Genomic DNA, 61,877 nt, shown 5'->3' with positions numbered 1-61,877 from the left:
GTCAATTTATTGTAGTGGGCCGCTGCAGGCGGCCCACCATTAAAGAGGGTCGGATCATGGCCATTGCATGAAGTAAACCTAATTGGAGTGGGCCACCAAAGGCGTCTGCCGTTAACAGGGTCATGGGTAATACATAATGTATATTTATTGTAGTGGGCCGCCGAAGGCGGCCCACCGGTAAAGAGGGTCGATCATGGCCATGGCATAAAGTGAACTTTATTGTTGGTATTATGTTTTTGAAATGTGGTGACCCCCCTTTCCTACCAGTGAAAAAGCGATGACCCCCCCCCCCCCCCCTTTGCGGATTCCAAAATTACAATGAGCCCCCCTGGATTTTGCCCCCCCCCCCCCCCCCCCCCCGGCGTAAAAACTGAACGGTCCCTTAGCTGTATCTTTTTGGAATTTTTTCCCAGTAAGATGGTTTGAAATATAAAAAAAGTAACATAAGTGTGACCGTAGAACCTTTTTAAACATTTGCTACAAATGTACAACATTAGAGTTTAACATGTAAATAATGTTTGACTCGCAAAATAGAATATGGCCGCTGTGAGTGAGTATGCAAAAAATATCTGCCGAATCCATCACCAAGGATTGAAATAATGACATTTTCAAAGACAATGTGACTGAATAATAGGGATCAAAACCGTTTCTCAAGATTTGACGGTGTTTTTAGGTAAGCAAAATCCAGAAAACTATAGCCAATGGGGCTTAGTGTCAAAATGCTGAAAATAGCTCTGAGCGATTCCTTTTCATATGGCTACATGTAGGCTTCTTAAACATTCTTAGCTTGTCACTTGTGATTCAAAGATGACCTCTCTGACCCTTATAGAGTGATTTGTTAAACTCACTGAAAGAGCCATAAAGAAGCAAGGAAGATTCCCTTCATAAATCACGTCCCATGTGTATTTTGAAACGTCTCAATCTCACTGAGTTGTACTACTTGAGTTGTAGCATATTTGACTCTGTTCTTTAACAAAGCTATGTGTAGTCAGTGATCCGTATAGATGTACACTACATTATTCCTCCCCAACTCCTGCAAATAAAAGACCAGAGTTGGTCACAAGGTCTTGACATGGTGTTGTAGAAAACCATGGGAAAAATTAAATAAAAAGATCCTCATAACAGGAAACTGATGATTTGGATAATTTGTTTGTGACATCAAAAATTGGCTGACCCCCCATTTCAACTTTTGATATATATATATATATATATATATATATATATATATATATATATATATATATATTCATTCCTTTGGTGGAATTGTTGACATGTAAGTTGTAGTATAGGAATTTCAAATCTTCAATTTTTAAGTATATTCATGAATACAGTATTTTCAATGAGTGTGTATGTATTTCACACATTCTACGCACAACAAGATATCCAGAACTGTTACATATAAATTGATGTATCACAAATATCAAAGAGAGACCAGCAGAAAATCAAAAACTTCTGTGGATATTTAGACTGTTGCCAGCTATCTAATTACATTTCCTAAGCCCTAGAGAGCTATTTATAATCAGTTGTGGCCAAATCTGATGTGTGTTATGTCTGAGAGGACTTGTTCTTTTATTGTTGAAACCATAAAAGCACAGCTAATAATGACAAAATCTACCCTTCGTTAAACTATCATTTTACTCATAAAAAACCCCTTTTATTTGAAAACTTTTGACAAGAAGGAAAATAGTTGCATCAATGAGAATGAAAAATATCTTGTCATTTTTCTGTAGAGAAAATAATGTCAATGTATCAATGTACTGTGAAATATGTATGTTGCTTTCTTATACTGAGTTTTCATAGAGAAAACAGAAAAAGATCAGGATTTGTCATGCTTTGTATATAAACTGCAGATTTCATTATGATTAGTGTCACTTTGTAAAATAGACTTTCAATTTGCAAACATCCAATCTGTACAGAATGATTCAATTTGTAGCTGGTATGATGCTTTGCATACAGACTTTCACTTTTCAAACATCCAGATATCTCTGCTATATATTTCTGATATGTTAAAGTTATGCATCCAAAGGGCACACCAAAATCTCTAACTGAATGACACAATTTGTGGCTAGAATGATGCTCTGAAAAACAGACCTTTAATTTGCAACATGCAGATATCTCTGATATATTAAAGTTCTTTGCCCCAAGTGAAAAATGCAACTGAAAGATGCTATTTGTGGCTAGTATGGATTTTATGCAAGTATGAGTATGAGCTGGTAATTCAAAACACACTGACTCTCCCCCCCCCCCCCCCCCCACTCTTTTATCCTATTACGAGAAAATGGGAAGCATATATTTTCTTGCTGGCTTCAATTGGCAAGCAAATTTTACATGATATACTGGAACTTTAATACTCTGATCCCCTAATACAACTTAATGAGAATCAAATAGGTGAAACCTGGAACTCCGATGGTACAAATAAATTAATTTGCATAAATATGTTAAGTATATGTATCTTTGTGCATATGCTTAATATCCGTTGTATTATTTGAACCGCTCTATGATTTCTTCAGCATCCATTTTTCAATTAGAACACTGTAGTCGGTCAGAGTGCAACATTTTAATTCAAGGGTTACTAACACCTACTGCCCCATCAGGGCTCGAAATTAACTTTTTTCCCAGGTAGTCACTTGGGCTACCATATTCTGACGTTGGTAGCCCAGTGACAATGGCTGGTAACCCATGCATATTTTAGTTTAGGGTTATTGTTTTTCATTACCAGACAAGAAAAAGCATTTTTAAGATTCTGCCATGAAGTGCATAGTGAATTTTCTAGTCATTTGATGTGAATACTTGCACACCTAATGCCTAAAGGAAACAGGTATAAAGAACCCCTACCCCCCCCCCCCCCAAAAAAAAAAACAACATAAAAATTGCTTGTGGTAAAAACATTTGCGCCGCCTATGGCGGCATGCCCGGCAAAGAATGCATGAGAATAAGTTTCCAAATTTTGCTAATTTCTGGTGCATTGTGACAATTTTTTTTTTCACTTCTGTCTGTCAATTTTTTTTTCTCGGGCCATGACAGGATCAATTTTTTTTTCTTCTATCTCACCTGGTGACAATTTTTTTTTCTCAAATCCTCCATAACCCCCCCCCCCAGAAATCAAATGGTTCTGCCCTTAAATACTTGAAACCAACTTTGAATGTACGTTTCTTGCCGTGTTAGTTTACTGCTTCTTTAAATATGGCCAGGCTTGCTTGAAATAAGTTCTCACATACTTTAAAATTTTGATGAAATTTCCCATACATTCACTTTCAGATGAGATTCTGGACTGTGTAGCAAAATACAGCTGCCCAGAGTATAGACCATCATTACACAGCTTGACCATTGGCAATGCCACAATTCCATAATTTCTCTTACCCCAACCGCTATTTCAAACCGGACTCTTGTCTGAAATGACCTCCCTTGCAATTTGAATTTAAAATACTGACAGTTTAATATATTGTGAGCTTGTCATCATTTTGAATTTCCAAAGTTGAGACTGCACGTCAACATTTCTATAACTAGACCTCTTATTCATCCACTGACCTATATACGGTACATTGACGTTTCAAAACAAGTGTAATTCTATTTCTTCTAATACAATATGACACACAATTTCTTGGAAAATGGTGTTTGCAATTTGATATAGATAGGCAATAGGCAAAGCTTCCGGGAGACACTGTACTAAGATGCAATGACAATGTGATATGTTCTTTTTATTAATTATAATTTTGTTTCGTGGTAACTCGGGGATTTGGGGTGTTTGGTCACCCGATTCGGAAGCATATCACTTGGCAACAGTATAGAGCCCTCTGGAGATAGAACAGCGTGTATAAAAACAAACGGGTTTATAAAGTCACAGTTCGAATGAGGGCGCTCACACCCGGAAGTTTGTATGTACGTGAGTGGATGCTGGAAGCTGTGTTACCTTTAGCTGTTCGGGTCGTGCAGATTGAGTGATTTGAAGACGTTGGTTCACGTCTGAATGTTCTAAAATCAGGAGCTGACGACAATATGGCTGAAATTAAAATTTACAAAGTTGTTCTGGATATCGTACTCTTCCTAATTGGTAAGTATCAGCAAACATTTTCACAACAACAGGGCAAGCTACCATGTCGGTTCTTTTATGGTCTTTATCATGGAGGTAACTATTACCTCTATGGTCATATTCATAGTGTTATATCTCCATAGGTCTACCCAATGTATTGCTGCGGTTCCGTAGCCCTACCACTCCCTTTGCTGGTTTTGTTGGGGGACTCCCCCAACACAAGCAAAGGGAGTGGTAGGGCTACGGAACCGCAGCAACCCAATGTATTGCTACCCGTGACACCTGCGCTAAAGTTGATTTGTGGACACTCGTAAAATATTTGACATGTCGCGCTGAAGCACCCATACTGGACGTACTGGGATCCCGAGACCAGATCTCGGTCAACAACACCATGGATGTTAAAAAAGACACCATGACAACAACAACCATGATGGAGTACGTTCGCAGAGGAACCGTACGTACTCCATGGTACAACGAGGAGGTAGGAAGGTATCTTGCAAGGGAGGAAGTGGTACAAGAGAGTATGGCTATGGATAGCATTCAGTCCATACTAGCATAGGCAACTACCACCGCCCACAAGACCTCGAGCCAGCATAAGCATGGAGCTAAAAAAAAGGAGTCCATGGTATAAGTGACCCAATCTTTGGGAAATTTAAGAGACAAAGTGGGTTTGGAAAGTCCATCGTGAAGAGATATATGTATGTAGCTTGTTTACCATCTTAGCACCGGGGTGTTCCAGCTCTGCATGGCAGGGCTGTGTGTTACTGGCGTTACACAGCCTGTGGTGGGAGGCCGTATAACGCCAGTAAACACACAGCCCTACCATGCAGAGCTACGGGGGTTCATAGTACGCCATGCATGGTGGTTCCAGTAAAATGCATATGCAAGGTGGAAAAACTCAATAGGTCGCTGCCTCCATTGACAAAAGGGGTAATGCCATCTGTGTAAATTACACTGATAGATACTTTATAACAGTAACAAATAAACAAACATGCATAAACAAACAAACAAATAAACCGTTCTTTATTGACAAATATGAACACAAATACAACTCCTTATTGGTTCTTTATTGTATATGGAAATATTCATACGTAACAAATAAACAAACACGCATAAACAAACAAACAAGGAGCCTGAGCTACCTGTTATTATTCTTAGGTCATAACCTTTTAGATTGGCAGTACCGAGTTGGTCTTACTCGGCCGCAATCTATAAAGTGCCTGGCAACCAACTATGGCTGTGGACATCACCCTAAAATTCGGGCAAAAAAAACCAGTCCCCCTACCATAGGTGTGGGGGAGTGGCAGATAGGTTTCTGCATCTTTCCCTGTCATGCAACTCAATGCAAACCCATTTCTAATGGAAAAAGCTGTGTAGCATCAGAAAACCTGTCCTTGGATGACCGGGATGCACACAGGCGAGCTACTCATAGTTACCATCGAGTTGGCAATGTACAGGGTAGGCTAAAACAGCCCGAAATCCACCAACTTGGCAGCGTAACGGCTACCAGTGCAATTCTCCTGGCTACACTGACTTTCAACCCGATTTTGACGGAGTTGGCAGGGAAAGGGTTATTGTAAATGGGTTATCCATTACTAAAAATTTAATCAACATAAGGTGAAGTGATGTCATATGTCTTCTAATTATTATATTATCCAGAAAATGATAATGATTTGCAGATTTGTGGATATGTGGTAGTTAGCCTACAAATCATTAGTTTCAAGAGAAAAGTAAATGTTATCAAAACTCATTTTAAATATAATAAAGTAAATGTACTATTTCCAGTATGTGCCATTGATCCACTGTGCTGCAGTAGCTATTGTGTTGTTTTCAATGTCTCAGGGGGTGGAATCTGGTAGAACTCATGAGACAGTGGAAACAAGTTGACTTTGATATTACACCAGACACAGTGCTAGTAGTAGTACAGACATTATTTAAACTGCAATGTATGCATCGTCTTGCTCTTAATTATTCTGAAAAGAAAAGCAGGAAATAACAGAAAGGGTAATTGTTGTAAATTGAGAGAAGTTCAGCAATTATCAGAATCACTGCCGTCTTCAAAATTTTCCTGAGTGTGAGTGCTACAGTTAGAGGAATGGAGAGAGTTTTGAGATTTGATCATACAAATTTCAGCTTCATTTTCTGGAAAATGAAAATACATATACTCTATAAACTGATAAAGCCTGTTCATATCAAGAAAAATAAATAATCATCCAAATGTGTAGCCAGGCTACCATCAAGCAGTGTGTGCTTGATTTTGATCAGATTAATCTTAAATTAGCACAAGAAAGAGCTTTTGACCTTGGTACTGCCATGGTGACAGGTGAACCCATTGATTCAATAAGTACTGTATTCTCCAGTCGTGGATTTTGACCCTGACTGTGACTGGTCAAAAATATATTATGGTACTTTTCCAATATTTATATTGCCCAATTTCTGTATATTATATTATTTGAAATAGTCACTGTATAGTTATAAACTCACATGTCACGCTGACATCATGTTTTGGTATTTATCTATGTAAATTTGCAATTATGCTCTTTTCAAAATAATTTTCTCAATGTTTGATGGTAAAATTTTTCGCCATTAAGTTTGAAATGCACAAGGCCGGCCAAGATTACCATAAGAGGATTTTTGAAAATGGCGTTCTTTGAAATATGGACCAGATAAAGTATTAAAGGACAAGTTACTAAGCTTGAACTTTTAGTAATATTTCTACTGTTTTTGTTGTGTATGTCAATTGCACATTTTTGTTCTACTCCCTAAAGCATGATAAAACATCAATATTTTGTTTGTCAACACAGCATCCGTAGTATTCTGTATATGCAAAATGAACTGGTATTGTTTACATTAATTGATTATTCTCGTCTTGACCACAATTCACTTATTAACAATAATAGTGCAGTCTAGTATGTACACACTAAGTTGACAAGCTGAACACTGTGTATCTTGACATCATTTTGGAGACAGAACAAGAAAATGCAGTTGATGTTAAAACAAAACTAGAGAAAAAAATTATCAAAAGTTACAGATAAGCAAGCTGAGATATTGTCTTTAGTTATATAAATGTCTTCAATAAGCATTCCAGTAGTTATGATAAAATTTATAAAGACACTATTGTTGGTGTGCAAGCATTTTAATGCTCAGTGCTCACAGTTTGGGGGTCATAATTCATACAGCTCTGAATTCTGTAATCAGCAAATATTTGCAGTTAATGGTTAATGATTTTTACTACCAGTATATCCACTTCACCTACATTTGCGAAAATTCACAGGAGTCGGGGTCTCATACCTCATTGCTGTACACAGCCTCATGAAAATTTCTCATCCAAAGTTCTGTGTCTAGCATTTATACTTGAAAGCTGTCCATGTTGATGGTTGACATTGGAAGTAACACATCTTACTGTTGTGGCTAAACTTTTGTCCCATATGTAAATTATGTTATATTGTGGATACTGTAAACACATATGATTTTAAGATAGAATCTGAAAAATAACTATAAAGTGGACCATTCTAAGCATACATGCAGAGCATCCACAAGTTTGTTTTGAAACTTCAAATCATATCAAGTTTACACTGTAGCAAGGTGTCATACATACCGTATGTATGGTGAGCCCTCTATTGATTTACAATTGGCAATCAAAGTTTGGCCTCCATTACTGACTGCAAGGGTCAGAAGATAAAGTGTCATGGTGATGGTGTCAAGTTTTGCGCCAAGCAGGACTATTGTGATATAGCAGTGATAGCTAGTTTTGAGTTGTCAGGCCAAATTCATTGCACATATGCATGGCAAAAAATAGCATTGAGAAACAAAGTATGAACTTCCTTCTTTTGTACATGCTTCTCTAATAATCTCTCAGGATATTTGAACTTCGCCTCAACTGTAGAGATTCACCTTCAATTCAAACACAGTAGGATGCAGTTTTATACTTCAGTTAAAACACTAATGACCATAATTTATTGAAACATTGCACTAGTGATCAAACCTGATGAATACAAACTAGTGTGCAAACAGGACAATCTTAGAATTGATCAATTAGTCTTTGTGTTGCATTGAAAGTTTGTATGTTTATTGAAAAAAATGAAACATTTTACATTGGTCTGTTTTATTTCAGTATTTATACCAATATTACTGGTGGAGCACTTTGTGGCACCTTTTCATCGTGGGTTCTATTGCAACGATGACACAATCAAATATCCGTACAAGAAAGACACGATTTCAACACTGCTGCTGATAGTTCTGGGAATAGCAATACCTTGCATTGCAGTAAGTAACCACTATGAAAGAGCCACTCAACTGTTAATTGGCACTTCAGCTTAGACAATACATCTCAGATGAGGTTTTGAGAGACACACTTCCATGCTACAACAGTTTGAACAAGGAAAAAAGCTTTGATATTGGAAATTCTGTGGTTTGACTGAGATTACTGGACACACATTTAACAGCTTAACACAATCTGGGAGGGGGGAGTTCAGCTTTAAGCTCCTAAGAAATCTGATTGTCTTCATAAATGCAATTTGGCACAGAGTTCTTCGGACACACTAATTCTGCAAATATGCATTTACATGACCATTGTTCATACAAGATTCTCTGTGAAAACATCATGGTAATACTACTGTAAAGACAGTGCATTGGTGAAAATTCTTCCTGACTCTATATCTATTACACACCTATTACAGTTTCCACAGACAGTTGACAGTGTTCTTCCACCCCACTGTCTATTCTGTGCTGTTCTTCCACCCACTGTCTATTCTGTGCTGTTCTTTCACCCCACTGTCTATTCTGTGCTGTTCTTTCACCCCACTGTCTATTCTGTGCTGTTCTTCCACCCCACTGTCTATTCTGTGCTGTTCTTTCACCCCACTGTCTATTCTGTGCTGTTCTTTCACCCCACTGTCTATTCTGTGCTGTTCTTCCACCCCACTGTCTATTCTGTGCTGTTCTTTCACCCACTGTCTATTCTGTGCTGTTCTTCCACCCCACTGTCTATTCTGTGCTGTTCTTCCACCCCACTGTCTATTCTGTGCTGTTCTTTCCCCCACTGTCTATTCTGTGCTGTTCTTTCACCCCACTGTCTATTCTGTGCTGTTCTTTCACCCCACTGTCTATTCTGTGCTGTTCTTTCACCCCACTGTCTATTCTGTGCTGTTCTTCCACCCCACTGTCTATTCTGTGCTGTTCTTTCACCCACTGTCTATTCTGTGCTGTTCTTTCACCCCACTGTCTATTCTGTGCTGTTCTTCACCCCACTGTCTATTCTGTGCTGTTCTTTCACCCCACTGTCTATTCTGTGCTTTTCTTTCACCCCACTGTCTATTCTGTGCTGTTCTTCCACCCCACTGTCTATTCTGTGCTGTTCTTTCACCCACTGTCTATTCTGTGCTGTTCTTTCACCCCACTGTCTATTCTGTGCTGTTCTTCCACCCACTGTCTATTCTGTGCTGTTCTTTCACCCCACTGTCTATTCTGTGCTGTTCTTCCACCCCACTGTCTATTCTGTGCTGTTCTTCCACCCCACTGTCTATTCTGTGCTGTTCTTCCACCCCACTGTCTATTCTGTGCTGTTCTTTCACCCCACTGTCTATTCTGTGCTGTTCTTTCACCCCACTGTCTATTCTGTGCTCTTCTTTCACCCCACTGTCTATTCTGTGCTGTTCTTCCACCCCACTGTCTATTCTGTGCTGTTCTTCCCCCCACTGTCTATTCTGTGCTGTTCTTTCACCCCACTGTCTATTCTGTGCTGTTCTTTCACCCCACTGTCTATTCTGTGCTGTTCTTTCACCCCACTGTCTATTCTGTGCTGCTCTTCCACCCCACTGTCTATTCTGTGGTGTATTGAGTTTGAGTTGTAAGTCATTGTATATCTATACAATATCTCTGCAAATACGGATATGAAGTTTCATACACATGCAAATTTAGATGTTCAACCACCCGCGTACAGATCCGTCTTCTTTTATTGATGTTGCAATTTAAATTTCCTGACAATGTCATGGATTAACCCTTTGAGTGCCGTAATTTTTCCACTAAACTTATAACATTTTGCAAATTTTTATGTATTTTTCTGTTATTTCTTTGATAATTTTGAACCAAATGGACATCACATTTCATCAGCTACAGTTTTTCATCAAAAATTTGAAAAAATTGACTGAGGTATATTTTTAAAGGCGACAAAAATTGACTTTGGCACTCGAAGGGTTAATGATTGGTGGTGCCAAGGGTGTTGTGAATGGGAGGGGGAGGTTGTTACGGCTACAACCATGCTTCCCCACATCTACATCCACAAAAAGTGATCAGAAATGCTGAAGTCAAATTACATATATGTCTTACAAAAACACGAGACATAATGGGAACAAAGAATTGCCATTAAATATATTTCATAAAAGCAGATCAAAAAGTACTGCCTACTTGAAAACTCAGTTCAGGAGAGGGTCAACCATATCCCTGGAGGGACGCAATACCACAGAATTAGGCCGGCATGCTATTGGCTTCTTTTAGAGAGATAATCCATGATTTGAATGTCTTGTAATTGTAGCTGTGAAGAAACATCACAGACAGTTTATGTGGTATGAGCAGAAAAAACTTTCCAGATGAAAATACCCTCTTTTTATACCTGTAGATTATTTTCGTTGAAATTGGACTCTTCCTCGATGCAAAAAAAAAGGACTGAGATAAGGAGTTCATACTTCAGACCCAGACACCTTAACACAGTGTCAGTCCCCCGCTAGTCTACCATCTTTACTTTATCATTGGTGTCTTTGGCTTTGGGATGGCGACAACCAATCTGCTGACACAGACAATCAAACTGATGATGGGAAGACTACGGCCCCACTTCCTCACTGTCTGCAAACCAAATTACAACTTGTTTAATGTTCTGATGGTTATATTGAGGCTGATGTGTGTACCGGAGATGCAGGTCAAATTGATGAGGCAAGGTAGGTCATGACTCACTCACCATGTGAAGTAAATGTTGTCTTCAGTTTCTTCACATATATACTGTACTCTGTACATCTCGTTTGACAGTAATTTGTTCTTTCACTTCAATTTATTATACTCTACTATGTTTTTGATTCAACATATTGACGTAAGAAGAAATCAAGACGGTTCGATGCAAACACCAAAGTTACCAAATCGTTGAAGTGACATTCAGTGTCTGCATGATGATAAGACAGCAATCATATTACTCTGAAAAGAGCCAAATCTCTAACTATATCTACCATATGTGAAATTTTTTTGTTTTCTTCTTTTGCCAGGTTGTCTTTTGTATCCGGGCATTCTTCAGTGGCATGGTATTGCGCCCTCTATTTAGTGGTGAGTAAAGTAAATGTGCCTTTGTTTTCATGACCTCAAGATCTTTTGTCCAAAGATATTGTAAACTAAGTTTAAGTCACAAAAAACATTTTCAACCTCAAACAAAGTGCACAGGTGTATAGTATATTTATCTTTCACAACAGACCCCAATCTGACAGGTATTTTAACTTATTTTTGCCAATTTTTTCTCATCAAATCTTTTTTGTTCATGAATAGGTTATCCTCTGTGAATAATACATACTCTTTGTAAAATCCCTGGCCCTCCTCCTTGGCTGCTTTAATGTAAATCACAATTTGCTTACACCCATGAAAAAGCATTCAACACTCTTGCTTTGATATCACTCTTTCTATTGCAGTTGTATCTGGAAGTGAGATTCACATGGAAAATTTCCAGGCTTGTCAAGCCAGTGTTACAGATTGCGGTGTTGATGTTGGCACTGATGTGTTCATTATCACGGATATCAGATTACAAACACCACTGGAGTGATGTCCTGGGAGGAGGTCTGCTAGGTGTTATTGTGGCTCTTCTAACGGTAGGTTGTGTAGTTGTCTTCACATTGTAGTCGGATCTTCACTGTAAAGTTGCTGTTGTTGAGTCTACATTATCTTTATGTTTCTAGCTTAAAGACTAGACTTGAAGATGCTCTTTCTCTGCCCACTGTCAAGCTTCGAGTGTTCAACTCTTGATGTCCTTTCCTTTGTTTTTGTTCTCAATGTCAAAAATAAATTTCCTGTCCTATTCCCAAATCATGTTTAAATGCCTAGAATTCATCTTGTTGACACAATTTTGTAACCTCCATGTGTGTAGTGTCTTGTGTAAATGTTGACAATTAAAGTTTGTGTTAACTTGAATTCATTTGTAAAAATTACATCAGGTTGGCAAGGCAAGTACTTGTCATTCCTCGTAAGTTGTTTTTGTAGAACAAACATAATGATATATCATCAAAATTGCAACTAAATTACAGGGGGAAGGAAGCACGAGTGTTCACTATGTTGTCATCTTTCAATCGGCTGTTTACATCTGATGGAAGCCATCTTGTCATAGGGTATGCTGTGTGTACATTGACGCATTCATTTTGAAATCTGCTTATTACACATGGAGGCAGCCATGTATGGAGGAGTTATTTGTACATAAGGGCAAACCATCTTAGAGATAAAGAAGAACATCCTCAGAAATGGCAAATCCAAACTCAGATAACCTTTAAACTGCCTTATGTAAAAGGAATCATTGTGAGATTTCACATGACCAAATGACGTGATGGCATACATTATTGAGGATTAAGATTTAGGCCCTGGTATTTCTTGAATTTCAATAAGTATCTGATTTTTGCAAATAGATAGTCAGGCAGCCATTGTGTAGCATTCTGTAGGAAAAAAAATACCATACCAGTATACCACAGTGGCTACAATGGTATTTTAGGCAAAGAAGGCACGATGGACTGTTGACAGTCTATTTGCAAGTTATCACTGTGTATCAACTTTAACGATAAAATGAAGGAAAGATAGTGGGAAATGTAATTGTTATTGCTTTGAGAGATTTTTTACAGCACATGCACAGTATTTGCACTGAGTTTTGAACCAAAATATTCCAATGATATGTACAGGGTTCCATCGTTTGATTGAATGTCTGCAGCCATATGTAAATGAAGGAGTATGGGAAACATAATTACAAGACACATGGCAGGTAACTTTAGAAAAGTTACCTGCCTGAGCAATATTTTACCTGCCCTGATAAATATGTCCCACATATTGTATGCGTGGTAAACATCTGCTCTGATCTCAACAAACTAAAATTCTAAAAGATATTTCTAATATAACAGTAAAATTTCAACTGACTGGCCAAACATTTACCTGCCTGGTTGTAGGCAGACAGGCAGTTACCGCCTTCGCTGAAGGAAGATAGTGTAATATCAATGCCATCATCATTGTTAATTGTCTCCCCCCTTACCTTGCTTTTGAATGTTGCCTCATATTTTAACATGGTGGCATACTAACCATATTGCTTCTGCCATAAATCGATAAACACTCTGCTATTGACAGAAAGTACAAGCTGTTATCAACCGTAATCTCACCAAATCATTTTATCAGGTGCCCTAAAACCCGCTCACCACCAAAACTCTGCGTAACTCTTTCTCTTTTCAGTACTATTATGTGTCAGGCTTGCTCAAGATGCAGTTACCGTTGACAACTGATGGAGAGAGCACGAGAAACCGTGACCGCAAGTCTGGGGAGTCATATGATGTGGCACCGACTGACCAAGACATTGAAAATGGAGTTTAAAAAGCCACATGCATGCGCACTTTCCTTTGTTTTTTGAGAGGGTATGGTACTTTCAATGATAAGATATCTTGCATTGAGGTCAAATTTGATTTTTTGATTTGATTTGAAAATTAATTTTCCTTTGACATTATTGTAGCAATTTAATCAGCTACACAAAAAGAATTATCTAAGTATGTGTTTATTTGCAGTTCCCTGCCACATTCTTTAAGCAGTCGACTTGCAGATATAACCCCATAATTATCTAAACAGTTTAAATTTTCCATCATTTAAAAAAAATTTGTGTTATCACATTTAATATTTTAGAATGTCATAAGCTGGTAGTTCTGTACTCATTTCTGATCACCAAGTTAGTTGACACAAGAGTGCAACTCCTCCATTGATACAAAATTCATCAAAATATGTTGGAAGATGGCCAATTTGATAACTTCATTTTGAACCATGTCATGATCAAGTATCTTGGTTTACTTTCAGATAAACCTCACCAAAGCATTTGCAAATTTGTTGTTTTCCAGTGTTTTTCCCTGTCAATTTCATGTCCAACCCAACTTGAAACATTTCTGCTGTGCACCTGGTGATATTGTGTGACTTTATGCTGTATGACCAAAATGACCAGAAAAAACAGACACACTTCCACAGATGCCAGCCAGAAATATGAAACAAGACACACACATTTTATATCTGACTTTGAAGAAGCCAATGTCATATGCTACCTTTCTTCTTTGCCTCTCTGTCCATAATCTCTAAGTTGAAAATCACACACGTCACATCTCTTTCAGTAGTATATGAAAAGTAAGCCTCCATATTACCTCTGTTAACCATCCTCTGTAACCTCACCCCTATGATGGACTGATCTGGCCCTGAACCACTGAAACAAGTAAAACCCAAGGAGAATCACAGAATTACAGATGCTGTTGCCCTCTTGATCAGTAGTTGGCATTGCAAATTTTCTACAAACAAATATGATTTTGACAATTATAAGAAGATTGAAGAAAATCACTCAAGGAAATTTGATTCAAAGTACAGTATTCTATGACAGTAATTTGTATCAGTGACACTTGTGCTATCTAGACAACGCCCTCACAGTCACAAACAAGTCCCTCAAAGGGGAAGGTTCAGCTGTTTTGTAAATCTCACTTTTGTCCTATCATTGAAAGAATCATAACCATAAACCCTCTCTTGAAACAAATCACATTTCAGGCTGTAAAGTGCAGTTTCAGTGTCTGCTACATGTAACTTTTCTCTCCTGTCTCTCTCATTGGACTAACTCTTCCAACATTTGTCTCCAGGCAACAACTAACATCATACATGAAAGTCATCACCTCCCAGGAGGCACACAATCATGTAGGCACTGGAGCTTTCTGCAATCAACTTATCCAACGCCCTGCTCTTCTCATTGTTAACACAACACATACATGTCATTCACAGTGTGGAAAATGTCTCCTCTTCTTATCCCTATTACGTTCACAGGTGAAACTACAACTACCTATATCTGAATGCAATGAAAAAATGCTTTCCCATCTGAACAATTTTCTACAGGGCTTTCATGGTGAAGTAAAAATCCTTGTTTAATGATTTAACTTCCATAATGTACACCTGCTGGCATTTCAGCAGTCGGCATATCAACCTGTTCACCCCAATTTCCTTCTAACAGGTCTCTACTCACCACTGATAACAATAGCGCTGTTCACGGTTACAGGTTTGTTACTAAATATAGCTGTTCGCGCGCGGACATCGGACACGCAGCTTGAAATGCGGACAAATTTTATCCATGTGCATGCGTGGCCGTTTTTGCAGCTAGTACTCAGAGTCGTGAATATGTTTTTAGTATTCACTTTTACACTAGCAGTTGCCCACTGAGATGTATTTTCGTCGTTCTTGCATGCGTAATTTTCAAAAGCGTAATCTAAAAATGCGGACAAATATTTATTTTTGCATATTAATGAGAGAACAGTGACGTAAACTGTGAACGGCCCTATTATTTGGGCCAAACCATGGTGGTGGCAGGGTTATAACAGGCAGAATGCAAGAATGGTGGATTTTGATTTCCTTGTGCCAGTAATCTACTTTTCTATGGGTGCCTTTCATATTTAAATAACTGAAAAATACCCCCTAAGATAGTGTTGAGCTGTAATATGGTTTATTCCATACCTAGTCTGGTTCCACGACCCATTTCTACCGCTGGCTGTGCTGCTAACGAAAATAGGGTCAGGTATGCGTTATTTTAAGCATGGCTATAATTGGTCAATAGTATGAGTACAGTGATTGCGTTGAATTTACTTCCAGCTTGGAGCTACCTTTGAATTTAGATTTCGTATGCCAATGGGGTAATTCACCTCCATAGTTTCCAAAATCAAGCATCCTATGTCGACCTTGAATGAAAAACGAAAAGTCATTTATTTTTGAGTCATTGCCGTAAATGCCAAAGGTCATCATATGGTCACCAAGTCACGTCTGAGAAATAAAATCATAGACAATAATTGTCATGTCAACACTAAATACCATCATAAAAGAACAGAGTTCGAGACTTAAATGTGAAGCCGTGCAAACAACTTCAACATTCGATGTTTCATCACCTAATTTCCGAGCTTGCCACTGTACAGATGTGCTGATCACATGATCTTGTCAGGTGACTGTGCTCATTAATATGCAGTCAAAATTCTGACTGAAACGTTACCCTATACCTGACCGTATTTTCGTTAGCAGCACAGCCAGCGGTAGAAATGGGTCAGGGAACCAGACCAATCCCATACCTTGCATTCTGTAGTCTACTCTAATAGTGATGTTCTTTTTACAAAATGATTGTGATAGAGGTGACTTGTCACACACGAATATCTCCATCCTGCTCTCCCAAGATTTCTGCCAAGGCCATGTATCTCATTTCAGCTTTTTTTCTCTTCTTCCAAAACAGTACCAGTACGTGTCAGATTTACTTAAGATGGCCCTACCACTTGAAAAGAGACAAGAGGACAGTTTAGAAATCGATTACAGAGAAGAAGAAGCATATATCTTGCAGGGTGATCGTGACACAACATATTACGGTGTATAGTGAAGGCATACATGTAGTTAGAGTTAGCTGTAGATTTTTTTTTTATATTTATTATTTTACAGCAGTTGCTATTTTTTCTCAAGCTCATTGTGGTCAAGATATTTTTAATTAGTCTGTACTCTCAATTTACTAATTGTACATTCAGTAAAGTTCAGCAGGTTAGAATTGCTATTTTACAGTTTTACAACTCGTGTCTATCTGAAAAAAAATAAGATGAATTTTAGTAACTGGTTTTACAGACTTGAATGATAGGAAGTTAGCAATTGCTATTTTTTCATATTAAGATAATCTAACTTCAAAACAGTCTATGATGATATCAGTATAATTTTGTTACACTATAAATGTAAAGGTACATATCAAGTCGTAGTTTAGCTGATAGCATTGACTGTAGTGTCAGCCATTCTTGCCAACAGCTTCCTGAAAATTTCAAGTTTAACACAAAACTTTTAAAAGAGAACAATTTCTAAGTATTGTTAAATGTTTCTTGATTTCATGGAATGTTTTGCAGAGGTATTCAGCCTTCAATCAATGGATAAGATTTTTTTTTTAGAGGCTGTGTGTGCATGTGAAGAGTTAAAGCATGATTTCAGTAACAGTAAATGTTTCATATTTTATCAAATTTGCAACAATTAATCAAACCAGTAGACTGAAATATTCACTTGTGTATGGGTATTCAGTCAAGTCCAGCCGTGTACTCATGGAGCAGCGTATGATAACATGGTATTAAACTCAAGGAAATGAAATACAGCCCACAACTGACACAGAAGGCTTCTCAAACAAAGGATTAGCCTAACATAAATAGTTATGAAGTCCAACTCCAAGATCCATGTTGGCTGTCATTTTACCCCGGTATGCTGTGAAATAAACTATCCTGAACAATGTGATTGGTTCCAAGAATATTTTGTTAGATGTATACATCACTGCCCTTTCAGTTGGGTTAAGGGTGAGAGGTGGCATTGTAGACACACACAACTGTATCGTTGAGTCTATCCAATTAGTAACACACTGAAAAGTACTTCCGGACACTAAATGTAACTGTAGACATCTGGAGTTTTGGATCATACTAATGTGAACTAAAATTTCTAAAATAGAAACCAAGTGTACATATATCTCATCTTATAGACTTGTTTGAATATTTACTTATATCATATCTTTTTAATACAAATTTTTTGACCAGTCTTGTTTTTGACAATTCATGACAGAGCTTATAACCTTCTGAAAAATTCTATGTTGTGTTAAAAAAGTAAAATGTCATCTCAAACATGAGAATGAAGTACATATATGGATGTATTAGATATGAGTAACTTACCATGACATAACGAGTTAGAAGTGCTTGTCCAATGGATCTGTCACTCAGTTGTACACCTGTAAATATTTTTAAATCTACATTCCTTTGTTAACATTTTAGGACAAAATGTGAATATGTGGACCCATCACCAACTTTGATGACTTTTATTTCTTAATCGTTATAAAAAATACATACTTTCCTTGTTTGTACCGTAATCACCTTTACATCAAAACAGACGACAGTCATATACAAAGGAAGGTCTTAAAAATTATGTTTATGATCATTTCATTCTGAAATTTACTTCAGCCAAATGTTGTAAAACCACAGTTTGTAACATTGTACCATAAAGCTTCTGTTGTAGTTTATGATTGTTCTGATATGCGTTTGACAATATATTTTATTTTGTGTTTTAGTATGTACACCTTCACCACTAGATTGAGAGATTCATCAATCAATTGGAATCTCTGCAATATTTCCCCCTCATGAGTTTGTGGTATGAAATCATGGACAGCACCTTTGAGTGATGAAATTTTCATCTAATCCTATACAGTCCTTCTTGTGTGTGTTTTTCTTAATGTTTTAAATTACTATACTGTCTTTGAAAGAAGTGTGGACCCATTTACTGTATTCACTTATTCCTTTTCCCTCTATTTCCTGTAAATATGGAGAGCAAATTATGGAATGTGATGAATTGAAGAGAAATTGTAGAATTTTAAATCATGGAAAGTTGTTTTAAAAGCTATTTTTGTATTTTGCAGCTTGAAAGGCACATATTGACCAAATAGAGAATAAAACATATTGATGAAAATGACAGTATGGTGTCTATCTTGTATATGTGGTTTATTGTGTATCAAATTTTGTGTTCTGTTCAAGCATTTGTATAGGTTATATGCAGAATAAGACTATGTAGTTGAATAGATGGAATGATTTCTTTTAGAATGATTTTAGACTGAAAGAGTAACAAGTGTATTATTGCTCTGCTATCAATTTCTGAACCTATACTTGGAGATTGCAGGAGTACCCATTCATGAATGAATCTTTCAGTCTAAGAATGACTACTGTACCCACAAATTCACATGTTATAACACCATAGTGTCTGTGCATGTTCCACGAATTGGGTTTTGTCCATTTTTTGTATGTCTCTCAAATGAGAAGGCCGAAAGATGACGTGGTCTAGAATAGTCCAATGGTCAGTACATTTAATTTATCAGCTCACATTTTGGCATGCCAATTCATATGGCACCGTCACTAACCCTCCATAAGGTGATACTTACATAAGATAATTTATTGCGTATCTCAACTTGGAAATCGTGACAGTAGTTGCCTATGCAGGATGTCCTCATTCTGATTTGTTCAAATTATGACGAAATGATCACTGTACATTTTACTCCCATTGCTGTGAAATTTGTTATACAGGTTCTGGCACTGGATGTTCTTCTTCCAACTTGTTCAAATTATGACACAACACCAAGAGTTTAATAATTTCTCATTAACCAGGTCCCTTGACAGAGCCCGGCAGGTGTGATGTAAAATACCAGACAGGGAAGCAGGCATTTTGCGTCAAATTAGAGCACGGTGTCATTGACGACTGGAGACCAAACCATTTACAAAATAGTAAAGTATTTTATCTGTAAAGCGGCAACTTGATGAATATGGTATGTTTACTCAAAATTAGGTTTTGACTTCTGTGAACATTTTAGAGGCCGAAACTTGGCAAAGAAAATTCTATTTGAAATTAAGTTGTCTAGATCAGTTTGGAAAATGAAGTCACCACCAGACGGACGCAATATGTATATCTCTGATTGAATTTTGTCACGGTTCTAAACAAAACACTATTTGGCCTCTTTGCACAAATGCCAAAATCCCCAGTGCTCCTCATAAATACTCGACAGAACTTCAGTGCAAAGCATTAAAAGTTGCAAGATTGTTCTCTTACCTTGGATATAAAATATTTCTCACTCATTTGGAAAAGTGCATGTTTTGTTCCTAGTGACGTAATCTTGCCCACAAGAAACTAAGCAATATTGTTGTTGTTGTTGTTGTTTATATTAATAATAAATTGAAGAACCATAATTGATAGCTGCTGTTTATATCAAATTGATGTCATAGCAAATATATGGAAAGTACATTATTTTCATAAAGCAAATACAATTTTTCTCCATTTTTTTCTTTAATGAAGGAAATTTTGCGTTTGAAATCTGTATGTTAACTTTCGGTGCTTTCTTACGTTACTCTAAAAGTTTGGTAGTAAGTGATGAACTCCAGCATTGCACTTTCATTAGTTATATTACATACCTACAAGGCAGGGGCTCGTCGAAACTGCACGTGTGCGACATGGTTACAAACAATATACTTCATGTACGATACAGATGACGATATCAACTGCAACTTTTAAATTGCACGATGTACACTATAACAAACATGTTTTGTCAATACAGTGTTTACATTAGTCGTATGGGTCCCATACGATGTTTGAGGGCAGTTCCGGTGAGTCGCATCCCCTAAGTTGATGGATTGACAAGGAAAGAACACGGTCACGAAACTTCAGCTAAGTGCATCTGTTTCTTGAAAGATGGTGAGATATCAACCGTATGAATTTTTTTCCAACCACAAATTAAGCTATAGCTTCCAGCATTACTGAGGTTTTCAATAAAATATCGGTCACATAGGTTCCAGCGCGCTTCATCACATTTATGGAACCTTTACACGTCATTTCCACTCTGTCAAATGTGGGGTTCATAGCTATGGTGTTTCAAAACGGGATTCCTTCTCTTTTACAGGCTGGTTTTGACTTGACATAGCAAAGCCTGCATGCCTAAAAATCTCTTTAGTCCGTAAAGAAAGTAGTGCCTGATTTTGAGTTGTCTTTTAACTTGAGCAATATCATATTGAATGACGGTTCAAACTTTGTGGAGATTATAGTTATTTGACTGTCACATGGTGTAACTTTGTTATCGATGGCTGCAGGATAAGTTGTACCTGACGTATTAGTTTTCCGATGTGCAGAAATTCTTCTAACTTGAGATTAACATGTATAAGACACGTGATAAAAGCCGTTTCACGCACCTAGGGATGTGCAATGCGAGGTAAGGAGTTAGTGTCAGAAACTGTTGTTACTCTGAAGAAAGTAGAGGTGAATAGTCGGCCCTGTGAGGGCGTTTTTGGCTACTCAATGTAAAAAACGGCTCCGCCGGAGAAGGTAAAGTCCTTAATTGGCCGAGTTTTCCCGTTTTTTCTCTCGAAATTCAAAATAAGCAAACTTTCTGAGCATGTGAAGGTTACATTGAAGCATATACTTGAATTTTTTCACACATAAAAGCACTTAGAAGGTCAATATTTGGATGAAAGGACTCTTGCCGAACTTGACTAACTTGAGATTGAGATTTTAAAGGTTGGTTAGAAATAAATTTTAGCTCCTAATATCATATTGAATGACGATGGAAAGTTTGTGGAGATTAGTTATTTGACTGTCGTGTTGAGTGACTTTGTTATCCGTGGTCGGTCGGTTAAGTTGTACCTGAGTTGTAGTTATGCGATAAGCAGAAATTCTTCTTTAGCATGAGAGCTTGAGATTAAGATGTAAAGGTTGGTGCGAAATCAGTTTCAGCTCCCTATATCATATTGAATGACGGTGGAAACTTTATGGAGATTAGTTATATTACTGTCATGTGGAGTAGTTTGGTCATCCATAGTAGACAGGGTAAGTTGTAACTGAGTTCTAATGTTCAAATATGCAGAAATTCTTCTTTAACTTGAGATTAACATGTGAAAGATACGTGATAAAAGTCGCTTCATGCTCCCAGGGATGTGCAAAGTTAGCTGTGGGTCCATAGTTGTGGTCTTTTCAGACGGGATTCCTGCTTTTTACGGGCTGGTTTTGGCTTTTATGATTTTAATCGTAAAAGTCAAACCAGCCTGTAAAAGCAGGAATCCCGTATGAAAACACCACAGCTATAAACCCACAACTAGTGGATGTGAGGTAAACAGTTAGTATGAGAAACTTGTTACTTTCAAGAAAGTAGAGGCGAATAGTCGACCCTGCAGCGTTTTTGGCTACTCCAGGCGAAAAAATAAGGCTCCGCTAAAGCGGGTAAACAATCCATAATTAGCGGAATTTTCGGAATTTTCTCTCAAACATAAAATAAGTAAACTTTCCGAGCATGAAGAGCTTATATTCAAGCATATATATGACCTTTTCACTGACATAAAAGGACTTAGAAAGTCAATTTATGGATGAAAGGACATTCTTGCCGAACTTGACTAACTTCACATTGAGATTTGAAAGGTTGGTGCAAAATCACTTATAGCTCACAATTACAGCATAATAAATGACGGTTGAAAGTCTGTGGAGGTTAGTCATTTGACTGTCATGTTGAGTACGTTTGGTTATCCATAGTGGAGAGGTTAAGTTGTACCTGAGTTCAAGTTTTCCGACATGCAGAAATTCTTCATTAACTTGAGGTTAACATGAAAAAGACATGTGATAAAAACCACTTCATGCACCTAGGGATGTTCAAAGTGAGGTAAGGAGTTAGTATGAGGAACCGTTGTTACTTTCAAGAATGAAGAGGCGAATAGTCGACCCTCTTGAGGGCGTTTTGGCTACCCCGGGCAAAAAATAAGGGTACGATGGAGAGGATAAACAGTCCCTAATTTGCCGAATTGTCCCGTTTCTTCTCTCGAAATTCAAATAAGTAAACTTTCAGAGCATGTGAAGGTTATATCAAGCATATATTTGACTTTTTTCAGATCTGAACGCACTTAGAAGGTCTATATTTGATTGAATGGACACTCTGGCCGAACTTGACTAACTTGAGTTTGAGATTTGAAAGCTTGGTGGGAAATCGGTCTTGGCTCACGAAATCATAATAAATGACGGTTCAAACTTTGTAGAAATTAGATCGTTGACTGTCATGTGGAGTACGTTTGTTATCCATAATCGGCAGGATAACTTGACCTGAGTTCTAGTTTTCCGACATGCAGAAATTCTTCTTTGACTTGAGATTCACATGCGCAAGACATGTGATAAAAGCCGCTTCATGCTTCAAGGGATGAGCAAAGTGAGATAAGGAGTGAGTGTCGAAAACATTTGTTACCCTCAAGAAAGTAGATACAAATCGTCGGCCCTTTGAGGGCGTTTTTGGTTACCCTTGGCAAAAAATAAGGCTCTGCCGAAGAGGGGTAAACAGTCTCTAATTAGCAGAATTTTCAGGATTTTCTCTCGAAAGTCAAATAAATAAACTCTCTGAGCATAAAGAGCTTATATTCAAGCATACATATGACTTTTTTCTGACATAAAAGAACTTAGACAGTCAATGTATGGATTAAAGGACACTCTTGCCGAACTTGTCTAACTTTAGAATGAGATTTGAAAGGTTGGTGCGAAAGCAGTTATATAGCTCACAATAGCAATATAAATGACGTTTGAAACTTTGTGGAGATTAGATATTTGACTGTCATGTTGAATACGTTTGTTATCCGTTGTCGGCAGGATGACTTGTTCCTGAATTGTAGTTTTGCGATGTGCAGAAATTCGTCTTCAACTTGAGATTAACATGTGAAAGACAGGTGATAAAAACCGCTTCACGCACCTAGTGATGTGCAAAGTGAGGTAAGGAGGTAGTGTCAGAAACAGTTTTTACTCTGAAGAAAGTAGAGGCGAAAAGTCGGCCCTCTGAGGGCGTATTGGTTACCCAAAATTCTCTTCATAAATTCTCTTCATACCCCATGTGTATTTCTAAACATCTCAATCTTACTGAAATACTTGTTAATGAGTTGTAGCACATTTGACTCTGTTCTTTAACAAAGCTATGTGTAGTCAATGGTCCATGTAGATGTACACTACATTATTCCTCCCCAACTCCTGCAAATAAAAGATCTGAGTGAGCCACAAGGTCTTAACAACGTGTTATAGAAAACCATGTGAAAAAATTACATGAAATAATCCTCAATAACAGGAAACTTGATTTGGTCCATTCATGCACAACATTCAGCTTTTCAAATACCTAAATCAGGCAAAGGTAAATCTAGAAAGTTTTCTCAGAATGAATTTTTCACTTGTTTCAGAATGTTTATCTGTTTATTGTAATTCCCTCTGAACAGGTTCGCAATCACCACTGATTACAATGAATTTAGGCCAAACCATTGCAGTTTAAAATGCCTTGAATATGCTACAAGCTACAAATTCTGTTTCACAAAGTTTCACAAAAGTGGCTGACTCCCCATTCCAACTTTTCGGAAAATAATAATAATAATATTTATTATTACTATTATTATAACAACAATTATATTATATATATATATATATATATATTATATATATATATATATATATATATATAATATATAATATATATATAATATATATATATATATATATATATATATATATATATATATATATATATATATATATATATATATATATATATATATATATATTTCAATCCTCAACAATGTGTAACCGTACTCTCTGTGCCCAAGTTCAGAGGTTGCCATAAAGCCATTATGGTGATAACCGGGAGGGCACATTGTATACATTTTGTATATATATATATATATATATATATATATATATATATATATATATATATATATATATATATATATATATATATATATATATATATATATATATATATTCCGTTTAGAGGAACTGTTGACATGTAAGTTGTACTATAGAAATTTCAAATTTCCAATTTTTAAGTATGAATACAGTATTTTAAATGACCAGCAGAGAATCAAAATCTTTTGTGGATATTTAGACTGTTGCCAGCACATCTCCTGAGAAGCCTTAGAGAGCTATTCTTAATAGTTGTAGCCAAAATGTATGTGCACATCAGTGTCTGAGAGAACCTGTTCTTTTATCGTTGATTTATAAAAGCACAGCTAATAATGACAAAAACTACATTTTGTTAAACTGTAATTTTACTCATTAATAAAAAAACTTTCATTTGAAAACCTACGGCAGGAAGGAAAACATTTGCATCAATGACAATGAAAAATATCCTGTCATTTTTCTGTACAGAAAATATGTCACTGAAATATGCATGTTGTTTTCTCATACAGAGATTTCATAGAGAAAACAGAAAAGATCAGGATTTTGTCATGATTAATGTATATAAACTGCAGATTTCATTATTATCGGTACACTTTGCAAAACAGACTTTAAATTTGCAAATATCCAGTCTGTACTGAATGATTCACTTTGTGGCTAGTATGATGCTCTGAAAAACAGACCTTTAATTTGCAAACATCCAGATATCTCTGAGATATTAAAGTTATGTGGCCCAAGTGAAAATGCAACTAAAGATGTACTTTGTGGCTGATACGATGGATTTTATGCAAGAATGAGTTAGTGTTGTTATTCAAAAACACACTGACCTCCGTAACCCCCCTCCCCCACCATTGAGTATTTCAAAACGTGGTGACTCCTCCCTTCCATCGCCAAAGTAAAAACACGGGCTCCCCCCTATGGATCCATCTCCCGGCTGAAGAAACTGACCAATCCTTTATTTTGTCATTGCAAGAAAGTGGGAAGCACATATTTTCTTGCTGGCTTCAATATGTTATACTGGAACTTACTCTGATCCCCAAATACAACTTAATCTGAATCAAACAGGTGCTACCTGGAACTTTGATGGTACAAATAAAACAATTTGCAGAAATATGTGAACTGTGTTTATCTTTGTGCATGTGTTTAATACCCAGATGTATTTTTTGAACCTCTGTATGATTTCTTCAGCATCAATTTTTCAATAAGAACACTGCAGTTGGTCAGAGTGCAACATTTTTAGTCAAGGTTACTAACACCTACTGCCCCATTATGTGTTCACTACGGTGGCCCAAAACTACCTGTTCTCCGCATTCAAAGTCTGCGTCGCATTCAATTGTTTTTCTCTCACATATGTCTCCGCATTCAAAGTCTGCGTCGCATTCAATTGTTTTCTCTCGCATAAGCTTATGTCTCCGCATTCAAAGTCTGCGTCGCAATCAAATGTTTTTCTCTCACACATGTCTCCGCATTCAAAGTCTGCGTCGCAATCAAAGTTTTTCTCTCACACATGTCTCCGCATTCAAAGTCTGCGTGGCAATCAAATGTTTTTCTCTCACATATGTCTCCGCATTCAAAGTCTGCATCGCAATCAAATGTTTTTCTCTCACATATGTCTCCGCATTCAAAGTCTGCGTCGCAATCAAATGTTTTTCTCTCACATATGTCTCCGCATTCAAAGTCTGCGTCGCAATCAAATGTTTTTCTCTCACATATGTCTCCGCATTCAAAGTCTGCGTCGCAATCAAATGTTTTTCTCTCACATATGTCTCCGCATTCAAAGTCTGCGTCGCAATCAAATGTTTTTCTCTCACATATGTCTCCGCATTCAAAGTCTGCGTCGCAATCAAATGTTTTTCTCTCACATATGTCTCCGCATTCAAAGTCTGCGTCGCAATCAAATGTTTTTCTCTCACATATGTCTCCGCATTCAAAGTCTGCGTCGCAATCAAATGTTTTTCTCTCACATATGTCTCCGCATTCAAAGTCTGCGTCGCATTCCATTGTTTCTCTCCTAGATGGGCGTCGCCGTCAATGATTTTGTCACCAACACAGCGTTGGCAAGTTTTGGTGAGCGTGACCCTCGCTCCATGGCCCATGATTGCATCCGGAAAAAGTATCACTCTTTCAGTGTTCGTGATCGCGAAAAGCTCATTGATTTCGAAGGTAAGTGACAAAGTTATTCATTGTATTGTATGCTTATGGGGTTAATGATCTAGCCACCGTCTAGCCCTGGATGTATTGTCAGTTGTGGGACGGGCTGCCGTTTTACATTCGGACGCTCACGTGGGACCCATTATGATGCGCCCATACTGGTGAGCAGCGTACCCCCTTGGCTAGATCATTAACCCATAAGAGTAGTAAAATAAAGGTGGTCAACTGTGATTAATAAGAATTTTACACCCCATTTATTCATTTATCTACATGAAGCGAAGGAAAAATAACCATCCATGTAACTAAAGTATGACCCTGACCTATATACGAACTCACGCACGCGCAGCAGTGCATTGTCCTGAACTAAGCGGGGAAATTCCCTGCTGAGCATGTTTATACATGTACGGGAAATTCCGTGTGAGTCATCACCATCAAACTAGCCTATATAAAGGACCCCGTTGTCAGTCCGGCCGGCCGGTCGCGGAGTCTAGCTGAAGTTAACTAACTTTCATATCCATTCAATCCATAATATCGTAGATATCGCTCCAGCGGCGGACTAAATCCTTCTTGTTTTTGATTTCTAGCGCCTGATGAAATATGTCCTGAATAAGTTCTGACCCCGGAGCCTCTGTTGTTGCACCTTTTTCTTGTATTTGTGTAAGCAGCTGCTTATATTGCACATAATAATGTTTATACTTCTCTCGTCTCTTTGCTACACCCGTTTTTCCCTGTATTACATCAATAACAACACCTGGTATAGGAGTTAAGGCTAACAGTACCGGAACTGTTGGAATTGCTGCTATGACAGCAGAGCTTACAAGAATTCCCTTAGTAATATTGAGAGCCATATCAATTCGACCCATTAATTTGTAACTTCGTCGATATGCAGCACTTGTTCTTTCTATGTAATCAGCCAATTGTTCAACGCTTTCAACAACTGAGATGTGCATTTTTACTGTATATGTAAGGCATGATAAAAAATAATTGTAGTAATATAGAAATACAATATGGCAGAAGGAGGAGAAGATATACCACTCCAGGATATCAATGATACAAATGTAAATGATGATGATGATGCTACTGCTGAAACAACTTTTTCCTATGATGATGATACCTTTGCAGAAGCCGTTACTTCCCAGGCTGGCTCACGCGATAGCCCGCAGGTGGATCCTTCGACTAGACATAGAGTAGAACTTACAAAGCAAGAGGCTGAACGACTCTTAAACAAATATAAGATTACTAATCCGGATGCACGAACTGAATTGATTTTAAATGCTAATATTGAAGGTGGTGAACTGTATTATAAAGAAATCAGAGTTACAATGGATAAAGGAAGTAGATTTTTAGAGAAATCCACATTAAGGGGGAGGAAAGGAGGACCTGAATTTATAAATAAAGTATACGGATGGAGTGGAGTCGAAAGCGCAGAGCCTGAATATGTGAGTCGTGTGAAAAACGATAAAATACCGGCTGAGAAGATGACGCCAGAAGACATGGGTATATACAAAGATAAACTGACAGAGTTACGGCAAGATGCTTCTGGTAATGCAGATAAAATACAAGCTTTTGAAAATAAAATCGAACAATGGAACGATCTAAACCCCGAATATAGAGCTATTAATGATGAATTAAGGATTTCGAATATGCATCTTGGCGAGCTTAACAACGAAAAAGTTAAAATAAGGCTAGAGAAAAGAGAAGTTGAAAAACAGTTAAAGGAAATTCCTGAAGAACACACCCAAGCAAAAGAAAAAGCCTACTAGCCGAACTCATAACAAGAGAAGCTAACATTGACAATCGAATTGAATACGAACATGGTAAGATCAGTGAGGCACGTGAAAATCTGGCTACGACTAGGTCTCTTCGTGATGTAATTTCCGATCCAGAATTGTCACTCAGGCTGAAGCTAACAGAGTTATTTAAACGAAATGGTATTACAATCGCTGCAATACTGACTGCCCTTGGAATGACAATATCAACAATTGCCCTGGCTGTGACTAGAGGAGGAGGAGGAGGAGGGGGAGCAGGAGCAGGAACTGGCGGGTCTGGTTCAGGTCCGCCCAAAGTATATACAAAAGCGAAAGAAATTGTAAAGCAATTTGGCGAATGGTTAAAAACATTGGCCGCAAAAGGTGCTGCTGCAATACCAGGTTTAATCGGTTCCTTGTCAGTTTTCTATTAAAAACAGCAGGATCGGTGGTTGGATTTGTTGGAGAACAGCTATGGATATTTTTAACTGGTTTAACATTAGTCATTATAAATAAAATTATGTATTAATACGGCATCAACATGTTTGGTGAAAAGAATATTGCAAAGTTTCTTTCTAAAAATAAAGACCTGTTTGGTTTCTCTGTCGAATTGGAATGGTGCAAACTCCGACGAGTAAATCGACATATACTTCGAGCAAATCCAGGTGTCCGACTCAAAGATGATAATCTATATCATAACATATTAGCTTTCGTGAAGGAATGTCAAAAGACTAACTTCTTTAAGCGACTAGAATTCATAGCTGTATTCCAGGATACTGAGGATGACCAGGAGGCTCATCATCTCCAAGAATATTGGGTTCTTCGATTGATTCGCGACACAGGTAATCGATTATCTTTCAAGCAGACGGAAATATTTATGTAAAGATGTGATTTTTTTCTTCTAAGTCATTATATACACGAAGTGAAATGTAAGATGTGATTTATTTTCTTTAACTGTAATTTTTTTTCTACTATATACATTACACGAAAAATGGGGTACGATAGAACATTATCACCGACTTTCACCAACCGAATACCGAATGGAACGAAGTCAGAAAGAACTCATCATGTGATTGCTCATAATCCAAGTGAGGCAGATCCAGGCCAGACACTTATCATACGATGTCCGAAGTTAGAAAGCGGAGTAGTCTAGTTCCAGATACTTTCGACCTGGTTTTTGATCTCGAAGTAATGGAGATGAATATAACCGAGTAGTACAAAATGTTGCAAAAAATTTGGTGGAGCGTATGAAACTCACATTTGAGGGTCAGACACTTTTCGATTTGAATAAATATAACCTTATTGAATGCTATCGTGATCTCTTCAAACATAAAAAGGAGAGAACGAACATGACACTGTACGGAATTCAGAACGAAAATCTAAGAAAATTAAGAAGCGGTGCGACCGATGCAGATGCCGCCGTCGTGGGCGATAAGTTACTTTTCGACACATATAAAACAAAATATGCTATTCGTCTCACTCACCCCCTAATAACAGGCCATGGGGTTGCATATCCAAAAGCGTTAGGGAGTCATATTGAATGGGAAATTACGCTTGCACCCATCTTCAAATTACTTGCCAGTAATAATAATGTTATTACAAACAATTATAATTAAAAAACATTCAAATGGAATACGAGACAATTTCTGACCTCGATCTCGCGAGGTCAACTGCTGGTTATTACAACGGTGGAAAAAGTTACCTTTACGAGCATATACATTATTTTAGAACAATCCCATTCAAAGAATCGGACACGGTTATCAATGAAAAATATAAATGTACCACGACGTAGCATTAGAGGTATCGCAATACTCTTCACTAAATATCAGATAATGCAGAACTGAACAGTGAATTTTTCTTTAACCCCTCCATTGAATCTGTGTCTGTAATGATTGAAGGCATTGCAAATAAAGTGTACGCTCAGAAGATGATACCAAGACAATTTTGGCGAGAGGTGCGACGGTATTTTGCTGAAGATAAAGATTGGTGTGAAATTGATATAGATGAGGTCGATTATTTGAAGAATAAATTCTGTCTGTTTATCGATCTGCGTAGTTTTAAAGATATTGAGTTTCATGGAAAGGTCTTAAAGTAATGAACACAAAGGACGGAATTCAACTTGAAATTTTGAAGAAAAACACCTCAATTAAGGTTGGCGATGTCACTCGCGATGACAATATATTTGCTCACATTTATGTTATCAGTGATGCCCTGGTCTCTATTGAAATAGTAGATTAAAGTCTTTACAATTTAAACCGTACCATGACCCGTCGTCCGTCCTATCGGCCATGTTTCTGCCAGCCATTCGCCCGTGTCTGGATTGTATAACTGCACACGTTTTATATCATTTGGCGCCATCATGATTTTACTGCGCTTTTCACTACGGATTTCTCCAGCCTTTTTCCGTACAAACTGTACAAACTGTGCCGGCTCGGGCTCCTTCCCAGTTTCAAATAGATCTTTATAATCTTCAAAGTTCAAATGTTTTCTAACACAAACATCTTTCACCCCTTTATTTTTTTTCGTCTCCGAAGTTGGAGTTCGAAAAGCATACACTTTCGAGCGTATGCCGACAAAATCAAGAATAGGTTCACCATTCAACTCATCTTTAAATTTACCTATCACTTTTTTATTAATCTTCGGAAAGTTGGGGGCCACCATGGCCCCACTCATCCCACTAGTATCATATATAGACTTCTCACCATTCTTTTCCACATCTTCTCGGACTATATCATTGAAAGTTACGTCCGGGGAAGGTATCGTACACTGTAAACAAAACTGTCAGTATCCATGTAGGCTAATCGTATTCCAGGGAACTGGGTCCGAAAGTAATTGTAATGCGTCTCATACATTAGCAGCTTAGAAAGTTCAAGCACTGCCGCGCCAATGAAAACTGGTTTTACATATTATGCTCATCCGTTTTCAGTTCCAGTAGGGCACTGTCGCAGGAATCGCCATCCTCTTCGGAAGTTATGAAAGTTATATGTTTCATCTTTGGATTATACTTCTGAATCTTTTTACGTCCACTATCCGTGCCGTTCCAGTCCGAAACAAATTTAAAGTCTCTGTACTTTCGAACATCTTCTATTGTCTTACCGAACATTGCATTATTCATCAGCTTATAGAAATTCTTTTCGAAATCTGTCCTCCCCTTTGCCTCATTTTAGTGTTAAAGTCAATATATTTCGCGAGACATGGAGCTTCATCGAAAGCAAGCACCCGATAAATCTTTTCAATCTCATTCCCATCCGAAGATAGAATTCCAGCAACTTGTAGTGTAAGACATAGGACTCTCTATCCATCACACTTGTAATCAGTCGACCGCCCTGCCTCGGAAATTCATAGTGATGCGGTGCTAATGGCAAATCGCTGTGTTCTTCATGTAATTCGGCTGGATATTCTAGATCTACTTCTAGAAAACTTGGTGGAAAGGTGGAACCAGGTCCCCACGCTCCGCCAGCTCCGCCCCCCGCTCCGCCGGCTCCGCCTTCCCATTCCTCCCACTCTTCCATCGTCATCCAATGAAGTCCGCCCGTAGGCATTGCCTGACTCATTGCCCAGCCGTAGAGATTGTTTGCATCGAGATATTTTATTTCGGTCACCGGCTTCTCTGGATCGTAATTCCCACCAGTGGCGCCGGCCGCTGGATGATTTGACTGTAAATAATGAATATTACACTGGCTGATGCCGCCTCGAATTCCCCGTTGTACGAAATTCATCTGCTCAGCATCTTGAATGAGCCCAAACTTATTACCCGTGTAAAGTAACATGGCATCCCATGTCAAGCCGGGCGCTGACATATAGTGGGCTGGATCTAACTTGTACGCTTCTAAACATGTGTCGCGAAAATTTTCAAATATATTTGCAAGAAGTAGAACGTCAGTCTCACAATAGAATTCCATATAATCACGAATCGTCTTACATCCAACTTCGTCCCATACTCTTAATGCATGTTCGTAATCAGACTCTGAAATCCCCTCTTCCGTCAATTCGCTATAAAATTCCCCCCTCTCCGGGAGCTCACCCTCTTCTAATCTGTCAACCGAGTCTAAATATTCGTAGGGGAAGAAACCTTTCGCCCTTTGAATGTCCGGGTACGAAAGTGGCGCCGCCGTCCACCCGTGGGGCTCCGGCACAGTTTTTGCCAACTTCGCCAATGACCCCATCATCAACTGAGCACTGTCCATAAACTTTATAGAAAAGTGGCGTCTCTTTATCTCCCTCTTCCCTCCGGCAACAACAATTGAGGCGTGAAAAATAAATGTTTTCGAGAGACCCATAATTCCTCCATTGCTCGTCTTAGCTATGATTTTAGGCTCTGGTCCGGAACCCCCATCATCTCCTTCGGTAACGATTTCATGTAACTTTTTCAAAATAAAAGAACCATCGTATCCCTTGAGGTTGTGAAAGTAGATAGGAATGGTTCTCGACGGGCGACAACCCTCGCAATAGAAGGTCGCCTCCTCCTTCACTACTCGGTATCCTGCCGGCTCTCCACATGCAATACAGACTGGATCACATCCGTCGCGCCGGTAATTAGAAGGATCCCTCATCGGTATTATTTTCCAATAATACGATTTAGAATAATACTCGGCCCGTTCTTTCATATCCTTTAGAAAGTCTGTAACACAGGAGAGACCTGTGAATGTTCTTTTACCATAAACAGTGGGTCGGCCCGGGCCTTGTTCCGAAGGTCCCCGCGATCCTCCCCACCCCCGTTCCACCATAACATACGAAAGACAAATTGGAATGTGTCGGCCGGTCCCTTCTCAATAATTGCCTCAGTATCTGCATAGACGACGTAGGGGGCGGGGACCTTCTTCCGATGTCCTTCGAATTGACACACTTCCTTAGGAAAAACTGGCTGGGCGTCGTCTGTTCCACAGTACACCTGATGTATTTCTAATTCTTCTGTTGACTTAAAACCTCTTTTACAAACCAGGCAAATACACTTCCTTCTGCGCTCATTCTTTCGATTAGTACGAGAATTACGAAGGCGATTTAACGCAGTAATTGGTATGAAGTGGCACCTTCGGGCTTCGCCAACTATCAGTAAGATATTTGCTATTTGATTCCTATCACCTTCGGAACGGGCTCCGCCTTCCCCTATCGGACGGTTCCGTCAGGGCTCCGCTACAGCTACTATATAACACATTTATGCCGGACGGATCGGGATCATTCTCGTAGATCTGAAATACTTGAAGTTTGACGCTCGGATTTTGCTGCTCGAAGCGCCTGAATACAGTCATATCGGCGGGCGTGGGCGTGAGTGAATTCCCTCCCAACAGTAGTCAGCCATAAATGGGGCATACGTATTCCATTTTCTCCTTACCTGGCCACATTTCTTTTCACGAAACTCGGGGTCGGCCAACTTTAAACTTGCTACGATGGCGTATTGAAAACAGTTCTCGCTGCCCGAAGGTAGCACCAGATCGCTAACACAATGCTTATTTTTTAACCATCTGGGAAGTTGAATCCCAGCCCCGGGCCAGCCCCGAGTAAAACTTCTACTAGAATTACTTCAAAATTAAGTATCTCCTCGAGAACGAGACCAGAACCCTCAACATTTTCAATTGTATCAAGCATACGATCGTAGCGATCTATTAATTGTTGCCCCACATCCAATCCCGATCCACCTACATCTTTTGTGTATGTATCTTTTAATTAACAGGCAATGACGATTTTGTGTATTACCAGTTTTCGGATCCGATAATTTGACTTCCATTTCAGTATAAACAGAGTACATCTTTCCCCCTTTGACCATACCTTCAATATCCACCAGCTCCCCGATATCCTTGACTCGCTTGACTTCAGGAAATTCTTTTCGTAAAACTGCTCCCTTGAATGCTGTATGTAATCGACGGGCCATAATAATCTTTATGATATATACTATCCTAAAAATTTTTAAAATGAAAAAATAATTATTCTATGATAGGTCATCAAAATCCACTATAATATTTTTGGCAGCATTTATTTGTTTATATATCTCGCCTAATCTTTCTAAGTCGACTAGTTCTTCCGCATCTTGAATTTCTGGTTTATTAGGTGCAGCACAAAATATTAATCTCTCAACAGTGAAAGAAAGAGCACGCTTACTTAAGCGCGGTTTAAATGCTAAGAATTCTATCTTACTACCTTTTCGGATATTACGAGGTACAATAGCAGGATTTTCTTGGACTGGTAGTAACGGGCTCACTGTTTTAAAACCGCAGTCAATTTCTTGAACCATATCAATACATGTAGCGAAATCGTGATTTCTCCCTCTTTTAAACTGAAATTTAAAATACGCCACTGGCTGTGCCTCGCTCCCTCGCTTCTGATACACTTTAGATGGATTGTAAAATCCGCAGGAATTATTCTTGGAGTGAGCGGCCAGGCTTGCAGCATAACTTTTAGCAGTGCTTGCATCGAAACTTTCACCTAGGGTACGGAATATTATTAAATCAGTAAACTTTTGAAGACTCGGTTGCCAACGGACACACACCCCATCACATGTAGCTGGATCTCTAGAACCGTACTTAGGTCCGATGGGGAAAACCACTTCTAGCTCACTGTCTACGTATATGAAAGGATCTACATATTCACCAAATACTAATTTGCCTCCATCATCAATTTTGATGTTTTCTCCGGTTTCAAGTATTTTTATTGCAGTTGAAATAGAAAGGATTGTCATTGTCTTATCGTATATATCTTAATAAAAAATAATTTAAAAATTTTTTTTATGATATAGTATCCTAAAATGTCATACATATTCATAAATGGACCAACTGGAAGTGGTAAGAGTTACGATGCAATAAATTTGGATCCGTATCACGTACCAGAATTTGACACTAGTTTTTCCAGCAACATTGCCGACTTTTATAATGGGCGCCACGTTTCGATTGCCGATTTTCAGAAACAGTTTATAGAACATACGCTTAGTTTACAATGTCAGGCTGGGAGGAGGAGGGAGGTTTCCCTCCCTTCAGAACAATACATTATTTGTGACTCTCCATAATTCAACATCTGACTTTTTCTCGAATCCGGTGCGTTTCCACGGAGTCGGAAGAAAAAAAGATTGTTTCTAGAGCATTGACCATTTACATAGTTTCATTATCATATTCAAAGATATGCCTTGGGATTATTGCAGGCGGAATGTGTTGACTCGAGCCAGGTCGTACGAAATAACCGCCTTAGAAGAACTAGAAGAGATTCACAATAAGTTCAAACAGACTTTCTTAGAAATTTGCCACGACTACAGACTTCCATGTTTGGTAATTCGGAACGCTCTTACCCCCCTCGTTCTCAAGAATATACTTAATCCAACAATTGATACCGAGACAGTCGGACCAGTAGAATATCCACGAGCTTTTGACTTTGGAATTGCATGGGGCAGCTCACGCGATAGCGGCAGCCAGGGATTTTTAATAGACGGTTTCAAGGAGGAGGAACTTGAAAAAGCGTACTTCCCACCTGGTCAAGAACAACTAGAACAACCTCGAGTCTCACTAAAGAACCTACACAAACTTCTTAACGCTTGTGAATCTGTGTGTGCTTATAATGCTTCGTTTGACCTACGAGCACTTGACATTATGAAACCCTACGGTTCTGTAACACCGGACTTTGAAGTTACTTGTCTATGGCTTATGTCAGTTGTGTACATTATACTTCAACCAGAACTTATCGATAAAGCTGAACAAGGGGGACTCGAAAGAACGGACTGTGGTAACATGAGAAGTCGTTTTGAAGATCTTGCAAACTTAATATGTTCAGGAACTGAGGGGGTACCACCTCATCCACATACGGCCGAAAAAGATGCAGTAAGTGAACATTACTTACGACAGTACATGATAAATACTTGGCCAGGTGGGGGGTGGAAGTGGGGTGGTAAACTGACACTTTCGGCTTTCAAGAAATTAAGACTTTTTCCATGGTACTTACTGAATAACTTTCGTAAATACTTACGTTAGTACTTACGTAGTACTTGACAAGTACCATGGACAGGAACTTACGAAGTACTTCGTAAGTACTTGACAAGTACCAGCACAGGAACTTACGAAGTACTTCGTAAGTACTTGACAAGTACAGCACAGGAACTTACGAAGTTCTAATAACATTTTCCTCCGGCTCCCAACTATTGAAACTTTCTGGATAACCTTTCCATTTTATCAGATAATATTTCTTTCCTCTAATTTTTTTCGTCTTCAAAATTCGTTCTACTCTGTACAGCTCGTCAGCACCACGTTCTGAAGGTGCGCTCTGAAGTTCATCAGAATAGAAAGTGCCGAGTATTTCCTCTCCATTCAGATCTTTTATTTTGTAAACTGGTGGTGTTCCCAAGCCAGCTGCGTACACAACTTTTGAAACTACGAAAATCTCCTCTGTCCAATTTGGTAAATATCCTTTCTTAAAAGTGGTCTTGTATTTTGTAATTCGGACTCGTTCTCCCGGCTTGAATTCAGGGTTGGCTCCCCCGGCTGCCAACTCAGGACCGAATAGTGTATAAAATGCCTGCCAATCGTTCTCCTCTGTTACGTCCCTGGGTTTCATTTTGATACTTCCATGTACGGTGTTATTGTAATTCTCAAGAAGGTGGGGTAGAATGGGGAGCCAGGAACGTGTCTGTTTATATGTAAAGTATTTCCACATCATCGTCTTAAGCGTCCGATTAAAACGTTCAACGACGCTAGCTTTTTTTCACTGTAGGTGTGAAACCAGTGAATTCCCACCTCCTCCAACCACCCCTGCATTTTTCGGTTCGTAATTCCCGCCCCTCATCTGTCTGAAGTTTGTCGGGTCTTCTCCCAGATTTCTTAATCACATCTTGTAGTGCCTTCAGAGTGTCATCGGCCGTTTTTGACTGTACGGCCTAGCCCAGGCATATTACTGAGTACATCGATTACTGTTAGCATGTATCGAATGTTATGATTCTCTTTTGCGAATGCTGCAGGGAATTCCACAAGGTCTGCTTGCCATTGAGAGTCTATCGATGTTACAAAAACGCGCCGGCCGCCCGAACCCCCACGAGTACGAGGTACCGGTTTATGTAGATTATAAGTTAGCTGAGTTTTTAACCACTCCTGCACCTCTTTCTTGGTCACTTTCAGTCCGCTGGCCCGTGCTGCGTCATACAATTTTTGTACACCTCCAAAACCAGTTTTCGGGTTGTAATATAATTCTCTAAGAGTACCTTCAGCTTCCATAATTGCTATATTATACGAAAAATTTTATGTCGTACGGATTCCGTAAACGAAATACTAGTTTACTGAATGGTCTACTTTTCAATTGCTTGATTAGGCCCACGGCTTCCCGTTCTGACACCTCCATTCCATATTCTTTTATAATAGTTTTGTTGTCTATCTTGTTCGGTGTGTAAAATAGTACTAACATCTGTATGTTTTCCCTAAATGGTTTACTAATACTAGTATATTGTTGAGTCAGAACCCAGACAGATAATCCGTCGTGTCTTGCGCTGAAACCAAGTTGGACTAAAACGTTACTGCGCTTCTTCATATCTTTGGACGAGGCGCAGTCATCGAGGATTATTAAAGTGTTCGTTCCAGCCCATTCTTTATGCACGTAGGTTAATGTATCATCCACTGCATCGAGTCCGACTGGAAATATAAACACATTATCATCGGTGAAAATGAATCTTCTATTATACGCTTTATTATTCATGAATGTTGGGCAAATGAATATCACATATTCGAATTTCCTTAAGTACGGACCGGTGAGGAGGTCCAACATAAATTCTGTTTTGCCAGAATATGTCGGTCCAGTTATAATCATGTTGAATGGTGGGGTTACGTATATTGACATTTCCTCTGGATCTATATACTGTAAATTAATGAATCTCTTCTAGTTCTTTTAAGTTACTGGTTCGAGTTAGATGAACCCAGTCACATCAACAGCATCTGAATGAACTATATAGTTAGTGACTTTATTCCAGTACCTACAATAGTAATGAATATTGCTAAAGATAACAAACCAATTTTACCATATTCGTGAATAGGGTCTGCAGATGCTGCCCGTTCTGGGGAGGGGAGGGGAGGCCCCCGAGTCGTGTCATTGTGAGGTGACTCTCCGGGCTCGTCCTGCCACTTCACAGGATCTCCCCCCTCCATCTCATGTACAGCACTTTCTCGAACTTCCGTGTTTATATCACCATTCACCCCGAAGAACATAGATTCTGTTGCGTATTGCAATTCATTATTATAACCTGAGATTGCCGGGCCCGAAAGGATGACCATCTCAGACGGCAAGAGAAGTAAATTTGGCGAGACTGCCATATCAAGTTTGACACCAGTATTCATTATTGTGTCTTGATATCGCCTATAACTGATTACTTTGTCGGTATTACGAATTTCATCTTCGAGGAGAACGCCGAATTCTTTTCGGACTTGCTCTGCACTGCCAGTATCGCCCACAATGGTACTGCGAATATTCGCTTGTGCACCAAGTATGCAATATACGTAGGCTTCAAGACTTTCGTTGAGGCGAGCGAGACCGCCTTTGTCATCCGAGTCTCCCTTCAGAGGAATGAAACTATTATATTGTCCCTCCGATCCATCATTTCGGAAGAAATAGTAGTGCGGTCGTTCTTTGTCGGGCAGTACATGTTTTTTCTTTCCAAAAATGGTATGTGTATAGAAAACGCCTCCGTCGGCGGAGAGGAAAAAGTCCCGACCGTTGTATATCGCTTTTGGCTGTCGAACAGGGCCACGATTAGTGTAATATTCATATCCATAACCAAGACCTTTATTTTGACCTTTTCGATAACGAAAGTCGGACTTCGTTGGACTTATATTTCCAAATTCAGTACATAGAAGTTCATATTGGACGAGATTGTACGGATTGTCGCCCGCTTTGAAGGTGGGGGTATCGTCTGGAAGTGCAACGCCCATTTCGTGAAGGATACGACGTATTGTAAAATATACATGGAAACGGCAGAATGATCGTATTTGCGGAGGAAATTTCTTATCAAAGAGATGGGCGAATGATATACCACAAACCAGTAGTGCTACACCATACAGCGAAATTCAGTTGCTGGTCCAGTATTTCATCTTTGGGCTGCCCAGCCAGACATTACTTTCTTTTAGCTGTTCGATGAGTGATTACGTTATCTTTGAACACATCCCGTGGATGAAAAGTAAATTTTTCTGTCGGCGTTACATATATTTCTAAGTCCATGAGAATAGGTTTTACTCCCCCGTCCGTTCGGTTTGGAAGGAATATCTGCATGCTGTACTGTCGGTACGCTCGTCTTATTCAATTGAAAAGCAACTGGGAATAAGTCTGTACTCATTATTCGTGTTTCTATATACATATAGATTTAAATGGAGGAGAATTTTCCCGGAATCCCTGTCGGAACGTTAGGGGTACTAACATTCCAGACTATGTTAATACTTTATTTCGGATTCAGGTTTAAACGAATTTTTTATTTTTTACTAAGAATAGATAACATACTGCAAACAATGGAGAATTTAATAAAGTCATCGGCAGCGGCAAATATGGCAGCGCATTCCGAAGGGGCTTCGGCGCCTTCGGTGCCTTCGGACGCTCAATCCATAATAGAGACAAAACGTGAAAAAATACTCTGTGTCATCGCAAGTGGTCAAAGTAAGTTATTTTTTGGTAAGGAGTTTACAGTTAGAGAAGTGGAAACGTGGAAAGATGAATTCATAACACGAGCCTTTAAAGTCTATGAAGCGAAATACAGTTCTCTTATAAGTGATACCATCACTCAAAGTTTCATAGATCTAGGAGCCCGCGCAATAAGTCAGGTAGTTCCAATCGATGATCGAGATAACTATGCCACTGATCTTAAAAAGGATTTTATTCTAAACAGTGAAATAAAACGATTATCAGGACGGATAGCCTACACATGGGGACCCATACTTGCTCTAGTTTCCACCGGTTTAATTACGGGTAAACATTTAAATTTTAAAAAAATCGGGTTTAATATAGTACCTGAAATAAATGGATTCAACTTCGCCGACTCAGCAAACGGACTCCGTCAGAAGCCCCGCCGACGACCCCCACACCGCAAACGACTCCGTCGACTCCGACACAGCGCAACATAGAGAAAGTGACGTTACCGACGAAGCATCCAGGGAGAGTTGCTTCAGGGAAGCGACTAGCGGAATGGAACAGGCAAAACAGGGAGAAGAAACTAAAAGCAATGGAGAGGGAGGGGAGGGATAGTGATGCGGTAGCAGACCTACCGCCTACAATGAAAGAACAGTGTGATAATAATTCACGCTGGTATAATAAATGTTATCTTGTTTTAGGAATTGTGGGAGTTTCATTGACTGCATTAGGGCTATATTGGGGGCGTGCTCGGCATATTTGTCCCGTTCGGAAAGATCCTCCCCAGAAAGCGAAAAAAACAGAGCACGTAGCAGCTCCCTCCAGAACAGTTCCAACAGGGGTTCCGAGGGGAGGGGAGGGGAGGGGGAGGGGGAGGGGGGTGTTCCCAGCTCCTCTACATTGTATGAGATGGATTAACTCCCCATATTTTTTATTTTTATTTTTTATTTTATATACTAGTCAGCAATCATGGATATTAAAACAGTTGTAAACACAATGTACGATGGTATTGTAATCGCAGGACTTGCGATGGGATATCTAATGATCTCCAGCAAATTTCTGAAAATTGATATGGGCGATCCAAGTCGTCCAAATTTGACTCGATTGGCAAAATTAGGCGGTGCGACTGCTGCCGCGGTTGCGACCAAAGATCTCCTTGAACAGAAAAATATTATTCCTGCAGAACCTTATACTTCGTAATGGGCACCTTCGGAATAATAATAATAATATTCATCAACATTTATACTTAGTAATATATACAGCGCACAACAATGATCATTTGGATTGAAAGCCAAACAGGTGAACCAGTCACTGTTAATTTTTACCCTTGCATTGACACGACACAGTTTACGAAGATAAGACTGCTAGAGTGCGGACTATATAATTCATGGCATAACATAACATCGACGAATAATGTAATAAAATATCAAGAAGGTGACCACCGAAGAAGACTAAATCAATACGTCCAGGTAACTACAATATCGATACGTTAAACAAAGCAATCAGGTTGAAGCAAAAAATTAATTTGAAAAACATCTGCCGACAAACCATGTTTATCTAACTTTGGCTAAAGATATTAAAGTCTATTTCAATGCCACAGGTAGCTTCGCCAACGTCGTCGGCTTTTCAGATAAACCTGAGAACAACCCAGTTATAAAAAGTACTATGAGTCCGAAGAAAGTGGATTTCTTAACAGTCACTAAATATATAGTTCATTCAGATGTAGTCGATGTTACTGGAAATTATGTTTCATTTGGTTCGGGTGCCTCCGGAGGATACATACAGGGGAAAGTATCGAACTGTTTACAAATACTTCCCATCCGGGATACGAGAGAAATAAGTGAAAAGGTACTTACGATTTTAAAAACGGAGCAATTTCTATGCCATTGAGAAAAGGGGGAGATTACATGAATTCAATCGTATCTGGATAACGGATCAGGATGGGAACATGATCGATTTCAATAACTGGCCAATTAGCTTTTGTATTGAATTATTGTAGTCCCGAAGCGGGGCCGGTGTAACCCTATCGGAAGATAAACCATCCCACGACCAATCCTCCAGCAATATATATCATTTCATATTTCTTTTGCTCAGGACTGGGTTGATAATAATCTGAGAATTGCGCTAACGCTTGCGCTGGACTTGACGTAGAGTTGCTTTGCACGCTTCTGCTTCTTCCAGGATTTCTGCATCTGTATCTCTTAATTCTGCCGCAGCATGCGCGTCCTTTGCCTGATTTTCTCTTTCCAGTCAGCCTGTAGTAATCTTTTTTCTGACCAGACGTTGCGATCATGTTCAAATTTTTCTAATGCTTTATCATGTCGGACCTTTTCTTCAATAAGAGCGTCACCATTCCAGAAAGCTTTTGTCCGATAATATTTCCTCCTGTGAATGCCGTTGCATTTAATACAGCACCGAGAACTGTCATTCCTATAGCTGAAGCCATGGTTGTGTATATTACAAGGTATTATTTTAATTTTCACTGTATATAGGTCCCTACGGAGTATGTCTGATCCAAGTGGCTTCGGTCTAGGTACAATTCGTATGCAAAATCTTGAGCTTGAAGATCTGAGTGATGTTAAAGTTAACAATAATACTAAGATGGCTGCTAATCATAATAAGGATTACGTCCTTCGTTATAAAGACCGCGAAAAATATTTCGTTTTAGCCAATGCCGCAGCGCCACCCCACGAACATGCTGTAGAATTTTCCGAACTTAAAGACATTGATGAAACTGTAATTGACGCCACAAAGGCTTCGAATGATCTACTCCTTTTGCTCTGACATGGGATTCGGCTAGTCAGAAATTCATGCCTTATAATGTGCCGCGTAACATCTTAGATATATTGGATAGTGAAATTGCAGGAGGTGTTGCTGAACCACCAGGAACTCCGAATGTGATTTATTTTGATAGCAATGTAAACAAATATAAATTGTTAGATTTTCGTAGTTGGCTTACTCCTACAAATCCATACATTGCACTTCTTGGTATACCAATTCATCTTAAAATTAGTCCTCTTAATACAATAATGAAGGCAGATAATACACTAAGAAGGTGGATAAACGAGGGGGAGAATTATTGCTCGTATACAGCTAGCGGAGTTCCAGTTAGATTATTTTGGGACACAACTTTAAAGAAACTGGGTCTTAAAAGTGTCGGTGATGAGGCAGCTGTTCTCACTTTACAGACTGTAAATCAACAGATGACTGATAATATGAAAATACTTCAACATGGTACAGTTCTCATTAGATGTGTAAAGTTAGCTACTGGAGATGAATTTGACGATTTGTTGGATATTATGCTATGAAAACAGATAACAGAACAACTTGTGATATTATCATAAGTATTGATAAAGATCGGGGAGGGGAAATGAGTATTGAATGTTTTGTTGGTGGGAATAGAATAGAGAACGACTTAGGAACTACATTTGTACGTAGAGATAAAAGAGTGAACACTTTAGATATCAGTACCATTCATCTGAAACGTTCTCATATTATTTGAAGTAATGGTCTTCCGTCACATTTTAAGTTCAGAGGAAATTACTAAATTTTATCTATCAGGTGAACAAGTTCGCACCGATAGGAACTCCGAGTTCAGACCTCAGTCATGCAGTAGGAAAAATTCACATCAGCTAGACTCCGCGACTGACTGACAACGGGGGTAAAAAAAAAAAAGCTCCTTTATATAGGCTAGTTTGATGGTGATGACTCACACGGAATTTCCCGTACATGTATAAACATGTCAGCAGGGAATTTCCCGCTTAGTTCAGGACAATGCACTGCTGCGCGTGCGTGAGTTCGTATATAGGTCAGGGTTATACTTTAGTTACATGGATGGTTAATTTTCCTTCGCTTCATGTAGATAAATGAATAAAATGGGTGTAAAATTCTTATTAATCACAGTTGACCACCTTTATTTTACTACTCATAAGCTTACAATACAATAAATTACTTTGTCACTTTCCTTCAAAAATGAGCTTTTCGCGATCACGAACACTAAAAGAGTGATACTTTTTCCGGATGCAATCACGGGTCATGGAGCGAGGGTCACGCTCACCAAAACTTGCCAACGCTGTGTTGGTGACAAAATCATTGACGGCGACGACCATCCACAGGCGGCCCAATCACTATTAATAAAGCTTATTATTGAGTTTTTCCCAGTTTTCTCTGTCATTATCAGTCCCTCTCCTTTTCTTCATGCTCTGACTGATCGTAGTAAAGAAAATAAATGACTATATAGCCTAACTAGCCTCTTGACTCTTTATTTATTTTACACCCCATTACAAGGATGTTTATCTCTCATATACACATCTTGTAATTAATTAGTCAACACAACTAATTATGCTAATCCGTGGACTTATCAAGGGTTGGTCAACATTGGAAAGATAGAGATGTAAATGAAAAAGGAGTTTTAGTAACCTTTCCTATCTTTCGCGATGTTGACTAACCTATAAAATCCCTGATAAGTCCACGGATTAGCATAATTAGTCATGTTGACCAATTACAAGATGTGTGTACATGAGAGATAAACGCCCTTGTAATGGGGTGTAAAATAAATAAAGAGTCAAGAGGCTAGGTTAGGCTATAAAGTAATTTCTTTTTATTTCCTACGATCAGTCAGAGCGTGAAGAAAGGGAGAAGAACTGATAGAGAAAACTGAGAAAAACTCAATAATAAGCTTATTAATAGTGTTTGGGCCGCCTGTGGCCCATCTAGGAGAGGAACAATTAACTGCGACGCAGACTTTGAATGCGGACACATATGTGAGAGAGAAACAATTGAATGCGACGCAGACTTTGAATGCGGAGACATATGTGAGAGAAAAACATTTGATTGCGACGCAGACTTTGAATGCGGAGACATATGTGAGAGAAAAACATTTGATTGCGACGCAGACTTTGAATGCGGAGACATATGTGAGAGAAAAACATTTGATTGCGACGCAGACTTTGAATGCGGAGACATAAGCTTATGTGAGAGAAAAACATTTGATTGCGACGCAGACTTTGAATGCGGAGACATATGTGAGAGAAAAGCATTTGATTGCGACGCAGACTTTGAATGCGGAGACATATGTGAGAGAAAAACAATTGAATGCGACGCAGACTTTGAATGCGGAGAACAGGTAGTTTTGGGCCACCGTAGTTCACGGATAGTGTGTGTGGCCTTGAGTTACAGCTTGACATCTTGTTGGCCATTTAAATACTTGAAAACCAACTTCTGAATGTACATTTCAGCCGTGTTAGTGTTAACATGACCAGGCTTGATTGAAATAAGTTCTCACATACTTTAGAATTTTGATGAAATTTCCCATACATTCACTTTCAGATGAGATTCTGGACTGTGTAGCAAAATACAGCTGCCCAGAGTATAGACCATCATTACACAACATGACCGTTGGCAATTCCACTATTCTGTAATTTCTTTTACAGCAACCACTAGCTCAAACCGACTCTTGTTTGAAATGGCCTCCGCTTGCAATGTATATCTAAAATGCGGACAGTTTAAAATGTTGTGGGCTTGGGATCATTTTGAATTTCCAAAGTTGAGACTGCACGTAAACACGTCTATAACTAGACCTCTTATTCATCTATTCATCCACTAACCTATATACGGTACATTGACGTTTCAACACAAGTGTAATTCTATTAATTTCTTCACATATATGACACACAATTTCTTGGAAAATGGTGTTTGCAATTTGATATAGGCAATAGGCAAAGCTTCCTTGAGACACTGTACTTAGGTGCAATGACAATGTGAAATGTTCTTTTTATTACTTATAATTATTTTTCTTGGTAACCCGGGGATTTGGAGTGTGTGGTCACGAGAGCCCTTAGGTAATATTACTTGGCAATAGTATAGAGCCCTCTGGAGATAGAATAATTCATAGCATGTATAAAAACAAAAGGGGTTCTAAAAGTCAGAGTTTTACCAATGAGGGCGCTCACACCAGGAAGATTGTATGTACGTGACTGGATGCTGGAAGCTGTGTCACCTTTGGCTGTTCGGGTCCTGCAGATCGTTAGTTGAAGACGTTGGTTATTATTTTCACGGACGTCGCGTACATTCCAGAGACAACGTTGATCACGTCTGAATGTTCTAAAATCAGGAGCTGACGACAATATGGCTGAAATTAAAATTTACAAAGTTGTTCTGGATATCGTACTCTTCCTAATTGGTAAGTGTCCGCAAACATTTTCACAACAACACGACTATCTGCAGTACAGTAGCTCGAGGTTTTGCCTGGGTATTTGGGTCTAGCAGGTTCTTTCATGGTCATTATCAAGGAGGTAACTATTACCTCTATGGTCATATTCATAGTGTTATATAAATGAGTAGTGCTATATAAATGAGTACAAGTATGATGTTTTGGTCATGGTCCCTCGGCGGTACCATGGTTTGGTATGATCATGGAGGTTTACTTAGCTACATCATGGAGGTAATCTCTTACCTCCTCCGTTAACTCCTGTAGGCGTAAAGCTGTCAGACTGGCACTGACTCACACAGGAAATGTAATACTCGGCAAACACTGCTGAGGCAAAGCCGCTGGTTTTGTCAGCCTCAAACAGACAAGTCAACATTTGGGTATTTTCAGAATAATTCAAGGTGACCATACATTCCGTCTTACAACTCCGTGTAGAACGTGTAAAGCTGAGTCACTTATTTGACAGTCACTTCTGTGCATTAAGTTGACATTGACTGGAGTATACAAGGTGCCCATAGCTTGATTCGGTTTTCTGTTTTACACGTGTGTGTCTGTCTGTGTGTCTGTGTGTGTCTGTGTGTGTCTGTGTATATAATAACACCTATAATGGCACTGTAATTAATTTCCCACAAAGACACTAGGCCTATACTTTGCGTTATAGGTGATTGCAAAAGTTTGCATACCAGCTCCGCTATCCTGCCAGGCATTTTGGGTGAAAACCGCCCATTTTCAGGGTAGTTTTAGCCGTACTTACCGACTTAGACTTCTATAAGTTTTACATGCCCATTTACGAGGGAAGGTGCTCAAGGGTTACTGCAGAAAAAAAATTAGATCATCGGCTTTGTTTGCCCTGGAGGGTGTGTAATTTTAGTGCAATTTCATGCTATACTTTTTCAAAGTTACTTAAAGCTCCCTCAATATTGCGCACGTCTGCTCCGCACAAACATCACCTCGCTTGTCGGTTAGTCAGAGACCCAGGGGGTGCAGTGCTAGAGGTGTGTGGCAACACCAGCAAACCTGTCCTGTTTGAACAGTGTTACGTACTTTTATCAACTTGGCAGAGTCGCCCACTACGTACCTTTTTGACGTAGTATTAATGACATAGCCATAGAAATCACCGAAAATTGCTTTCTTTTTGAGTGCACATTCATTTTACATGTTGAACATGAGAGCCCCGTTCGTGTCCTTCCCGCTGGTATGGATGTTTACGCATTTGCGGTGAGACGGTCATTTTATGTGCAGTAGGAAAAATTATATCACCAGCCATGTCATGGCTCGGGCGGCCATAATGTCACATCCCTTTGGAAAGTATAGTGAGTAGTAGCTGTGGGTCCATAGCTGTGGTGTTTTCAGACGGGATTCCTACCTTTCACGGGCTGGTTTTAACTTTTACGATTTTAACCCCGGGTTAAAATCGTAAAAGTCAAAACAAGCCCGTAAAAGACAGGAATCCCGTCTGAATACACCACAGCTATGGACCCACAGCTAAGTGAGTAGCGGTACTGCCGTCGCATGTTGAATATGTTGCATGAGCTGTTCAGTTCATCATTTCAATCCTTTTTGAATATGCTGTTGTCTCTTACACTTTGTATGCTTGGTGTTTTGTTTTTTCTGACTCCCCTGGGAATTAACAAATACAGAAACATGTATAAAACAAACAAACAAAAAACTAACAAAACCATTCTTTATTGACAAATATGTATACAAATACAACTCCTTATTGATTCTTTATTGTATATGGAAATAATCATACGTAACAAACAGACAAAAACAAACAAACAAACAAGGAGCCTGAGCTCCCTGTTATTGTTCTTAGGTCATAACCTTTTAGATTAGCATTGCAGAGTTGGTCTTACTTGGCCGTAATCTATAAAGTGCCTGGCAGCCAAGTACGTCTAACTATGCCAGCGGACATCACCATTCCTTCCTGCCAAATATGCTAAAATTCGGGCAAAAAACCCAGTACCCCCTACCTTGGGTGTGGGGCACTGGCAGATAAGTTTCTGCACCTTTCCCTGTCATGCAACTCCCTGCGAACCCATTTCTAGAAGAAAGCCGTGCCGCATCAGAAAGCCTGTCCTCAGATGACCCATAAAATGCACACAGGCTACACGTAGTACCATTGAGTTGGCAATGTACAGGGTAGGCTAAAACGGCCCGAAATGCACCAACTTGGCAGCGTAAAGGCTACCAGTGCAATCCTCCTGGCTACACCGACTTTTGACCCGATTTTGACGGAGTTGGCAGGGAAAGGGTTATAGTAAATGGGTTATCCATTTACTAAAAATTTAATCGACATCAGGAGAAGTGATGTCATTATGTCTTCTAATTATTATATTATCCAGAAAATGATAATGATCTGCAGATTTGTGGATATGTGGTAATTAGCCTACAAATCATTAGTTTCAAGAGAAAAGTAAATGTTATCAAAAACTCATTTTAAATATAATAAAGTACATGTACTATTTTCCAATATGTGCCATTGATCCACTGTGCTGCAGTAGCTATTGTGTTGTTTTCAATGTCTCAGGGGTGTATTAGAACTCATGAGACAGTGGAAACAAGTTGACAGTGATATTACACCAGACACAGTCATAGTGGTAGTACAGACATTATTTAAACTGCAATGCGTGGTCTTGCTCGTAATTATGGAAAGAAAGGCAAGAAAATAAAAGAAAGGGTAAACATCGTGATTTGAGAAAAGTTCAGCAATCATTGTCATTATCACTGTCTTCCAAATGTTCCTGAGTGTGGATGCTATAGTTAGAGGAATGGAGAGAGTTACGAGATTTGATCGTACAAATTTCAGCTTCATTTTCTGGAAAATGAAAATACTTGATATACTTTTATAAACTGATAAAGCCTGTTCATATCAAGAGAAATAAGTAATCATCCAAATGTGTAGCCAGGCTACCATCAAGCAGTGTGTGCTTGATTTTGATCAGATTCATTGTAAATTAGCACAAGAAAGAGCTTTTGACCTTGGTGCTGCCATGGTGACAGGTGAATTAACCCATTGATTCAACAAGTACTGTACTCTCCAGTCGTTGATTTTGACATTGACTGTGACTGGTACAAAAATTATTATGGTACTTTTCCAATATTTCTATTGCTCATTTTCTGTACTATATTATTTTGAAACAATCACTGCATGGTTATAAACTCACATGTCACGCTGACATAATGTTTTGGTATTTATCTATGTAAATTTGCCATTTATGCTCTAATTTCAAAATAATTTTCTCAATGTTTGATGGTAAAATTTTCGGTACTGAGTCTGAAATGCACAAGGCTGGCCAAGATTACCATAGCAGGACCTTTGAAAATGGCATTCTTTGGTGTATGAACCAGATAAAGTATTAAAGGACCAGTTACTAAGCTTGAACTTTTAGTAATATTTCTACTGTTTTTGTTGTGTATGTCAATTGTACATTTTTGTTCTACTCCCTAAAGCATGATAAAACATCAATATTTTGTTTGTCAGCACAGCATCCGTAGCATTCTGTATACGCAAAATGAACTGTCATTGTTTACATTAATTGATTATTCTCGTCTTGACCAAAATTCACTTATTAACAATAACAGTGCAGTCTACATATGTACACACAGAGTTGACAAGCTGAATACTGTATATCTTGATATCATTTTTGAGACAGAACAAGAAAATGCAGTTGATGTTAAAACAAAACTAGAGAAAAAAATTATCAAAAGTTACAGATAAGCTGAGATATTGTCTTTTTATAATTATATAATTGCCTTCAATAAGCCTACCACTAGTAATGATAAAATTTATAAAGACATAGTCATCATCAGCTGAAGTTACTTATTGTTGTTGTACAAGCATTAATGCTCAGTGCTCAAATTTTTGGGTCATAATTCATACAGCTCTGAATTCCATAATCAGCAAATATTTGAAGTTAATGGTTAATGATTTTTACTACCAGTATATGCACTTTACCTACATGTGAGAAACATTCATAGGATATACCTCATTGCTGTACACAGCCTCTCAAAAATTTCTCACCAAAGGTTCTGTGTCTAACATTACGTGAGAGCTGTCCAACTTGATGGTTGACATTGGAACAATAATGCATCTCACTGTTCTGGTTAAACTGTTTTGTCCCATATGTAAATTATGTTATATTGTGGATACTGTAAACATGCACGATTATAATATAGAATCCATTTCTCAGCATACATGCAGAGCATTCATAAGTTTTTTTTGAAACTTCAAATCATATCAAGCTAGCACTGTACCAAGGTGTCATACATATGCACGGTAAGCCCTCTGTTGATTTACAATTGGCAGTCAAAGTTTGACCTCTGACTGACTGCAAGGTTCAGAAAATAAGTCTCAGGGCGATGGTGTCAAGTTTTGCGCGAAGTAGGACCATTGGCATTGAGAAACAAAGTGCGAACTTCTTCCTTTCTTAGATGCTTCTCTAATAATCTCACAGGATATTTTAACTCGCCTGTAGAGATTCAAATTCAATTCAAACACATTAGGATGTAGTTTACTTCAGTTAGAAGACACTAATGACCATAGTCTATCGAAACATTGTACTAGTTGTCAAACCTAATGGATACAAACTAATGTGCAAACAGAACCATCTTAGAGTCGATCAATTAGTCTTTGTGTTGCATTGAAAGTTTGTATGTTAATTGAAGAAAAATGCAAATGCATCGGTATGTTTTATTTCAGTATTTATTCCCATAGTACTGTTGGATAAATTTGTGGCACCTTTTCATCGTGGGTTCTATTGCAACGATGACACAATCAAATATCCGTACAAGAAAGACACGATTTCAGCAGGGCTGCTAATGGTCCTGGGAACAGCAATACCTTGCATAGCAGTAAGTAATGGCTATGAAAGAGCAAATCAACAGTTTCTTGACACTTCAGCTTAGATAAGATATCTCAAATTTGGAGAGACACACTTCAATGTGACAGCAATTTCATAGAAAAAAAGGCTTTGATATTGGAAATTCTGTGGTTGGGCTGAAGATAACTGAGTACACATTTAACAGCTAAACACAATCCAGAGGGGAGAGTTCAGCTTTACATAGTATAATGGGAGCTAAAGCCCCAAAGAAATGAGAAATCTGATTTTTTTCAAAATGCGATTGGACACAGAGCATTGATGAAAATTCTTCTTGACTCTATAACTGTTCAAGACACGCCTTTTACATTGACCACAGACAGTGGACAGTGTTCTTCCACCCCACTGTCTATTGTGTGCTGTTCTTCCACCCCACTGTCTATTCTGTGGTTATTGAGTTTGAATTGTATGTCATATTGTACATCTATACAATATATCTGCAAATACTCGTAAAAGTTCCATACGCATGCAAATGGATCCTTCATCCCTTATTTGATGTTACCATTGAAATTTCCTGACAACACCATTGATTAATGATTGGTGGTGTCAAGGGTCTTGTGAAGGGGGGGGGGGGTTGTTATGGCTCCAATCACGCTTCCCACTTCTACATCCACAGAAAGTGATCAGAAATGCTGAAGTCAAATTACATATATGTCATACGAAAACACGAGACATAATGGGAACAAAAAATTGCCATTAAATAAATTTTATAAAAGCAGATCAAAAAGTAATGCCTACTTGAAAACTCAGTACAGGAGAGGTCAACCATATCCCCGGAGGGACGCAATACCACGGAATTAGGCCGGCATGCTATTGGCTTCTTTAAGAGAGATAATCCATGATTTGAATGTCTTGTAATTGTAGCTGTGAAGAACACATCACAGACTGTTTATGTGGTATGAGCAAGAAAAACTTTCCAGATGAAAATACCCTCTTTTTATACCTGTAGATTATTTTCGTTGAAATTGGACTCTTCCTCGATGCAAAAAAAAGGACTGAGATAAGGAGTTCATACTTCAGACCCAGACACCTTAACACAGTGTCAGTTCACCCGCTAGTCTACCATCTTTACTTTATCATTGGTGTCTTTGGCTTTGGGATGGCGACAACCAATCTGCTGACAGAGACAATCAAACTGATGATGGGAAGACTACGGCCCCACTTCATCGATGTCTGCAAACCCAATTACAACTTGTTTAATTGTTCTGATGGTTATATTGAGGCTGATGTATGTACTGGAGATGCAGGTCAAATTGATGAGGCAAGGTAGGTCATAACTCACTCACCATGTGAAGTAAATGTTGTCTTCAGTTTGATCACATATATACTGTACTCTGTACATCTCTTTTGACGGTAATTTGTTCTTTCACTTCAATTTACCATACTCCTATGTTTTTGATTCAACATATTGACTTAAGAAGAAATCAAGACTGTGGGATGCAAACACCAACGTTACCAAATCGTTGAATAGTACCTCTTTGTAAATGTGACATTGAATGTCTGCGTGATGATAAAATGGCAATCATAATACTCTGAAAAGAGCCAAACCTCTAACTTATCTATTATCAGTGAATTTTTTTGTTTTTATTCTTTTTTCAGGTTGTCTTTTGTATCAGGGCATTCTTCAGTGGCATGGTATTGCGCCCTCTATTTGGTGGTGAGTTGCCTTTGTTTTTATGACCTCAAGATCGTTTGTCCAAAGATATTGTAAACTTCTTTCAAGTGTAAGTCATAAAAAACATTTTCAACTTCAAACAAAGTGCACAGGTGTACAGTATATTCATCTTTCATATCACACTCCCAATCTGACCAGATATTTTAACTAATTTTTTGCTGAATATTTTCTCATCAAATCTTTTCTTGTCCATGAATAGGTTATTCTCTGTGAATATATATACTCTTTGTGAAATCCCTGGCCCTCCTCTATGGCTGCTTTAATGAAAATCACAATTTGATTATACCCATGAAAAAGCCTTGAACACCCTTGCTTTGATATTACTCTTTCTATTGCAGTTGTATCTGGAAGTGAGATTCACATGGAAAATTTCTAGGCTTGTCAAGCCAGTGTTACAGATTGCTGTGTTGATGTTGGCACTGATGTGTTCCTTATCACGGATATCAGATTACAAACATCACTGGAGTGATGTCCTGGGAGGAGGTCTGCTTGGTGTTATTGTGGCTATTCTAACGGTAGGTTGTGTAGTTGTCTTCACATCGTAGTCAGATCTTCACTGTAAGCTTGCTGTTGTTGAGTATACATTTTAAAGACAAGAATTAAAGATGCTCTTTCTCTGCCCGTTGTCAAGCTTTGAGTGTTCACTCTTGATGCCCTTTTCTTTGTTTTTATTCTCAATGTCAAAAACAAATTTCTTGTCCTACTCCCAAATCATGTTGAAATGTCTAGGATTCATCTTGTTGACACAATTTTTTAGCCTGCAATTGAATTTTGTGTTAACGTGAATTCATTTGCAAACATTACATCGGGTTGGCAAGGCAAGTACTTGTCATTCCTCGTAAGTTGGGGAGAGAAAGGCAAACATATTTTTGTTTTTGTAGAACAAAAATAAAGATATATTATCAAAATTGCAACTAAATTACAGGGGATAGGAAGTGTGTTCATTGTGTTGTCATCTTTCAATTGGCTGTTTACATCTGGAGGAAGCCATAGGGTATGCTGTGTAGACATTGACGCATTCATTTTGAAATCTGCTTATTAAACATGGAGGCAGCCATGTGTGGAGGAGTTATTTGTACATAAGCGCAAACCATCTTGGAGATAAAGAAGAACATCCTCAGAAATGGCAAATCGAAACTCAGACAAACTTTAAACTGCCTTATGTAAAATGAATCATGACTTCACATGACCAAATGATGGCATACATTTGTGAGGATTAAGATTTTGGCCTTGGTATTTCTTGAATTTCAATAAGTATCTGATTTTTACAAATAGATAGTCAGGCAGCCATTGTGTAGCATTCTGTAGGAAAAAAATATACCAGTATACCACAGTGGCTACAATGGTATTTTAGGCAAAGAAGGCACAGTGGACTGTTGACAGTCTATTTGCAAGTTATCACTGTGTATCAACTTTAATGATAAAATGAAGGAAAGTTCGTGAGAAATGTAATTGTTATTGCTTTGAGAGATTTTTTACATGCACATGCACAGTATTTGCACCGAGTTTTAAACCTAAATATTCCAATGATATGTACAGGGTTCCATCGTTTGATTGGATGTCTGCAGCCATATGCAAATGAAGCAGTATGGGAAACATTTCGAAAATACCTGTAATTACAAGACACATGGGCAGGTAACTTTAGAAAAGCTGCCTGCCTAAGCAATATATTACTTGTCCCACATATTGTATGCCTGGTAAACGACTGCTCTGATCTCAACAAACCAAATACTAAAAGATATTTCTACCTGTCCATATAACAGTAAAATTTCAACTGACTGGCCAAACATTTACCTGCCTATTTGCAATCAGACAGGCAGTTACCTTCTTCGCTGAAGGAATATTGTATAATATCAATACCATCATCATTATTAACTGTCAACCCTATTGCTTTGCTTTTTGAATAATGCCTCATATTTGAACATGGTGGCACACTAGCCATATTGCTTCTGCCATAAATCGATAACCATTCTGTTATTGACAGAACAAGCTGTTATCTACCGTAATCTCACCAAATCTCATAAATGTTGCATTTTATCAGGTGCCTTAAAACCCGCTCACCACCAAAACTCCGCGTAACTTTCTCTTTTCAGTACTACTATGTGTCAGGCTTGCCAACGATGCAGTTACCATTGACAACTGATGGAGAGAGCACGAGAAACCGTGACCGCAAGTCTGGGGAGTCATATGATGTGGCACCGACTGACCAAGACATTGAAAATGGAGTCTAGAAGGCCACATGCAAGCGCACTTTCCTTTGTTTTTTGAGAGGGTATGGTACTTTCAATGATAAGATATCTTGTATTAAGGTCAAATTGGTGTTCCTTTCACATTATTGTCGCAATTTTAATAGGCTACATGAAAAGAATTATGTAAGCATGTATTTTAGTTCCTTGCCACGTTCTTTTAGCATTCTACTTGCAGATATAACACGGTAATTATCTTAAGAGTGCCAATTTTCTACCATTTTCAAACAAATTGTGTTTTCACATTTAATATTTTTGAATCTCACGAGCTTGCAGTTTTGTACTCGTCTCTAATCATCAAATTAGTTGACACAAGAGCGCAACTCCTCCATTGATACGAAATTCATCAAAAAGTGTTGGAATATGGCCAATTTGATGACCTCATTTTGTTCCATGACAAGATCACGATCTTGGTTTACTTTCAGATAAACCTCAACAACCGTTTGCAAATTGATTGTAGTGTTTTTTCCTGTCAATTTCATGTCCAATTCAACTTGCAACATTTCTGCTGTGCACCATGTGATATTGTATGACTTCGTGCTGTATGACCAGAATGACTAGGAAAAACCCGACACACTTCAACTGATGCCAGCCAGAAATACGAAACAAGACACACATTTCATGTTTGACATTTGAACAAGCCGACATCATATACTGCCTTTCTTCTCTGCCTCTCTGCCCATAATCTGTAAGTTGAAAATCACACACGCCACATCTCTTTCTGTAGTATATAAAAATAAGCCTCCATATTACCTGTGTCAACCATCCTCTTCAACCTCACCCCCTTGATAGACTGATGCGGACCTGAACGACACTGAAGCAACTAAAACCCAAGGAGAATGACAGTAATTGAAGATACTGTTGCTCTCTTTATCAGTAGTTGGCATGGCAAATTTTCTACAACCAAGTACGATTGTGACAATTAAAAGAAGAACGAAGAAAATCATTCAAGGAAATTTGATTTAAAGTACAGTATTCCGTGACAGTAGTTTCCTTTAGTGACAGTGCCCTCACAGTCACAAAAAAGTCTCTCAAAGGGGAAGAATCAGCTGTTTATAATCCCACTTTTATCCTATCATTGCATGAATCATAACCATAAACCCTCTCTTGAAACAAATCAATGTAAAGTGCAGTTTCAGTGTCTGCTATATGTAAATTCTCTCTCCTGTCTCTCTCATCACACTAATTCTTAGAACATTTGTCGCCAGGCAACAACTAACATCATACATGAAAATCATCACCTCCGAGGAGGTACACAATCATGTAGGTACTGTAGGCACTGGAACTTTCTGCAATCAACTTGTCCAACGCCCTGCTCTTCTCATTGTTAACACAACACAAACATGTCATTCAGAATGAGGAAAATGTTTCCTTTTCTTATCCATATTACGTTCACAGGTGAAAATACAACTATCTGAATGCAAAGAAAAAATGCTTTCCCATCTAAACATTTTTTTACAATGCTTTCATGATGAAGTAAAAATCCTTCTTTTATGATTTAACTTCCATAATGTACACCTGCTAGCATTTCAGCAGTCGGCATATCAACCTGTTCACCCCAATTTCCTTTTAACAGGTCTACACTCACCACTGATAACAATTGATTAGGGCCAAACCATTGTGGTGGAAGGGTCAGTATAACAGGCAGAATGCAAGAATGGTGGATCTTGATTTCCTTGTACCAGTAATCTACTTTTCTATGGGTACCTTTCATATTTAAATAACTGAAAATACCACCTAAGATAGTGTTGATCTGTAATATGGTTTATCCCATACCTATATACGATAGTTCCAAGACCCAATTCTATCGCTGGCTGTGCTGCTGACAAAACTAGGGTCAGGTATGCATTATTGTAAGCATGGCTATAATTGATCAATAGTACGAGTAATTGCGTTGACTTGACTTCCAGCTTGAAGCTACCTTTGAATTTAGATTTCGTATGCCAATGGGTCAATTCACCTCCATCGTTTCCAAAATCAAGCATCCTATGTCGACCTTGAATGAAAAACGAAAAGTCATTTATTTTTGAGTCATTGCCGTAAATACCAAAGGTCATCATGGTCACCAGGTCATGTCTGAGAAAAAAATCATAGAGAATAATTGTCATTTCAACAGTAAATACCATAATAGAAGAACAGAGTTCGAGACTTAAAAGTGAAGCCGTGCAAACATCTTCAACATTCGATGTTTCATCACCTAATTTCCGAGCTTGCCACTGTACAGATGTGCTGGTCACACGATCTTGTCTGGTGACTGTGCTCATTAATATGTAGTCCAAATTCTGACTGAAACATTAGCCCATACCTGACCCTATTTTCATTAGCACCACAGCCAGCGGTATAAATGGGTCAGGGAAGCAGACCAATCCCATACCTTGCATTCTTTAGTCTACTCTAATAGTGATAATCTTTTTACAAAATGATTGTGATAGAGGTGACTTGTCACACATGAATATCGCCATCCTGCTCTCCCAAGATTTATGCCAAGGCCATGTATCTCATTTCAGCTTTTTTCTCTTCTTCAAAAACAGTACCAGTACGTGTCAGATTTACTGAAGATGACCTTACCACTTGAAAAGAGACAAGAGGAAAGTTTAGAAATCGATTACAGAGAAGAAGAAGCATATATCTTGCAGGGTGATCGTGACACAACATATTATGGTGTATAGTGAAGGCATACAATGTAGTTAGAGTTACCTGCAGATTTCTTTTTTTATTTTTTTTTTTTTTTCTTTTTTTTTATTTATTATTTTACAGCAGTTGCTATTTTTTTCTCAAGCTCATTGTGGTCAAGATATTTTTAATTAGAGTGTACCCTCAATTTACTTGTGGTACATTCAGTAAAGTTCATGAGGTTAGAATTACTACTTTACAGTTTTACAACTCATGTCTATCTGAAAAAAAAATTAGATGAATTTTAGCAAATGCTATTTTTTTCATATTAAGATAACCTAACTTCAAAACAGTCTATGATTATATCAGTATAATTTTGTTACACTATAATATTTAATGTTGAGGCGTGTATTGTGTCTCGGTTGAGCTGATAGTATTGACTGTTATGTCAACCATTCTTGCCAACAGCTTCCTGAAAATTTCAAGTTTATCACAAAACTTTCAAAAGTTGGGTTCAATTGGGTTTAGGGTGAGAGATCGCAAGTACCAACACACAACTGTATCTTTGAGTTTATCCAATTTATAGTAAAACACTGAAAAGTACTTCAATGTTACTGTAGGCATTGGGAGTTTTGGATCATACTAATGTGAACTAAATTTTCTAAAATAGAAACGGATAATAGATATATGTCATCTTATAGACTTGTTTGAATATTTACTTTGATCATTTCTTTTTAATGCAAATTTTTGACCAGTCTCATTTTTGACAATTCATGACAGAGCTTATAACCTTCTGAAAAATTCTATGTTGTATTAAAAAAGTAAAATGCGGTCTCAAACATGACAATGGAATACATATATGGATGTATCAGATATCAGCAACTTACCATGACATAACGAGTTAGGAGTGCTTGTCAAATGGATCTGTCACTCAGTTGTACACCAGTAAATATTTTTAAATCTACATTCCTTTGTTGACATTTTAGGACAAAATGTGAATATATGGACCCATCACCAACTTTGATTGCTTTTATTTCTTAATCGTTATAAAAATACATACTTTCCTTACCTTAATCACCTTTACATCAAAACAGACAACAGTCATATACAAAGGTAGGTCTGAAAAATTATGTTTATGATCATTTCATTCTTAGATTTACTTCAGCCAAATGTTGTAAACACAGCTTGTAACATTGTACCATAAAGCTTCTGTTGTAGTTTATGATTATTCTGATATGCATTAGACAAATATGTGTCTTATTTGGTATTTTAGTATGTACATCTTCACCACTAGATTGGGAGATTCATCAATCAATTGGAATCTCTGCAATATTTCCCCCTCATGATTTTGTGGTATGAAATCATAGACGGCATCTTTGAGTGATCAAATTTTCATCTAATCCATTACGGTCCTTCTTGTGTGTGTCTTTCTTAATATTTAAAATTACTATCCTGTCTTTGAAAGAAGTGTGAATCCATTTACTGTATCCACTTATTCATTTTCCCTTCATTTCCTTTAAAGATAGAGAGCCAATTATGGAATGTGATGAAATTGTAGAATTTTAAACCATGGAAAGTTGTTTTAAAAAGCTATTTTTGTATTTTGCAGCTTAAAAGGCACATAGTGACCAAAATAGAGAATAAAACTTATTGACGAAAATGACAGCATGGTGTCTATCTCGTATATGTGGTTTATTTTGTATCAAATTTTGTTTTCTGCTAATGCATTTGTGTAGATCATATGCAGAATAAGACTATGTAGTTTAATAGATGGAACGGTTTCTCTTGGAATGATTTTAGACTGAAAGAGTTTCAAGTGTATTGCTCTGCTATAAATTTCTGAACCTATACTTGGAGATGGCAGGAGTACCCATTCAAGAATGAATCTTTCAGACTAAGAATGACTACTGTACCAAAGTCACCTGTTATAACACCATATAGTGTCTGTTCCACGAATTGGTTTTAGTCCATCTTTTGTATGTCTGTCAAATGGCAAGGCCGAAAGATGACGAGGCCTAGAATAGTCCAATGGTCAGTACATGTGTCAGCTCACATTTTGGCATGCCAATTCATATGGCACCGTCACTAACCCTCCTCAAGGTGATATTTACATAAGATAATTTATTGCGTATCTCAACTTGGAAGTCGTGACAGTACTTGCCTATGCAGGATGTCCTCATTCTGATTTGTTCAAATTATGACGAAATGATCACTGTACAATTTACTCCCATTGCTGTGAAATTTGTTATACAGGTTCTGGCACTGGATGTTCTTCTTCCAACTTGTTCAAATTATGACAAAACACCAAGAGTTTAATAATTTCTCATTAACCAGGTCACTTGACAGAGCCTGGCAGGTGTGATGTAAAATACCAGACAGGGAAGCAGGCGTTTGGGTCAAATTCGAGCACGGTGTCATTGACGACTGGAGACCAAACCATTTACAAAATATTCTTGAGTAGTAAGCGTAAAGGATTTTATCTCTAAAGCGGCAAATACAATCTTTGTATGTTTACTCAAAATTAGGATTTGACTTCTGTGAACATTTTAGAGGCTGAAACTTGGCAAAGAAAATTCTATTTGAAATTAAGTTGTCTAGATCAGTTTGGAAAATGAGGTCCCTACCAGACAGACGCAACATGTATATCTCTGAGTGAATTTGTGGTGGTTCTAAATAGAGCACCATTTGGCCTCTTTGCACAGGTCCAAAATCCCCAGTGTTCCTCATAAATATTCGATAAAACTTTAGTGCAAAGCTTTAAAAGTTTGCAAGATTGTTCTGTCTTACCTTGGAAATAAAATATTTCTCACTCATTGGAAAAATACACGTGTCGTTCCTAATGACGTAGTCTTGCCAACAAGAAACTAAGCAATCTTGTTGTTGTTGTTGTTGTTGATATTAATAGCAAATTGAAGAACCATAATTAATAGCTGCTGTTTATATCAAATTGATGTCATAGCAAATATATGGGAGAACATCATTTTCATAAAGCAAATAAAATTTTTCCCCATTTTCTTTCTGTAATGAAGAAAAATTCGCGTTTGAAATCTGAAACTCTGAAAGTTTGGTAGTAAGTGATGAACTCCATCATTTTACTTTAATTAGTTATATTACACACCCGAAAGGCAGGGGGTCGTCGAAACTGCGCATGTGCGACTTCTGAGGTTACAAACAATTTACTTTATGTACGACACAGATGACGATACCAACTGCAACATTTAAATTGCACGATGTACATTACAACAAACATATTTTGTCAATACAGTGTTTACATTGGTCGTATGGGTCCCGTACGATCTTTGAGCGCAGTTCCGGTGAGTCGCACTCCCTTAGTTGGTAGATTGACACGGAAAGAACACGGTCACGAAACTTCAGCTTAAGTGCATCTGTATCTTGAAAGATGGTCAGATATCAACCGTATGACTTTTTTCGAACCGCATGTTAAGCTATAGCTTCCAGCAATACGAGGTTTTCAATAAAATATCGCTTGCATAGGTTCCCGCGCGCTTCACATTTGTGGAACCGGTACACGTCATTTCCACTCTGCTAAATGTGGGTCCATAGCTATGGTGTTTCAAGACGGGATTCCTTCCCTTTTACAGGCAGGTTTTGACTTGACCAATAACAGCAAAGCCTTGCATGCCTAAATTCTCTTCAGTCCGTAAAGAAATCGTGACTGATTTTGAGTTGTCTTTTCATTTGAGCAATACTCTTGCAAAACTTGGCTAACTTGAGCTTTAGATTTGAAAGGCTGGTGAGAAATCAGTTTAAACTCCAAAGATCATATTGAATGACGGTTGAAACTTTGTGGAGATTAGTTATTTGACTGTTATGTGGAGAACTTCGGTTATCCATAGTCGGCAGGGTAAGTTCCACCTACTGTTGTCCCTCTCAAGAAAGCAGAGGCGAGTACTCGGCCCTGTTAGGGCATTTTTGGCTACCCAAGGCAAAAAATAAGGCTCCGCCGGAGCGGGTAAACAATCCAAAATTTGTCAAATTTCCCCCTTTCTTCTCTCGAAACTCGAATACGTAAACTTTCTTAGCATGCAAAGCTTATATTCAAGCATATATTTGACCGTTTTCCCTCATACAAGCACTTAAAAACTAATATTTGGTTAAAAGGCCACACTTGCCGAACTTGACTAAATTGAGATTGAGACTTGCATGGTGAGAATTTGACTTTTTTTCCCGACATGAAAGCACTTAGAAGGTAAATGTTTTGATGAAAGGTCACTCTTGCCGAACTTGACTAACTTGAAACTGAGATTTGAAAGGTTGTT

General features: G+C 38.3%; 1 protein-coding gene across 2 annotated transcripts; it reads left to right on the top strand.

Annotated features, from left to right (window-relative positions):
• Nucleotides 1-3,864: 3,864 nt before the first annotated feature.
• LOC139138216 (phospholipid phosphatase 1-like) lies at nt 3,865-59,260 on the top strand. Of its 2 annotated transcripts, none has more exons than XM_070706498.1 (7): nt 3,865-4,051; nt 8,145-8,296; nt 52,013-52,329; nt 52,663-52,720; nt 53,077-53,253; nt 54,832-55,010; nt 57,516-59,260. In XM_070706498.1, exons 1-6 carry the CDS (start codon nt 3,997-3,999, stop codon nt 54,967-54,969), a joined length of 897 nt encoding a protein of 298 aa, XP_070562599.1. In that variant the 5' UTR covers nt 3,865-3,996; the 3' UTR covers nt 54,970-55,010; nt 57,516-59,260. The 2 variants fall into 2 exon arrangements, 1 of the variants encoding a protein (XP_070562599.1); XR_011553559.1 differs by lacking the exons at nt 3,865-4,051; nt 52,013-52,329; nt 52,663-52,720; ... (1 more) ...; nt 54,832-55,010; nt 57,516-59,260 and adding exons at nt 4,297-4,728; nt 10,647-10,962; nt 11,281-11,338; ... (1 more) ...; nt 13,481-13,659; nt 16,527-18,754.
• The last annotated feature ends 2,617 nt before the right edge of the window (nt 59,261-61,877 follow it).

Source organism: Ptychodera flava, chromosome 8, assembly GCF_041260155.1.
Source record: "Ptychodera flava strain L36383 chromosome 8, AS_Pfla_20210202, whole genome shotgun sequence".
Taxonomy (NCBI): Eukaryota; Metazoa; Hemichordata; class Enteropneusta; family Ptychoderidae; genus Ptychodera; species Ptychodera flava.
Note: the sequence above shows the minus strand (reverse complement) of the source record. Positions and strands in the feature narration are given on the sequence as shown.

Bases quoted from the DNA above. Each gene is read 5' to 3' on its own strand.
- LOC139138216 (XM_070706498.1), top strand. From the start codon at position 3,997: ATGGCTGAAATTAAAATTTACAAAGTTGTTCTGGATATCGTACTCTTC. The intron at 8,297-52,012 runs GTAAGTAACCAC...TTATACCTGTAG, and splicing joins TAGCAATACCTTGCATTGCA to ATTATTTTCGTTGAAATTGG. The intron at 52,330-52,662 runs GTAGGTCATAAC...TTCTTTTTTCAG, and splicing joins GGTCAAATTGATGAGGCAAG to GTTGTCTTTTGTATCAGGGC.